We start from the raw sequence: 64,928 nt of genomic DNA, 5'->3' as shown, positions 1-64,928 counted from the left end.
GAGGGGATGGAAAAGGAAATTCCATGCAAATGGAAATCAAAAAAAGCTGGAGTAGCAATTCTCATATCAGACAAAATAGACTTTAAATTTAGACTATTACAAAAGACAAGGACACCAAATAATGATCAAGGCATCAATCCAAGAAGAAGATATAACAATTGTAAATATTTATGCACCCAACATAGGAGCACCTCAATACATAAGGCAAATGCTAACAGTCATAAAAGGAGAAATCGACAGTAACACAATAATAGTAGGGGACTTTAACACCCCACTTTCACCAATGGACAGATCATCCAAAATGAAAATAAATAAGGAAACACAAGCTTTAAATGATATATTAAACAAATGGAATTAATTGATATATATAGGACATTCCATTCAAAAACAACAGAATACACTTTCTTCTCAAGTGCTCATGGAACATTCCCCAGGATAGATCATACCTTTGGTCACAAATCAAGCCTTGGTAAATTTAAGAAAATTGAAATCATATCAAGTATCTTTTCTGACCACAATGCTGTGAGACTAGATATCAATTACAGGAAAAAATCTGTATAAAATACAAACACATGGAGGCTAAACAATACACTACTAAATAACCAAGAGATCACTGAAGAAATCAAAGAGGAAATCAAAATACTTAGAAACAAATGACAATGAAAACATGACGACCCAAATCCTATGGGATACAGCAAAAGCAGTTCTAAGAGAGAAGTTTATAGCTATACAATCCGACCTCAAGAAACAAGAAAGAACTTAAGTAAACAACCTAACCTTACATCTGAAGCAATTAGTGAAAGAAAAACAAAAAACTTCCAAAGTTAGCAGAAGGAAAGAAATCATAAAGATCAGAGCCGAAATAAATGGAAAAGAAATGAAGGAAACAATAGCAAAGATCAATGAAACTAAAAGCTGGTTCTTTGAGAAGATAAACAAAATGGATAAACCATTAGCCAGACTTATCAAGAAAAAAACGGAGAAGACTCAAATCAATAGAATTAGATATGAAAAAGGAGAAGTAACAACTGACACTGCAGAAATACAAAGGATCATGAGAGATTGCTACAAGCAACTATATGCCAATGAAATGGACAACATGGAAGAAATGGACAAATTCTTAGAAAAGCACAATGTTCTGAGACTGAACCAGGAAGAAAAAGATAATATAAACAGACAAATCCCAAGCACTGAAATTGAGACTGTGGTTGAAAATTTTCCAACAAACAAAAGCCCAGGGCCAGATGGCTTCACAGGTGAATTCTATCAAACATTTAGAGAAGAGCTAACATCTATCCTTCTCAAACTCTTCCAAAATATAGCAGAGGGAGGAACACTCCCAAACTCATTCTACAAGACCACCATCACCCTGATACTAAATCCAAACAAAGGTGTCAGAAAGAAAGAACACTACAGGCTAATATCACAGATGAACATAGATGCAAAAATCCTCAACAAACAGAAACACCAGCAAACAGAATCCAACAGCACATTAAAAGGATCATACACCATGATCAAGTGGGGTTTATCCAAGGAATGCAAGGATTCTTCAATATATGCAAATCAATCAACCAACGTGATACACCATATTAACAAATTAAAGGAGAAAAACCATATGATCATCTCAATAGATGCAGAAAAAGCTTTCAAGAAAATTCAGCACCATTTGTGATAAAAACTCTGCTGAAAGTAGGCATAGAGGGAACTTACCTCAACATAATAAAGGCCATGTATGACAAACCCACAACCAACATTTTTCTCAATGGTGAAAAACTGAAATCGTTTCCACTAAGATCAGGAACAAGACAAGGTTGTCCACTCTCACCACTATTATTCAACATAGTTTCAGAAGTTTTTAGCCATAGCAATCAGAGAAGAAAAAGAAATAAAAGGAATCCAAATCAGAAAAGAAGAAGTAAAGCTGTCACTGTTTGCAGATGACATGATGCTATACATAGGGAATCCTAAAGATGCTACTAGAAAATTACTAGAGCTAACCAATGAATTTGGTAACGTAGCAGGATACAAAATTAATGCACAGAAATCTCTGGCATTCCTATACACTAATGATGAAAAATCTGAAAGAGAAATGAAAGAAACACTCCCATTTACCATTGCAACAAAAAGAATAAAATACCCAGGAATAAACCTACCTAAGGAGACAAAAGACCTGTATGTAGAAAACAATAAGACACTGATGGAAGAAATTAAAGATGATACAAACAGATGGAGAGATATACCATTTTCTTGTATTGGAAGAATCAACCATGTAAAACGACTATACTAAACAATGCAATCCACAGATTCAATGCAATCCCTATCAAACTACCAATGGCATTTTTCACAGAACTAGAACAAAATATTTCACAATTTGTATGGAAGAACAAAAGACTCCAAATAGCCAAAGCAATCTTGAGAAAGAAAAACAGAGCTGGAGGAATTAGGCTCCTGGACTTCAGACTATACTACAAAACTACAGTAATCAAGACAGTATGGTACTGGCACAAAAACAGAAATATAGATCAATGGAACAGGATAGAAAGTCTAGAGGTAAACCCATGCACATATGGTCACCTTATTTTTGATAAAAGAGGCAAGAATATACAACGGAGAAAAGACAGCCTCATCAATAAATGGTACTGGGAAAACTGGACAGCTACATGTAAAAGAATGAAATTAGAACACTCCTTAATGCCATACCCAAAAATAAACTCAAAATGGATTAAAGACCATAATGTAAGGCCAGACACTATAAAACTCTTAGAGGAAAACATAGGCAGAACACTCTATGACATAAATCACAGCAAGATCCTTTTTGACCCACCTCTACAGAAATGGAAATAAAAAGAAAAATAAACAAACGGGACCTAATGAAACTTAAAAGCTTTTGCACAGCAAAGGAAAACATAAACAAGATGAGAAGACAGCCCTCAGAATGGGAGAAAATATTTGCAAATGAAGCAACTGTGAAAGGATTAATTTCCAAAATTTACAAGCAGCTCATGCAGCTCAATATCAAAAAAACAAAAAACCCAATCCAAAAATGAGCAGAAGACCTAAATAGACATTTCTCCAAAGAAGATATGCATATTGTCAACAAAGACATGAAATGATGCTCAATATCACTAACCATTAGAGAAATGCAAATCAAAAGTGCAATGAAGTATCACCTCACACTGGTCAGAATGGCCATCATCAAAGAATCTACAAACAATAAATGCTGAAGAGGGTGTGGAGAAAAGGGAACCCTCTTCCACTGTTAGTGGGAATGAAAATTGATATAGCCACTGTGTAGAACAGTATGGAGGTTCCTTAGAAAACTAAAAATAAAACTACCATACGACCCAGCAATCCCACTACTGGTCATATACCCTGAGAAAACCATAGTTCAAAAAGAGTCATGTACCACAATGTTCATTGCAGCTCTATTTACAATAGCCAGGATATGGAAGCAACCTAAGTGTCCATCAACAGATGAATGGATAAAGAAGATGTGGCACATATATACAATGGAATATTACTTAATCATAAAAAGAAACGAAATTGAGTTATTTGTAGTGAGGTGGATGGACCTAGAATCTGTCATAGAGAGTGAAGTAAGTCAGAAAGAGAAAAACAAATATCGTATGCTAACGCATGTATATGGAATCTAAAAAAAAAAAAAAAAAGTGTTTCTGAAGAACCTAGGGGCAGAACAGGAATAAAGATGCAGACATAGAGAATGGACTTGAGGACGTGGGGAGGGGGAAGGGTAAGCTGGGACATAGTGAGAGAGTGACATGGACATATATACACTACCAAATGTAAAGTAGATAGCTAGTGGGAAGCAGCCACATAGCACAGGGAGATCAGCTTGGTGACCACCTAGAGGGGTGGGATAGAGAGGGTAGGAGGGAGATGAAAGAGGGAGGAGATATGGTGGTGTATGTATATGTATAGCTGATTCAGTTTGTTGTACAGCAGAAACTAACACACCATTATAAAGCAATTACGCTCCAATAAAGATGTTAAAAATAAATAAAAAAGAAAAAAAATACTACAGTACTACATGATGGTTGAGTCTGCGAATGGTTGAATCCATGAACCCTACAAGGTCTGTCTGGCCATCGTCAGGGTCTGAGCTGTTATCCTGGGAGAGACAGGAAACTGCTGGTACGTCTGAGCTGAGAGGGTCTGTGCTTGCTATGCTGAGAACATACTTCTACAGAGTCAGGACAGACCAGGAGACCTGAGCAGAAGCAGTCATCCAATCTAGAAATGAAGCCTACTCAGACAAGACTGTAGAGGGTGGAGGTGGGGAGATGGAGTCAGATTTGGGATGTATTTGGATGTAGAGACAACAAAATTTGCTGATAGATTCTACGCAGGATGTGCAAAAAAGTGAAGCATCAAATAAGACCCCCAGGATTTTTGGCCTGATCTGGAAGGATGTGGTTTTCGTTAACTACGATGGGGAAAACTGATGTTGGAGGTGGGGTAAAAAATAGGAGCTCGGTTTTTTACCTGGTAGGTTTGAAATGCCCATCAGATCTCCAAGCAGAGTTGTCAATTGGGTAGATATGTTTAGAATTCATGGGAGTGATTCAGACTGGACATATAATTTTAGGAATCATACCAACCATTTAGACTAGATGTCATCAAGGAAGTACGTGTTGATAGAGAAGGGAACAGGTCAAAGGACTGATCACTAAAGCACTGTCTTTAGGACTGGGGGAAATTCAAAGGAGGCAGCAAAGCCAACTGGGAAGACACAACCAGAGAAATAGAGGAAAAACCAAGAGAATGTGATATCCCAGAGAAGAAAGTGAATTAAGAAGAAACAAGTGGTCAACTGTGCCACGTGCTGCTGCCAGTCCCAAGAAATGACCATTAAGAAGTGTGAGCATCATTAATGACCTGGATAAAAGCAGTTTTAGTAAAGCCATGGGGGGAGGGGCAAAATCCTGATTGAAATAAGTTCAAGGAGGAGAAAAATTAGACCCAGAAATTATTTACAGATCTTTTGAAGAGTCCTAAGGGAAATAAAAAATGAGACAGGGGGACTTCCCTGGTGGCACAGTGGTTAAGAATCCACCAGCCAATGCAGGGGGACACAGGTTCGATCCCTGGTCTGGGAAGATCCCACATACCGTGGAGCAACTAAGCCCAAGTATGCCACAACTACTGAGCCTGCATGCTGCAACTACTGAGCCCGCATGCTGCAACTACTGAAGCCCACGCGCCTACAGCCCGTGCTCCGCAACAAGAGAATCCTCTGCAATGAGAAGCCTACACACTGCAATGAAGAGTAGCCCCTGCTAGACGCAACTAGAGAAAGCCCGCACAGCCACAAAGACCTAACGCAGCCATAGATAAAAAAAAAAAAAAATGGGACAGTGGCTGAAGGGAGAAGTGGGTCCAGAGAGGACTTCTGTTTCTTTGAAAATCAGAGAAATAAGAGTATGTGTGTATGTTTGCAGAAAAGATCCAATTGAGAGAAAAAACTGATGATGCAGGTGAGAGGGGAGACAATTGCTGGAAGAATGTCCTAGAGTAGGAGAGGTAAAGATGGGATCCAGGGCCTGAGTGGAGGCTTGGAGCCTAGACAACAATACACACTGAGTCCTGGGTCCAGCATGCAGGCCGCAAGTTTGCAACATCGGCACATTATATCTGCTTATCCTGAAAATATACTAGACATTGTGGGTCCTTCACAGCAGAAAAAGCTTTCTTTGGAAACATCACCAACATTCAGATTTTCCTCATTGTAAACATTGCCAAGATAAAGCTTCTGCCCATAATTGGTGGGACTTTGAGGGAATCATGTGCTCTGGAAATAGCTGAATTTGGGTTCGAAATGAAGAAATAAAGCTTGAAGTGATTTCAAATTGCATCATCCACACTAGAACTACTTACATTTCTTTTTAATATTTTGGTCTTAGTTCACCAGGAACAGATAGCCACATAATTTCAGCCCCTAGGTTAAAACCACTGACATCTCTCCAAGAATCTGATTTGCCTTTTAAGTACATGTTGATATCATCACAGAAAAATTCTTAGTTTGGGGACCTCCTCTTGGAAGCTTGGACTTGTCACATATTTGAAATGATAAAAACTTTATTTCTGAGATAGTACTTCAGTTAGAAGTAAAAATATTAGTGCTCTGTGCGCAGATTGAGCTCCTGTGATCCTTGGCAGCCCTTCTGTATTGGCTGCTTTAGAGAAGGAAGGCTCTCCTTGGGTCAACATGCCCCATTACTTTATCCATGGTGAATAGCACTTTGTCAAATGATTTTATTAAGAAATGTGACTAGAACCTGAAGATTTTCTTTAGTCACTCACAACTGGCTTAGGAGGACATGTATTGACGCACTTTGTTGCATTTGAGGTAATATTTTGGATAAGAAGAGCTTACTCTCTAAGCCATTTAAAAGGAAACAACCAATCCACAGTTTGCCTTACTTGCTGAATGTTTCTGTCCTAAGGGCAATGAAGATTTTTAAACTCTTGACTCTTTTCTCTATTTTTAATTGATATATCTAGTTTTCTCAAAGTTCCTACCCAGATGCTAAAATAAATATTGGCTGATAAAGATGTTTCTGTTCTTTAAGTGATAATAGCATCACACAAAATAGTTAAGTGGTAAATATACACACACACACACACACACACACACACACACACACACACTGACTTCTGGTTTAAAATGATGAAAAATGAACATTCATGTTTATTATACTCTTTCCCAAAATGCCACTAAAGTGATAGGAAAGGAATTTTTAAAAATAAATTTATTTATTTATGAATGATTTATTTTTGGCTGCATCGGGTCTTCACTGCTGCGAGTGGGCTTTCTCTAGTTGCCGCGAGCAGGGTCTACTCTTCGTTGCAGTGCATGGGCTTCTCATTGTGGTGGCTTCTCTTGTTGCGGAGCACGGGCTTTAGGCACGTGGGCTTCAGTAGTTGCAACACGCAGGCTCAGTAATTGTGGCTCACGGGCTCTAGAGCACAGGCTCAGTAGTTGTGGTACACGGGCTTAGTTGCTCTGCGGCATGTGGGATCTTCCCAGACCTCGGATTGAACCCGTGTCGCCTGCATTGGCAGGTGGAATCTTAACCACTGCACCACCAGGGAAGTCCAGGAAAGGAATTTTTTTTAAGGCAGAAAAACACAAGAGAATGACCATGGGTGAGGATATGCACACGGGTGTCCTAACGGTAACTAATTTAGCAGAGAGTAGGAAGTTAAAACCTAACTGCCTGCAGAGGGAGAAGCTGGTCTGTTTATGCTGAAGAACCTCAGAAAAGCTGAGAAACTGGAGGCACCAAAACCTCTGAAGATGGGGGAAAGAGGGTTTGAACTGAAATTAGGAGAATGGGTTGAAGATATATGTGAAGTATATAGACATCGAAGGATCCTTCTCATATCCAGAGCATCCAGGTGACTACCTTGGCAGGAGGAAGCGGGTATTAAGTGGAAAAATCAAGGCAGAATAATTCTCGACTCTAAGATAACAGAAAGCGAAAGAAGAGGGGTAGGAAAGACAAATATTAAGATCTCAGGATGTTAGTAGCCAGGCTTATACCTCTCTGTTCCATCCCAGGCAAGGCTTTGGAGGATTTCTTTCTAGAGAAACAGATAGACCTAAGAGAAAGTATTTTCAGACAATAACATATGGAGCTACTTCCTACTGTCAATAACTCTACAGTCAAGCCAACGAGGAAACCAACCTGGACCATACACACACAGAGAGATTTGTACCAACTTTTTGGAGCCTTACTCTTCAATATTAAAGGAAAATTACAAATCATAAGAGAGCTGAGAAGAGCCTCCAGCATGAGAAACAGAGGCCAAAACTAAAAAAAACAGAGACAAAAAAAAAAAAAAGGAACTCAGAAGACACATGCAGACAGTGCAAACAGTGGAAGAGTTACCTACCACCAAAACAAAACCAAACCTGCATAATTAATATCATCATCTATAAAAAAAGATATTATATCTATGAAATGAGAAAAGGATGCTGGTAAAAGCAAAGGAATATTCAGAGACTAAGTAAGAGCTAATGGTAACTGAAAAGATCATAGCAGTAATAAAAGTTCAATAGAAGGACTGAATGATAAAATTGAGGACATCTTTAAGGAAATATAACAAAAGGACAAAGAGATAAAAGACAGAAAAAAAAAGATACAAAGTTTAGAGAACTAATAGGAATCTTAGGACTAATGGTCTAACTAATAGGAGTTTAAGGAAGAGAATACAGAAAAAAATTATCAAAAGAATAATATAAGAATACTTCCCAAAACTGGAGGATATGAATTTCTAAATTGACTTGTCCAGCAGAGCGAATGAAAAAGTCTAATACAAGGCGTATTGAGATAAAATTTCAGAGTTCCAAGCTCAAAGAGAAGAAAGTATAGCTTTAGAGAGAATCAAACTGGGCCAAACATAAAGAATTTGGAGTCAGAATGACATCTAAATTCTGGAAGTTAGTAATCCTGAAAATAGATGACAATAGGGAAATGCCTTCAAAATTCTAAGGAAAAGAAATTTCAACTTAGATTTAAAAAACCTAGACAAACTTTCAGTCAAGTTTGTGGGTAAAACCAAGTTTTTTCAAACATTCAAAAAATTTAGAAAGAGAAAATTACCTCCAATGCTCCCCCTCCCCCTTTCAGGAAGCTATCAAAATGAGGAGAAACTCAAGACAAGAAGACAGAGGTGCAGGAAGCAGGAAATCCAATAACAATAATAACAAAAGAGGCAAAGTTAATTCTCAGAATCATGATAAAAGGAAGTCCCAAGATGACAGAGGTACAGATTGGTATAAGATAATGAAAGACTACAAAAGTTTGTACTCCAAGAGGAAGAAAAAAATGGAACTCATAGTTTATTTAATGTCTGACCGTATTTTAGGGAGTTTTATAGTTCTGTGTAAAGTTAGTGAGAGGTATATAGAAAAACTGAGCAAACAGTAGAATGAGGCAATTATCAATGGAAAGAAATATTTTAAAAATTAATGCAAAAAGAAAAGTTAATAATAATGTACTACATACTAATCTGTTAATATTTATAGTACTAATATATAAATACTGAATATTACTTTAAGTAAAGATTGTTATATAACTATATTGAGAGCATGAGGGAGAGAGACGGGAAGTATGTGGGGAGAGTAGGGGTGTAAGAGAGTTAAGTTCTAATCTGAGGGCTGGATTCTGGATGGGAAGAACCATCAAGACTTGCCAAAAAATGTTGGATTTTGTCTTCTCTACCAAGGAGAAATTTTTTTCAAACTAGAAAGGATGGAACTGATATGATCAAAATGGAATTAAATTGCAAGAAGTTCAAATAAAGAAGTTCAGATCACTAGATTCAAACAAGTTATAACCCAACACAATCAAATACTGAGCAATTATGATCTTGAATCAGCAGATAGGATTTCTTTTAAAATGAGAGTAAGGATTTCTAGAATTAATAGTAATGTATGCTCAATAGAGAAAATAAATTAAAATAGGAAGAAGAAAAAAATCAGCAAGCATACTCCACAGATATATCCTTAGTTGACATTTGGGTTTATTTATTTATTTATTTATTTAACATCTTTATTGGAGTATAATTGCTTTACAATGGTGTGTTAGTTTCTGCTTTACAACAAAATGAATCAGTTATATATATACATATGTTCCCATATCTCTTCCCTCTTGCGTCTCCCTCCCTCCCACCCTCCCTATCCCACCGCGCCAGGCGGTCACAAAGCACCAAGCTGATCTCCCTGTGCTATGCAGCTGCTTCCCACTAGCTATCTACCTTACGTTTGGTAGTGTATGTATGTCCATGCCTCTCTCTCCCTTTGTCACAGCTCACCCTTCCCCCTCCCCATATCCTCAAGGCCATTCTCTAGTAGGTCTGTGTCTTTATTCCTGTCTTACCCCAGGCTCTTCATGACATTTTTTTTTCCTTAAATTCCATATATATGTGTTAGCATATGATATTTGTCTCTCTCTTTCTGACTTACTTCACTCTGTATGACAGATTCTAGGTCTATCCACCTCATTACAAATTTTTTTTCAATCTCTTTTATATATAACTTTGTTTTTATGTTGATACATAGATTGATGATCATAATATGTATAGAATTTATAATTTTTATCTTGCTTGATAACATTGTAATAAAACATTTCATATTCTGTTACAAATTTATTTGTCTATATAACTCAATCACTACATAACGTTCAGTATTGTGGGTATACATACCAAAAGGTATGTAACCAAATATCATTGGATATTTAAGTACTTTAAAAAAAATTTTTTTTTTTTATATAAGTATAGTATCTTTTTGCTTAAAGTCGTTTTTTCTGAATTGTGAATTATGTCCTTAGACTAATTTTCCAGATAAACATCTTTAGGAGAAACAAGAGAGTATGAAATGAGCAGCTAGTTTAAACATAACTTCTATTTAGGTGGAGGTGAAAGAGTTAAACTGCAAAACCTTAGTGAGACAACAAAATGACCCTTTGTTTTAACCACACTGCTGCCCCTGAAGGACAACTGATAATGACACATGGGAAATAGCTCATAGAAAACATCCAAGTAGGCACAACTATGGTCTGATAATTGACATCAGAAGCACACTCTAGTTATATCTATATTTATGTGTTTTTATATTGCATTTACCTTTACAGGTATTTTCTAAGATAACTGGGAAAATGGACATAGTACATTCTTAAGTGTGGGTACAGCTATTCTCCTAATTCATCCTACTGCTGTTTAAAAATCCTGAATTCATGGAAACAGTAAAGATTATGGGAAAGAGATATCTGATCCAGTTAGTATCCACTGACACTTAGAGTGAAAATCATGTGCTTGGAGTGGTGCCTGCAGGAGTTGCCGTTTCATTTTGCGGGACATATATTGTGAGGTATGAGTGGTGTGATGGACCAAGTGAAAAATCTGTAGTCAGATGATTTGGGTTCAAGTTTCACCCGGATCATTACCAGATGTATGACTCTGGACTAGTTAGGTAATTCTTGAAACTCCCTTAGGGGAGGATCATAGCACCTATCTCAAGGAGAGGTTGGAGGACTAACTGAGATATCAGTGTAGGGCACCCTAGGGGCAACGAGACCGTCCAAGCATCTGAATTGTTGCTGTCATCACATCTGTCCCCCACATTATGCTGGCACAAGGTTTAGTGGGGATTCATTACATGGGAGAGGTCATTGGAGGAGAGCCAGAAACTCTCCTCACTAGCTCTGAGAAATCAGATTAGTGGCTTGTTCTCACAGCTCCTCAGATGGAACAGTGAGAACAAGCAGGGGTCAAAACTATACAGTTAATGGAATCTTCCTGGTTTCCCTTTGATGGTAAGTCACGCTGGAAGTTCCCACGGATGTTCTGGTAATGGTGAGCCCTCTGATTTGAACCTGGGCCTCTCAGAATATAGTAAACAACCAGGATTATACTACCCAAATCAGAAGATTGATCCAACATGCTTATAATTTTTTGTCATGTTGTCAATTTTCTCATATATGATAGCTCAGTTTTTTGGAAGTCAGCAAAGGCCACTACCGTTGTTCCTTATAGGCTAAGATTATTGCACAACCAAGGCTAACACTACTTAATTAAAACTGATCTACTAAATTAGGGGGCAAAAAGGGAAGAGGTACGTTTGATTGTGCTGTCCTCGACATAATGATTTACTTGGTCCTTGTTGCTAAAGCCCACCAACTCCAGAACTGAAAACTTTGGTCTCATTTTATGGTTCTTAATCAACTTTATGGAGGTGCAGTTTACATAAGCCAAATGGAAACATTTAAAGTATTCAGTTTGATGAGTTTTGACAAATGCATACATGCATAACCACCACCCTGATCGATATACAGAGCATTTTTGTTGCCCTCAGAAGTTCCCTGTTGCCCTTTTACCAGTCCTCCTACCCCTTTGCAGTGCCCACTCTAGACAGCCACTAATTTGATTTCTTTCACAGTAAATTGATTTTGTGTGTTCCAGAACCTCACACAAATGGAATCATATAGTATGTACTCTTAGGTGTCTAGCTTCTCTTGGCTCACCGTGTTTTTCAGATTCATTCATGTTGTTGTTTGTATCACTAATTTGTTCCTTTTCAATATTGAGTAGATATGGAAGTACCAGTGTATGCAGGCACTACAATTTGTTTATCCATTCAGCTGTTGATGGACATTTGAACTGTTTCCAGTTGTGACTAATTAGGAATAAAGCTGCTAAGAACATTTATGTGCAAGTCTTCTGTAGACATGTTTTTATTTTCCCTGGGTCAATACTTAGAATTGGAATTACAGGGTCATAAGGTATCTGTTTTACTTTATAAGAAGTGACCAAAGTGTTTCCCAAAGTGGTTGTACTATTTTACATACTCAGTAACAGTGTATGAGAATGCCAGGTGTTCTTATCGTCACCAATAAAAGGCCTTTTTAAACTTTAGTCATTCTAATGGGTGTTTAGTAGTAGCTTATTACCTTGTTGCTTTTCATTTCCTTGATGAATAATGATGTTGAGCTTTTCTTCCCCCTGTGCTTATTTTGGCCATTCCAATACCTTTTTTTTTTTTTTTTGTAAAATGTCTTCAAGTGATGAAAGCAATAGATGGCGAGGCACCTAAATCTGGGTGGATAAAGATACCATTCTTTGAATGAAGCAGGTTTGAAGTAGAAAGAGAGGTGATTGATCGAATATAAAACTGAGCTCACTTCCATATAGTTCTCAAATAAATTCAAAATCTTCTTTATAGTTCTTTTATCCTGGAAAATTCTTTCCTCTCTTTTCGACCTAGTGAAGTTCTAATCTGATACAGAGGTCAGGGAAGATTTACCTAAACTATGAATTACGAGGGAGGAACGGCCAAAGGTTGGAATAATGTTTTCAGTCCTCATCTTACTTAATATATCTGCAGTACTTATTAAACAAGTCAATAAATTCCAGGGTCATAAAGAAGATAGACTGGTAAATACAACTTAACGACAATTTATTCAGTGCCTACTCTGTGCATGGAATTGCACTAGGGAATAAAAGATAAAATGATAAATTAGATCTTATACTTGCCACCAGTAAGTTCAAACCTCCTTGCAGTTTAGACTTGTCCTACAATTAGCCCATATGTGGCAGAACAGACTAAGAAAGTACCAGCAGGGAGAGGCCAAGTGCTTCGAACCACAAGGATTAATGTGTAGGAGAGGGGAAGAAAGGATACCATGGAAGTCTTAGAGGAGGTGGTAATAGATGGAGACCTTGAGGAAAGAGCATTTTCAACAGTGATTGCAGTTAATGCTTGTTTGAGGTAAATTGCCTTCTTTATAGCAAACTATTTGGCTTTATATGAGAAAATACAATTTGTCCCAAGGAAATGCTCACCTTTAGGTAATTGGGTTTTATTTGACAACTAAAAGAGAAGTGGTAGGAAAATATTTACCCACTAATGAATACTTCTGAGAAATATCAAGGAACAGTTAGCTTTAATTATATACCAACAAATATAAAGTAATGTGTAGTGGAAGTACCATAATTTTTTTTTTTTTTTTTTGCCGTACGCGGGCCTCTCACTGTTGTGGCCTCTCCCGTTGCGGGGCACAGGCTCCGCACGCGCAGGCTCAGCGGCCATGGCTCACAGGCCCAGCTGCTCCGCGGCACGTATGTGGGATCTTCCGGGACCGGGGCACAAACCCACATCCCCTGCATCGGCAGGCGGACTCTCAACCACTGCGCCACCAGGGATGCCCGGAAGTACTGTAATTTTAAAGCTACTTAGACCTGGATTCAAATCTTGGCTTTGCCATCTGTATCCTTTGGTCTGATCATTTTCTCCTCTGAGCCTCAGTTTTATCATGTGAAAATGGACATAATAGTAGTTTACTCACGGCACTGCTGTGATGGTTAAGCAGTTAGGTTAAGCCTCAAACGAAGAGTAGCGCATGTTATGTGATCCTTAAATACAAATTTCTTTCTTCTCTTCTCACCCTTGTGCAATTCCAATGAGCTCAGATTGTAGTTCTGCTTTTTAATTTGCAAGAGCATAATAAATTAAGGCAAACAAAACACAGATGGGACTACAGGGGAGGAAGGGAAGGAGGACAATGTTTAAACAAATCTGGATCTTTGTAAATGATGTCATCTTTGCCAAAGAAGAAATTCTACTGGGTGGGGAAAGAATAAGGAGAATAACTGAATGATCTCAACACTATTAGCATCTCCTTTATATTTCTTTTATAGATTTTTCAAATTCTCTGTCATGACATGCTCTTTTTATAAATTACATGGAAAGTGGGCACATCCTGGTACATGAAGTGTTCAGTCATGCCTGTCATTGCCGTCAATTGTTGCCAATATTTATTGAGTATTTATTGTGGGTCAAACAATATATACCAAATGCTTTACATACATCATCTCACTTGTCCATCACAAAAACCCTATGAGGTAGGCAACATTATCACACCTGAGTTATAAATGAGCAATTTGTGTCACAGAGTGTTTGGATACCAGCCCACACAGAAAGTAAGGGAGCAATAGAGTCAGTATTTGAGACTAAGTCAGTATGACTTCCAAGCCTGCCCACTCAGTCTTTGTGCTATGTTGTCCCCCATCACACACTCATACACACACGCTAATACACATACACATATACTCACACACACATGAACATACTTACATACCTACACATGGATGTACACACACACACCACACATCCACATCCACATCCTCTCAGATGCACAGCCACTCACACATTAATACACATAAATACATGCACATAGACATATACTCAAACACACACACACCACACACAAGTTTCTGGCTCCTGCCACCACCTCCACTTTGGCAAAAATTCATGCTGTCTCACAAAATTAGGGCTCAGCAAAGAAACATTTGCTTATGTGAGTCAAGCTTCATGCTTCCGTTTGGCTGCTGAGCCCTTCCTCACACACAAGGAAGCCAGAGGCAGGGCAGGATGCCATTGTGCCAGGTGAAAATGTCTCACGGTATTTGGTCACTTTTACTGGGTATTGCTAAACCTGCACCCAGTGGAAAAAAAGAAAGCTATATCTGATGTAGTAGACTGATGCCTTGATTAGTGAATTCCTGGAGAATAAACTCCCTTTATAAGAAATGGGAGTCTGCTCATTTGTTTTCACTTACTTTTCAAGAATACACTTTACTTATTCTGTACAGCACAGCTGCTCTGGTTTGCAGCTGCATGACAAAATACCTCAATAAAAAGGTTTTTCGGCCATTTTAAGACTGATTGGGGATAATTCTAGGCTGAGGTATGAAGGCAAATATGAAACAGACTGATTTTCTAGAATTGAGGCACTGAAAGACATTGAAAGACCGGGGTACTTTGGTACTAGGTCTGACGTCATGGTCAGGGAGGTTTCCCAGAGGAGGTGATGCTGAGCAGTGTAACGGGAGTTAAGGTCCTAAGCCCCAGCTCCGCCCCTCATAAGCCAAGTGATTTGAGGCTAGTTACTACCCTAAACACCGACTGTCTCACTTATAACTAGGGTGATAATATTTGGCTCATGGTTTTGTGTCTCTAGGCTTTCAGGAAATTACGTTCTCCTCTTCCCTTTCCACTATGGTCTCCTTCCACTTTATTATTTGTACTCTAATGTGGGGGGTGGCAGGGAGGGAGGGTAGCAAGGCTCACTCCTCTGGCCTTTGAGTTTCTGTTTACACTCCTTCCCTTGGTTACCTCGCCTTCAAGCCAGGTCTCATCCACGCTTCAGCCTAATCTCTCCTACATTTTCATCTCATGCTGTACATCTTCAAACGGACACCCTGCCCAGGCATTTTGTATTCAACAAGTGCTCAGCCAAATTCTTATTTCTTCCCTAAATTACCTCTTGACTTTGGAATAGAAAATTCTTTCAAATAGGGCCTCTAGTCTCACAGACACCAAACCACTGAGCCGGCTTTAATGCTTTTTTTCCTTGTTCCTTATCAGTCACCAAATTCTGAGTTCTTCCATTGAAATGTATTTGGTCGGAACAAACATAGAAACTCAAATGGCTATAATAATTGTGTCAGGGGATTTTAAGAGGAACAAGATTGTTTCCTTAATATAGATTTATTAATTTAAAATTAAAGACGTTTCTGTCCTCCAATCTGAAGTCACTGGACCATTGCATAGTTAACTAAGTTGAGTCTTTACTCACAGTCATTCCCACTGCAACATCTTATACACAACTGCCAAATTAACCTCATACTTCCTGCTTAAAATCTTCAACTGGCCTCCAATGCTTCTGAATAGCATAAAATGTGGAAGCCTTCTGTTTAAGGCTCTCTCAAGTCTGTTGCCAGCCTATCTTTCAGCCTTTTTTTCCATTAGTCCAATTCAGTTCCCCAAGCTCTCCCTAAAGGAAACTCCTTACTATTTGTGGAATCAAATGAGATTTTCCTGACCCCAAACCTTTGCTCATACCATTCTTATCTTTTCTCACATTTTCCCTATTGCATTGATATTCATTTTTCATATTTAGCTGAATCACTAGGCCGTTAGCCTCTTGCACCCCAATTGCCATGTTCCTTTTTCTCTTTTCTGAACCCCCATACTACATTGATTGTGGCATGCTCACAGTATTTATCATGTAAAACCTCTCTCCTAGGTTACAGATTCTGGAACACAAGTATTGGTACCTTTTTAGTGTGCTTCTGAGTACTAAGTGGCCCTCAATTTATTAAAAACCTTTGATGTAGTCATTGGATGGTTCCTGGGACAGCGGTGGGAGCCGTGTTTTCTAACCTCTGACAAAATCATAGATCTATTTTCTATTTTGTTGAATGTTTTTCAATTTAGTTATATAAACACTGTTTGGGAATTGGAGAGCTCTATAGAGACTATTTTAGTCCCAAACTCTTTCTTAATCAATGGGTACATGAGTCCCTGAGAATACATAGCTGGTTTTTGGTAGATCAAGTATGAAGGCTCAGCACCACTGCTGACACCAGATGCAGCTGGGTCTCAGATCACCTTCCCCAATTGCCTAATTCAGTGTCCTCCACACAGAAGAAACCTTTGCTGACTGATTCCAACAAAAACGATGTAGTGTGGTAGGGTAAGATAGGTAAGTGTACTTTTGGGAATCAGACAAACTGGATTTAGATTCTGACCTGGTCACTTAGTAGCTACACAGATGTGGGTAAATTGCTTGCCTACACAGCTTGTTTCCTCATCTATAAAATGTGGACAATTGTCTCCACTTCATGAAGTTGTATTGGAAAAATTGTATATAATGTATATGAAGTGACTGGAACACAACAAATTGAGGCCAAAACAATCTTCAGTAAATTATGAGTTTGCATATTTAATTTTTCTTAATCATGTATAGATTTTTGTCATAGAACCTTTTTCTAAATTGAATAAATGGATACTGGATTTCTTTTTTTTTCTTTTTGCAACATTCTGAGGAAATGTTGAAATTTCCTGGGAGTGGTATTACCAAAAGTGTTACTAAAGAGTCCACCCAGTTATTTCTCATAAAAGTTCCTTTAAATAATGTATTATCAACTAAGTAGTTTGGAAGGTAAATGCTTAGAGCATTTAGTGTGGCTAAGCTGGGTGAGAGACTTTTTTTTTTTTTTTTTTTTGCAGACCTCATTGTTTTCTTCGGATAAAAAGCTATTACATTCACTTAATAAAAACTTAGAGAGCTCTAAGTTAAGTCTTAAGCCTCAAAGTGAAGTCTTCTAACAGTTCCATAACTGGACTTGACCTTCAACTATTTTTTATGATGCCACCTTGCCTTTCACACCAATTCTATGAGCTCAAGCAGGAATGTACATTACTTGCCTATGATGACGTGGCAGAAGGGAGTGGTAGTTAAGGTCATGGGAGGCTCTTTGGAAGAATAAATGAAGACCTGGTATTACTTCTAAAACACTGCTGGGCCCTGATATACTTTGTGTTTTTATGTCAAATATGGGAGTAAAAATAAGGTGTTTTAATATCAAATATGAGGATCATATTAGATGGTTTTAAAAGCACCTCCCCTACCCCCCTTCTAAACTCTAGAATGTTTTAATACTGATAGGTCATGAAAGCCTATAGGAGTTCCTTTCCTGGAATCTGTACAGGACTGGAACGCAATGGGTGACACAAGGTTCCATTCAGTACAGTAAGCATGAGTTAGAGAAAATGCTGTTGTCAAAACTGTTGTTTTCCTCCTTATAAACCTCATACAAACCAATAAAGAGTGATCAGAAAGCATTTTGGAAAGGATAGGGGGCATGGATTCCACAGCTGGTCTGTGGAACAAGGCATAACTCCAAGTCAGGGATTCCATTTAATTAGGTAAAGTGTTTGAGGGCATAAGAAACCTAGGCTAGGACTCTGCTAACCAGATCAGGTAAATTACTTAAGGGAAACATGTACTTTGAGTTACTCTCCTTGAAGATGAGTAAGTGGCCTTCTCATCAGTGTCCTTTAGTGTTTTTGACAGAGACAGTCCTGCGCTGGGTGGATCTTCACTCTGACCAGCACCATATAGCTCTGTGGTTCTCAACCTGGCTGCAAAGTAGAATTACCTGGAGCGCTTTAAATAATCCTGATGCCCGGTCCTATCTCCAGAGATTGTAATTTAACTTGTCAGGTGTAGCTTGAACATCTGGATTTTAAAAACACCCCCCGCCCCCGACAAACCCCATGCGATTCTAAGGTGTGGCCAGCCTGGCAAACCCCTGGCATATACTTAAGGTCTTCTAACAAACCTTCCTCTTAAAATCCACCATACTACCATTTAGCTTTCTGGCGCTCAGTTTTTGTTTTGTCATCTTTCTCCCGGCCCGACACACACGCATACTCCACAGGATGGTGATTTTCTATCTGCAGTCACACTACAACAGTCCCTAAGTTGAATTCAAGAGGTGTCCTTGGTATATAAGGAAAACCCTGGAGACGAAAGCGATTCTCATGCAAACACGGTAAAAACAATGTTCACTCCCTGTTGTGTTTCTTGACCTGTTTTCTGGGGTGGTTTCCCACTTGCTGTTTTCATATTACAGAGTTTCCTAGGAGACAACACACTGTGGTTTTTATTCTCCCATCCTCTTGTTGGCATTTGACAGACCTCCTAGTTGAAGACACCACGTCCCTGGGTGGGCCCTATTTCTCAGCTCCGGGAGCAAACTCAAAATCCAACGCACATACAGCTCAGCTTTGTAGCACTCAAGTGCGCTTAATTTCCACTTAAACTAATTCAGATTCCCGGGGAGCAAAGCCTGCGCCACTTAACCATTCCGCTCTCTCTTCAGTTCCCCCATTATTTTGTTTACTTAAGATCGGAGAGCTCCTCTCCTTGCCCAGGATCCCTCTTTCCTCTGCTTGGGTCCCCAGAGGCCAGTGACGATGGAGCCCCCGCCCTTACCCAGCCCAGCACCTGGTGTGAGCAAAGCCCTTCTCCACCCATCTCTTTTGGAGATTCAGAGCCCTGGCCCCGCCCAAGGCACTAATTTAACTCGAATTGCAGAACTACCGGGCGCTGCTCCTACTTCCAGCTCCTGGCTCGAGCCTGCTTGGTCTTAACCTCAGAGACCGCGGAGTCCCAAAGCCGGATCCCCGTCCCGGCTCGCCATGAGTTCCGCGCGGCGGAGCGCTACAGTTGTGCTGCGCCTACTGGGCGGGCTGGCCCCGCCCCTGCTGCTGCTGCTCCTGCGTCCTCCGGCTGCGTCGGGTGAGTGGGGGGTCGGGGACCCCCCAGGGACCCCCCACCCCACCCCTCAGGCTAAACCTTTAGGCAGTGTGGGAGGGGCAGGGCCCGTCTCTACAACAACCGGAAAGTCGGCGGACCAGGGTCGCTGAGGAATGTCGGCATCCCTAATTGTTCCCGTAATCCTCTACCTCTATCAGCGCTCCTACTGGCACGATCCCTGGGGACGGTAAGAGGCTCTCCGCTGCTAGCCGGCAGTTAGGAAGCTTGCTGTACTGGACCCCAGCTGGCAGGGTTTTAGGAGTGAGGCGTGGAGGGTACAGGGAGCAAACACCCGGAAGCCAAAAGGTAGGGCTCGAATAGAGTGAATCCTCAGCATCTCCTTAAGGGTGGAAGGCCAAATAGTTGACCACTCTCACCTCTCAACAGGGTCCAGTCGTGTACAGACGTGGCGCTACAAGTTTGCGCGTCATCTCCTCCAGGTGTAACGTTCCAAGGGGGCGTCTGCCTTTATTGTGTGCCTAGCAACAGTATGTATGTGAAAGTCTAAAGCACTATATATATATTATATATGTACACATGTGTATATATATATGTGTGTGTGTGTATATATATATATATATATATATGTATGTATATATTAGATAACGAAGGGCAGGAATTTATTTTCGACTATTTTAATTTTGAATTAACTGACACAGGAAGCCTAGCACGTTCTCGGTATGTCAGCTGAGCATTGGATGGGAATGTTATGTGGGCATAGAAAGCCATTGCTGCTTCCCTTATTCGTCTTGGGAAAGGAATGCTGCAATGAATTGAAAAGTTGTATTTCCTTCAGTTCTGTTTTTTCCTCCCTAGGTGACTGCAGCCTTCCCCCAGATGTACCTAATGCCCAACCAGCTTTGGGAGCTCTTACAAGTTTTCCCATACAAAGCACAGTAACATACAAATGCAACGAAGGCTTTGTAAAAGTTCCTGGCAAGGCAGACTCAGTGGTCTGTCTGAATAATAAATGGTCAGAGGTTGCAGAATTTTGTAATCGTAAGTTTTTCATTTCATCTTAGAAAAGTTATGGGAATGGAATGTTTCTTAAGTTTAATTTTATCCCTGTTTGGAGTGACTGGTAATAGATAGTTTTCTAGCATTATTAATCGCCAGGGTATACCTGTTGGCACTTCACAATCTAGCTAATTGACGGCATTGCTTTCTGGAATAGGTCCTGCCCTTCGTTAACGGTTTTTTTCCCCCCCCTTAACACTGTAACTCTTGAACTGAGTAATAGCAAAAATAAACAATAGGTACTGTCTAGGGAGTAAATTATATATAACTACATTTGGCAATTACCTTGAGACACATAACAGAAATCCTCTGTTTTCTTAAATTTCATTTTGTAAAGTAGGACTTACCCAATACAACTCTGTAGTGATATTTTTAAAAATTCTCAATTTTTATCTCAAAATCTATCATTATAGGCATAGCCCTAGATTAGCTTTGACATATACAAGTAAAGATAAAGGTAAGACTTGATTCCTGCCTTTGAACAACTTGGAGCAATGGAAGCTACAGTAAAGATAGAAACTGCCACAAGTATTTTCTGAAATCAGGTGTGAGATCAGCTTTAACTTTTTATCTATCCATGATACAAGGCAGGAGGTTGAAGTACATAAGTCTTTGCACATGTATCATGTTTTAGAGTTTATAACTCTTCTGCATATAGTACTTCATCTAATCCTTCCAACAACTCCCTGAGGTTAGTTAGGGACTTATCCACATTTTACAGTTGAGAAAGCAGCCCCCAGTTAAACAATTTCCTTGAGATCAGGAGCTCCCTTATGCAGGAGAGCCAGGGTGGAAACTTGAGTCTTTTGACTATAAATCCAGTGCCCCTTCCACTATACCAGGCCACTATAAATTCACATTTGCCTGGATGTTTACAGTTTGTAAATACTTTTAGGTCCACCATTGGCTCATCTGATCCTTGTCCCCATAGGTTGTTCTGAGGATTAAATGAGTTTATATGTGTAAAACATTTAGAAGCACTCAATAAATATTAACTATTATTAACTATTATCGTTGTCCAGGACACTAGCCCAGGGATCTGGAAATACCAGTTATCATCTACCCCTGTGCTACATGGGGCAGGATAAGGGAGCTGGCATTGAGTCAGTTCCAGAACTATGCCAGGCAACTTAAATGAGTTATATTTTCTAAATTGTGGGCATAGTGACTTCTATGTGCCAAATCTACTTCACAGGCCTCTAGTAACTGGGAAATGAAAATTTATATGTGAATATGCTTGATACACTGTCAGTGCCATAGTGACATTAATATAAATACCAAATATGTACAAAGAAGTATAGAAAAAGGAGTGATATAGGACCAGATAATTAAACATAGGTTATAAAATAAAGTGATATTAATTTTTTTGTTGTTGCTTTTGTTAATACTTTTAGGTAGCTGTGATGTTCCAACCAGGCTACTTTTTGCATCTCTCAAAAAGTCTTATACCAAACAGAATTATTTCCCAGAAGGTTCCACTGTAGAATATGATTGCCGTTTGGGCTACATAAGGGACCATTCTCTCTCAGGAAAACTAACTTGCCTTCAGAATTTTACGTGGTCCATACCTGATGAATTTTGTAAAAGTGAGTATAATTTTTAAAGAGTATTCTTAACCATATGGTGTTTGGGGAAAATAGTGTTTCTTCCTTCACTCATAGTGGAAGTCTATGTGTACATGTTATTATTTAGAATGATTCTTAAATGAACCATTGGAACCATTTTATTTTAAATTAGGGAAACTAAATACCTGTGAGCTAGAAATATTACTTTACTCACTGATTTCTCATTTAATTAGTTTAAGGTTACCTAAAATCAAATAGTGTATAGTCTAAATATGTTGTTTTCTTGAAACTGATAAAATGAAGGTAAGATTTAAATAGTCTAAGGATAAGTAATATCAATGGTTCAGATGATGAATTTGCATAGATGTACCTGATAATTTAATTTAAAAAATCAATTTGTATTCTCTTCTAGAAAAATCATGTGCTAACCCTAGAGAAATAAAAAATGGTTATGTCAGTATAACACATGACCTATTATTTGGATCGCCCATCCATTTTTCATGTAATACAGGGTAAGTTTGGGTATATGAAACACTATATTTAACAAATGGAAAAACAAATTAGGATTTAAGATGGAAGCTTTTAGATTTGTAGCCAGTGTTTACAAGCTAGTAGCAATAAAACCACCCCTCTATTCAAAGACCCTTTATCATGAACTCATCACAGTTAAATTTAGTAAAATGGGGCAAGAAAGGAAGATTTCTTATAATACCACCAAAATTCTCTCAATGGTTAGATTTCAGTACATATGTGATTCATTATAAAATTTTAAGTGTGATATGTATAGGAAAATACTTGTGATAAGTTGATGATCCTTGGAGAAATTAAATCCTTTCAGTGTTAAATATGAAACCATTCTTTACCTAAATAATGAATTTGCATTTGTTTTTTCTATATACGAACAATCTGTTATAAAATATCATGGGTTAAAAACAATTATTCCTAGTGTGAAAATATCATTCTGACCTAAGATCTTTTATAAGTTCTCTATGCAGGGAAAAGGAACTTACTCACTGAGTATTGTCAGTGTCTCAGGTGCTGCTAAAACCTTTATACTCATTCTCTCAGTTAATATCTGCAAATTGAATTATGATATTTTATTGTGTGTGTATATCCCTGTTCTTTATAAAACTATCATTATCACTAGTCTCCTGTACTAAACATAGATGTTTGGATCACTAATATCATTAATATTAAATCTGGGGGTACTTTGAACCCTTTAAATAGAAGTACATTCTATTATTCTATGGTGTCTGTAGTGATCTTTTAGAACTCAGAAATATAAAATATTTAAGCATCTGTATCTTTTAAAAATGTTTTAAAATACTTTACTATTTTCTAACATGTGCCCTACCCAAATCAAAAATATTTTGCCCGTCCTATACTTTTTTTTTCTTTTTTTCGGTGAATATTTTTATTAAACTCTACTATGTAAGAGAAGCCTGGGGAGAGCTGCTGGGAGGCAGGCCTGGCAGCTGAGGCTTCTAGAGCAGAGACTCCTGGAAGCACATGGGTTTTCAGTTTCCTTCTGCTTGAGACGCTGCCTGGCAGCCCCAGGTTCCCAGGTTTTGTCCAGAATGAGTTTGTTCCTGCCACCTCCTCAGACAGAAATCTGGGTCTCTGGACCAGTCCTGAAAGGAGGTCCCTGAGTGGCTTTGGAACAGGTCCGCAACCTCCACTGAACTGATGGCCCATTTGCTTTGAAGTCACAGCTGGGTCTTTTCCTGCCACATTTTATTAGGAAGATAAAACTATGTACAGGACACATCAGTGTTGGGGGTGAGGGGCTCACTGGAGTTTCTACAAGGAGGCCCACGGCTGGAAGAAGTTCTCTTGTCCACCTGGTGCCTGGAAAAGGGCCGGGTGCGGCCCAGTACTCAATTCCTTCTTGCTTGTCATTGATGGCCACCCAGAATCGCTCTTCCGGCAGGGAGAGCTCACTATCAGCAGGGAGAGCTCGCTGATGAGGTCTGTGATGGCATTGGTGAAGGCCTCCTGGGGGCTGTAGTCCCTCTGCATGCAGATGATGATCTTGTGTTCCAAGGTGGGGGGAGGGGTGCGCTTTGTAGCCAGCAAACAGCCCCTGTGGGTCCATCAGCAGCTGCGATTTAATGATGTTTCCTAGAGTGGTCTTCCTTGTTGATGGTGAACAAACAGGCATTGGGGACCTTGGTGTCCTTGTTAATGGTGATATTCTTTTTGCCCTCAAAGAGCGAGAAGGACTCGAAGGTGGGAGGGGCGTTCATCCTAGCGTCGCAGCCGCCTCCAAAGCCGCCCTTTTTTATTCTTTAAGGTCACCCTTTTAGATATAATTTTTTTCTTTTCCTTTAAACTGCCACATGGACTTTTATCAACTATTGTTTTGTCTCTATCTACTGGTGTCATAAATATTTTAAGATGATATTCTGGAGAATTTAAGGGAAGTCAAGTATGTGTGAATGGAACTTAACTTCTTTTCTTCCCTCATTGCTTTAGGTACAAATTAGTTGGTGCAACTTCTAGTTACTGTTCTCTTGCGGGAAATACTGTTGAGTGGAGTGATCCGTTTCCAGAATGCCAAGGTAAGACTGAAAAATTCTAAGCACTCAGGTGTGGGACTGAATAATTAATAATAAATTGCTTTCTGCTCTTTAAGAATAACCCACAGTATGTATCTGTAGTACCCTCACCTTCCAATGTGTGTGTGTTTTATGTAATTTAAAGATCTCTAGTAGTAATGCTTCTTAATTTATTAACTGTGCGGATAAAGGATTAAAAACAAACTAAGGTTTATATTGTTCTTGGTCATCTTACCATTCCTTCTAAGAGTCAAGTAAAATAGATATGGGTTTTTTTCCCCCATAATTTTTAATTTTATGGATTAAAAAGCTTTTGATCAGAGGGTCTGTATGACTTGATCCTGTATGCCAAAATAAGTGGCAAAAGAAAGCATTTAACCCAGATTTCTTGATTTCAAACCCATAAGTCTTCTAACGCCTAGTGTTACCTATGTGTTCCTTTAAGGATTATTAACTGAGGTAGTTATGTAGAAGTGTTTTAAAGTGTGGTATATTGTTTTATCATTAGAGAAATAACCTTACATAATAAAGAAGAAGTATGGTTTCTACACTTGAAAATCTTGTCTTCTCAAGGGGGGAATAGGACACAGAGATAATTTCCTAAATGGATATATCAAGTTAAATGTATGTGAATTAGAGACATATGTCTCCTGAAAATTGAGAGGAATAAATATATGTAATATTCTAAAAAGTAGGCTTTATTTCTCTCATTGTCATTAAAATTATTGCTAAGTGCAAGTTTTGGGGGTTTTTAGGAGCAGGAGACTAGAGTAGATGCAGTGTAATTTATCAAGCATTTATTGACTGACACTCTATGGTAGGGAATGTGTGGGGTCAACTGATATGAAGACAAATAAAATGAAGCCTTGCCAACCAGGAGTTTACTCCAGCCACACCCATCTGGCGCCCTGCCCTCCCATAGCTACTATTTCTCCCTTTTTCTCATTATTATTTTCACATATCTATCATTACTACCCACCATCACCTTTCCTATTTCCACCATCCAGTAAGGGATGCTGTAAATGATACTGAACCAAATATGGAAAGCAAACAGGGGCTGGACCATATCTTTTTCTAACACAGGCAACAGCTTGTCACAAAGCCTGAACAAGTGGTTTCCCAGTGAGGCCAATATCTTTACAAGCAATTGCTGTCGCGAGTGTCACAAATGTGGACACCAAGCACGTATTCCAGCATAGTAGAGCTTTTGCACTGCAAACCCACTCTCTTTTCATGCTTGCCCGTGGCTAGGACAGGTCCTGCTCTCTGTCTGGTGTCTTCAACTCTGTGGTGAACATCCTGAAGTTCATATTTTCCTCTTTGATTCTTTTATCTGTCTCTGCAACTCAGCAGGCACTGACATCTGAACCCTGCAGGAAAGAGCCCTTTTTCCTCAGCAACCCCAGTGTCTTCAATTATCCCTATTAAAGCCCTACTTCTCCTAGGGTTGATTTTCCACATAACTTTCCTGTTTTGACAGTACCAAAAACATCAAGTGGAAAGTACAAATTCTTTAGCAATGAGCTGTTTTACCTCAAGTATGCAGCCCTGGCCTCTATCAACACATGAGACAGCATTGATGTCCATGTGTGGATGTGGATATGCAGGTGTGGATATACAGAACGAATGAACAATGGGCATATTCAAAAATTATCCTTGGTTATAAATCAATCAAGAGTGATAGTTGTTCACCTCTGAACAAAGCCTCAGTATCAGAAAGATCTGTTTTCCTCTCTCTCTGCCAATATTTTCTTTTTCAAAAATAATTTTAGTAGACTGCTAGTACATGCTAGCCTGGAATCAATCCCTGCTATATAATATCTGTCGTCCCAGGCCCCTCTCTTTATCTTCTCACTTCTAATCACTAAATCATTTTCCTTTACTCCTTAATCTATTTCTCAAACCTGTCTTTTTCTTTTTTTTTTTTGCGGTACGCGGACCTCTCACTGTTGTGGCCTCTCCCATTGTGGAGCACAGGCCTCTGGACGCGCAGGCTCAGCGGCCATGGCTCACGGGCCCAGCCGCTCCACAGCATGTGGGATCTTCCCGGACCGGGGCATAAACCCATGTCCCCTGCATCGGCAGGCAGACTCTCAACCACTGCGCCACCAGGGAAGTCCTCAAACTTGTCTTTTATCTTCCACCTATAACACTTTTAATATTGTTTATTATCCCTTGTCTGGACTATTGCAGTAAGGGCCACGCCTAACATTTTCAGGATCCAGGACAAGGGTATAAATGGAAGTCGCTTGGCCTAAGACACAGACTTTCTCAAGTCAGCGCCCCCTTCTTGCACTGTGAGGGGTCTCTGATGCGTGTAAATGGATAGCTCGGCCTACACACCCAAGTCACGTCCCCTGTAACCCTTATCCCTACTCCATTGAACTTTGGCCTAAAGGTGAACACATCCACAGTATAGACCATCCTCAAGAATATGGACCAGGCGAAGACTTGAAAGGGGTGTTGGCACAGGGAGTTCTGGCTGCCAGTTCCTGGAGCATGATTTAGAATGGGGTGGGGGAGGAGCTCTCATTGAACATACCCCCTCAGCCCTGCAGATTCCCCATCTAGTAGAGAGAGGCACAGCCAGAGGAGGCCAGAGCTTGGCCTTTTAAGCTGTGGGAGTTAAGGCAGGAGTCCCATTTGCTCGAGTTCAAAAGTGATACTGATTGCAGTGGCCTCCAGCCTCCATTCTTACACTCCATTAATGTTTCATCTATACTCTACCTAGTGATCCATCTAAAACACGAATGTGACTTGTCTCTTTCCTTCTTAAAGCTTATTAGTGTCTCCTCATTGTGTAAAAGTCTAAACTCCTCCATACAGTGTTCAAGGCTAGACATGGTCTACCTGCTTCTCCATGCTTATGTCTTGCCCTCATCCTTTGCAAACTTCTGTAGTTGTCCAGATACCTCAGACTTCTTCATGCCCTCCCATCATTCCTTGTGACACTGCCTCTGCCTGGAATGTCCTTCAGCCCCTTTTTTGCTTAGTTTTTTTTTTTTTTTTCTCTTAAGGGTCTGCTCTTGTAGTTCTCCTAGAAGCTTTCCCTGACCTCCCAAGCTGGTTAACTGTCCCTCTTCTCTCTTTGCACACCACTGTGCATGCTTTTGTGATAATCCTCACCATTTTGTATTGAAATGATCTCTTTGAATGTCTTTTTCCACTGTATTTTAAGACAGAGGAACTGTATCTTATTTGGTTTTTCGCTTCTATTTATAGAACAATGCCTGGTATGTATTAGGTGCTCAGAAAATGTTGGAACTGAACTGATGGTAATATGTGTTGTCATCGCCCACCCAGCCCAGTGTAAATCAGATTAACTTGTTCTTGTTCCTTGCTTTGATCAATGGCCTAAAAGTAATTCATAAATTACTAGTATTCTCTGGGTACTTAAGAGTATTTGTGTAATATAATTTGATGTTCACATGTGATCACATTGCTTTCCTGCTTAAAAAAAAAAAAGAGAGAGAGAGAAAGAAAGAAAGAAAAACAACTTCATGGCTCCAGAGAATGTGGAACCATTGAATTTTTTATCAGGGCAACTGGGAGGGAGAGGCTTCTTTTTATAATATAACAAGCAATACTCTGCTTGTATTTGTCTTACAAATTCAGCTGCTCAGTAAGATTTACTTTAAATAAAAGGCCAAGAGTTAACACATGCTTAAAAAATTTTTACCCTGAAAGTCAAAGTCTAATCCTGACATTTAAAATATTTTGCTCTATCCAAAATTCCTGTTTCCCAAACTTGCCACTTAACATTCCCAACTCCTTTCATTTGGCATGTTTTCTCCTTGGAATGAAAAGCAGAGCCCTCTTCTCTGCTCTAAGAAGAAGGGTACATCTTAGGTTTAAACTCAAGTCCATTTACTCCCTAAATGGAAATCTCTGCCCTGCTTCATCTCACTTCTGAGATGAAATGCTTAATTTAGAAGAATAAGTTTTTTTCTGTAAATAAAATCTTTAACAAATTTTAGTCTTACTTATTTATAAAAATACTTTGCCAGTTTAATTAATTTAAAATATGTTGGAATTTTTTTAAAGAAATTTTATGTCCAGAACCACCAGAAATTGACCATGGAATGATTGAAAAGAAACAAAACAGTTACGCATATAGACAATCTGTAACATATAAATGTATGAAAGGCTTCGCCCTGCATGGAGAGAGCTCTATCAATTGTACTGTAAGAGATGACCAAGGAGAGTGGAGTGGCCCCCCACCTGAATGCAAAGGTAATCAGTTTGCAGAGTTATATTTCTGATTTATTCTTGCCTTTAGGTCTATATATGGGCATCTGAGAATCTATGAAATCCCTGAGAAATGAATGTAAAATGTTATACATATGCGTATTTGCATCTTTCTGGGTGATACAGTTTTTCATCAGAATCTACAAGGGGTTTATGACTTCCAAAAAGGACGAACCACTGATGTGGAGAACATATGGTAACATATAAATAAATAAATACACACATGACCTTTATGAATACACACACACACACACACACGTACACATACACATGATATGTCTCATGTTTTTAGTGAATTAGCTTAAATTTGCTGTTTCTTACCATGTTACTTTCAGTAAGTCAATATAGATATCTCTTTGTTTATACAAAGAGTGTATAAAGTGGTGTATTTTATTTAATTGGGAGAGAATCTTAGATTGAACTAAGGGATCTAGATAATGATTATATATGTTGTGACAACGAAGAGAAACTCTTGCCTACCTGTTGACTTCATTGAATTATATTATATTTGTTTTCTGCCTCCAGAATTTCTCTCTTATTGAGAATGCTCTCTTCTTCATCTTTCTAGACCTCTTCTTCCCTCAGTGCTTTTTGATACTTAGGCTGTACTCTCAGAATCTTTAGAACTGCTTTTTAAGTATATTTTTGAAGAGATACTTAGAAGATCAATGAAGCTGGATTATAACATCGCACAGGACCAGGAGGTGGCATTTATTTAAGCAGTGTCATATTTGAATGCCAATATCATTCAAGCAAATACTACTTTTATAATTATACTTGAATTCTATTAGCATGAATTTTTAAATACTATTGCTTGTTAATAATAGTTTTTTCATACAAGTAGTATACATAAATATAGTGAGGTAATATTAAAACCATGTCAATGATTGTATAAAATGAGAAGTAAAAGTCTCCTCCAATCTTACTCTCAGAAGTAGCCACTGTTTACAAATTTTTGTGTTTTATTCTAGAAAATAAATATACATACACATATTTCTTTTTTTAAATCATATTCATTGTATGGATATATTATTTATTTAACCAGTCTCCTATTGAAGGGAATTTAGTTTTTGTTCTAGTTTTTTAAGAAATTATTTTACAAAAGGTGCTACAGTCAGTGTTATTGTATATCTGTTCATTGTACATGCGTGCAAATACATTTTTTACAATAAATTCCTTGCAGTATAATTACTGTGTCAAAGGTATATGCATCTAAACTTTTGAAACATTAACAATATTGTTTCCAAAGAAACTGTACCAATTTACTGTCCCACCAATATTGTATTTTTGTTCTCTGCACCATTAATGAAAATGGTTATTAAGATATGGAGATGTGATAGTATAAGTGGTGAAAATTTTACTTAATTGTTGAATTCATTTAATTGTGAGTAAATTTTGATATTTTAAAATTTAGCCATTTGATCCACTTCATATTTACTTTCCCCTGTTTTATTAAATCATCAGTTATTTAGAGCTTACAACTCTATGGCAATGCCCAAGGAAGTCATGGCAGGCCAGTGCTCCCATGACAATGACTGCAAAACCTGGGTAGATTTTTTTTTTTTAAATCATATTTTAAAGGCATAGGTTGTTCCCTCAGGGGAACAACTAGAGCTGAATGAACTAAAATTCCTGGGGGTAGGGAGTGAAGACAAACCATTCTGAGGCCCATCTGGGCTGAGGATCCATCCTGACACACATAAAAGACCATTGCCAGGAAAGAGAGATTCTAGCAAAGCTTTCAATAGTTGCGGTGAGCTAGGATAATGAACTGGAAACTGGAAGTCCTCAAATGCTGACCCAGTTTTTCCCAAGAGCCATTTGCTGATTTCTGGGAGTGCAGGTGAGATTGGGGAGCTAGACCTCAAGCTTCCAAAGTACAAAATGAGATCTCCCTGAACCTTATGGTATTTGGACAACAAACCCATCACAGGAAGAGGCTTGTATCAAGCATAGAGCCAGTGTCCTCCTTACGACATTTAAGCTCATTTTGAAGCTGTGTGGGGAAGGAGGCTATGTTGCTGGACTGGGACACTGCTGAAGGACAGACCTGGCTCTCCTGCAGTCTCTCAGGGCTGAGGAAACAAAGATCCACCAGTCTGTCAAATCAAAAACCCAGAAGGTCCACTTCCAAGGAGCAGAGACAAGAGCAGAAGTAGACTGAGTCTTACAGAATCAGTCCCTCATAGGCTGAGTCCCTCATAAGCTGAGGATGTGATCACTTCAAACCAATCTGCCTATCAGAAAAGGAGACCCTCCCTTTGGTGGATCATATCATCTGAATTGTATGGCATATAATAAAAAAAATTAGATATGGAAAGAAGCAAGAAATTATAACCAAATTAGGAGAAATGAAAATCAAATTAAAAAGATCTGGATAATTGAGTCAGCAGACAAGGACTTTAAAATAAGTGTTTAATATATTTAAGATACTAACAGAAAAGATAAATAGAGAACTTCAACAGAGAATTGGAATCTATAAAAATGGTGTAAAATAAACATTCTGCAATGGGAAAATATAATATCTAAAGTTAAGAGCACAATAGATAGGTTTAACAGTGATTTGGATGTAGCAGGAGACAGTATTGGGAACTGGAAGAAAGGTTAATTAAAACTGAAGAACAAAGAGAAAAATGAATGTAAAATATAGATCAAATTTAAGAGACATTTGAGACATGTTAAACTCTTCTAACATATGATAAAAAAGAGGGGAGAGAGAGAGAGAGAGAGAGCGAGGGAAGCAGAAGAAATACTCTAAGAGATAATGACTGAGAATTTTCCCAAACTGATGAAATACATCAACCAACAGATTCCAAAAGCTCTCAAGACTCTAAGCAGAATAAAACCAAAACCACTTCCAGGCACCTCATAGCAAAACTTTGGCAACTTAAAGCAATGATAAAAGCACTAAGAGACATTGTTTTCAATTCTCATTTTACAAATGAGAAAACAAGCTTAGAGAAGTTGACAACAGTCTCTAGTATGTGGTCAAACAGGCTTAGGCACTGCTCAGTACTGCCTTATGATGGAGACTGCATAAGCAACCCAAAATCAAACAGGCACTGAAGGCCTAAAATTTTAATGTTAGATTTGTGACTCTCAGAATAGGACCTTCACATAATTTGCACTTGAGATATTTATTATCTCACCTAAAATCCAAAGAGGAACTAAACTAACCTATGTAAAGTTGGTAACCAACACAAGAGGAGAAAAAGGGAGCTATTTTATTCTAATTGAATTTATTGCTTTAAAAAAGAAGTGAAACAAAACAAGTTCCCAAGGTCACTAACATGTCCTGAGAGCTTTGAAAAAAGTAACTATGTTGTGATTATCTTTGTTGGTTCAAGGTTGCATCCTGCTGTTCTTTGGTCTTGGCATGAGGTAAAGAAGACAATTTATGAGAAAAACTATCTTTATTTAGGGTGTGTCACTGAATGAGATCACTGCCAACTCTGACTTTGGTTTCCTTTTTCACATAGAAAACAGTTTTAAGAACCTCAACACTACTTGGGTGTAAATTCACTTTAGTTGCCTAAAGGTATAATTTATTTCAAAGCAAAGACAATATAACATTTTAGTTCTTTGGGAAATACATGAGAATACTTGGTTTCCTAAAAATCATATTTAGTTGTTTGTGAGGAAAGAGAAGAGTCATAGAGCAAACAATTGGTTCCTAAATTTTAACTTGGACAGCATTATTTAGCTAATTTTTTAAATAACATTTTTCCTCCACAGAAACCTTTCAAATTTACAAAGTCACACCAGCAGTTCAGAAACCCACCAGAGTACATGTTCCAGCTACCAAAGCCCCATCATTTCCTCAGAAATCCACCACAGTGAATGCTCCAGATACAAAGGTCCCACCAACTCTTCAGAAATCCACCACTGTAAATGTTTCAGGTACAGAAGCCCCACCAACTCCTCAGAAACCCACAACTGTAAAGGTTTCAGCTACAGAAGCCCCACCAACTCCTCAGAAACCCACGACTGTAAAAGTATCAGCTACAGAAACCCCACCAACTCCTCAGAAACCCACCACTGTAAAAGTTTCAGCTACAGAAGCCCCATCACCTCCTCAGAAACTCATCAAAATAAATTCTTCAGCTACAAAATCCCCACTAGTTTCTCAGAGACCCACCACTGTAAATGTTCCAGCTACAGAAGTCTCATCAGCTTCTCAGAAACCTTCCACAGCAAATGATTTAGCCACAACAGCCCAAAATTCCCCCATATCAAACACTGTCTCTACAGCAGCTCAGAATCCCATCATGGCAAATGCTTCTGCATCACAGGCCACACCAACAACCCAAAGATTCACCACGGCAAAATCTTCACTTACACAGACTCTTAGAGCAACACAAAAGTCCACTGCTGTACATACCCCAGTGATCAAGAGTCTCCATGCAACACAAAGATTGACCTCTGCTCATGTTACAGCAACAAGGAGTCCAGCTGTTCACGGGGCAGCCACACATATTCATGCAACAAGCACACCTAAAGGAGGAGGAAGCTCTACTTCAGGTCAGTTGACTACTCTGTTCAGGTTTCCAAGTATGGATTTTATGTGCTATGGTGGAAATTTCAAATTGATTGGGATTATAAAATTAAATAGTCTCTGGTTTATTGTAGCAGAGTTTCTTCATACTGATGTTCTGACTTTCTTCAGAGGCAGACTTGGATTGTGCTAGGGCACACCTTTAAGAAAGAAACATTTTGCAGTAATATAGAAAAATGTTGTGGCTCCATAAAAGCAATGCTAAATTAAGGTCAGTGAAGAAATTCTGTTTTTGATGTTAGCTTTAGGGAGTCACTGAATTCCTCAATACCCCTCAAAGATTCAAATACGTATAATCCTTAAGGTTTATTTTTGGGTCTGATTCATTGACAGAGACCCATCCTTCAAGCATGCTAACGGAACTCTCCAGATTCCCTAGAGTTGCTAATTTGGTAAAGCACCTTAATAGTATCTTCTAAGTAATTAAAAACAGAGTTCTTTGAAATAGTTCATATTAACTCTTTAAATGACAGTTTTCATGAAAGCAGAGTAAAATATGCTGTAGATTTCAGAAAAACCTGTTGAGTGAATGAAACCCCTCTTACTAATTAATGCTGTTTCAGAGCACCCAGATGTCTTCTTGTTTTACAACTTGCTTAATGTATAGCTATATTAATAGACATTCTTGTTCTCTAATAGAGATATGTGTTTTTTGTTTGTTTGTGTGTTTGTTTGTTTGTTTTTGGAAAATCTCAATAGGACTGAGCCAAGAGATAATTTTAAAAATTATTTTCATTTTTCATTGACGTCAACACACAGAAAACTGTGTGAAATATACATATAAGGCTTAATAACTTTTCTAAAGCAAATATTGGTATAACCACCACATATTTCAAGAAATAGAGCATCAGCAGCCCCTCACTTTCCAGATGCCCTGTTGATTCTGAACTCTATTCTCTGACTTCTCCAACCAGTGAGACTGTGGTTTTCTGCTCCCTGCACCAAGTGGCCTAGGGATTTCCCCCTGCAGCATCCATGCAAATCTCACTCCCTGCAGCTTAATGCCTGCCTGAGCTCTTCAGCTTTGATTAGTTTCTGTCTGAGTTAGTTTGCTCTTCCATGCCTTCAAATCATTGTTATTGTTGTTTTTAAAATATTTTGTCCAGATTTCGTAATTGCCATGATCAAGTTCATTTGGCCATTACCCAGAATCTTTAAGAACTTAAAACATTACAGGTATTATTGTTGAGATTTCCTTTGTATGTTTCTTTATTCCTTTAGGTAAAAGGCCAAATACCCACCACAAATACACAAACTCTCACTCCATTTAGTTCCCCTTTTTAAAAGGGGAACTTCAATTCCTGCCTTCTTAAAAAAAATTTTATTGAAGTATAGTTGATTTACAATGTTGTGTTAATTTCTTCTGTACAGCAAAGTGACTCAGTTTTATATATATATATATATATATATGTATATATACATATACATATGTATGTTTTCTCATATTCTTTTCCATTATGGTTTGTCACAGAACCTGCCCGCTTTTGATCACTCTTCAGTGGCATCAGATAGTTGTGTTTTTTAGAATCGTGTTTTATACATTATGACCATACTTTCATAATGATTTCATACATTTAATAATGGTTATCTTGAGGCCTATTTTGCCATTACCTGAATATTTTTAGGAACTTAAACATTACAGATCTTACTGTTAAAGTTTCCTTGCACATTTCCCTGCTCCCATTTCTCTTGCTCTAAGGCAATCACTGCAAGCTTCCTCTCTGTGTTTTTATTCTTATGCTACATGTATGTCACCATAAGTAGTATATATTATTGGTTTTTAAAAAATTTTATTTTATATTGGAGTATAGTTGATTTACAGTGTTGTGTTAGTTTCAGGTGTACAGCAAAGTGATTCAGTTATATATATACATAAATCTATTCTTTTTCAGACTCTTTTCCCATATAGGTTATTATAGAGTACTGAGTAGAGTTCCCTGTGCTATACAGTAGGTCCTTGTTGATTATCTATTTTACATACAGTAGTGTGTATATGTTAATCCCAATTTCCTAATTTATCCCTCCCCCCAAACTTTCCCCTTCGGTAACCATAAATTTTATGTTCTAAGTCTGTGAGTTTGTTTCTGTTTTGTAAATAAGTTCATTTGTATCATTTTTTTAGATTCCACATACAAGTGATATCATGCAATAGTTCTCTTTCTCTGTCTGATTTACTTCACTCAGTATGACAATCTCTAGGTCCATCCGTATTGCTGCAAATGGCATTATTTCATTCTTTTTTATGGCTGAGTAATATTCCATTATATATACGCACCACATCTTCTTTATCCATCCATCTTTTGATGGACATTTAGGTTGCTTGCATGTCTTGGCTGCAAATAGTGCTGCAGTGAACACTGGGGTGCATTAGAGTTTTCATCTTTTCTGGATCTATACCCAGAGTTGCTGGATCATATGGTAACTCTGTTTTAGTTTTTTAAGGAACCTCCATACTGTTCTCCATAGTGGCTGTACCAATTTACATTCCCACCAACAGTGTAGAAGGGTTCCCTTTTCTCCACACCCTCTCCAGCATTTATCGTTTGTAGAATTTTTGATGATGGCCATTCTGACTGGTGTGAGGTAATACCTCATTGTGCAAGCTTCCTCTCTGTTTTTGTTCTTATGCTACATGTACATCACCATAAGTAGTACATATTATTGTTTTGTATATTTTTTATAATTTAAACAGTATGCCATATATTTCATTACCTAACTTGACTTTTTGTGCTCAACCTTGCTTTTGTGGCTTATATTGATATATTTAGATTCAGTTCATTAATTTTAACACATATGTGGTTACTGACTTCTTAAAATTTTATGGCATCTCTGGGCCTAAAAGTTTTAGGTTGAGTACATCCAATTTTTAATAGGGCAAGGCAAAGAGAAACAAGTTCCACCTTATATAAATTTGTTATAGAGCTAAATTTGTTGAAATATTTTTTTCTGCAAGAATACAAGATAATTTAACAAATTTAACCTAAACCTAAGTCAATTATTATGATAAAAATGCAAACAAATATTTGGGATCAAATTTCTCTCGTATACAATTAATTTACCCTTTAAATATTATTTACTATTTTTGCTCTTATTGAAAAAATAATAGTAGCTACTACTTACTGAGTGTGTTCCATAGTGTCATGTACCACGCACCTTCCATTTGTTAGTATTAATCCTTACAATAACCTTGACTTGCCATCAAGTCATACAACCAAATTTACATGGTGTTTGTTTCAGTATTCAATAACTCATTATCACATTTTATGTTTATAGTGTTGACTCTGTTTAATAGAGATAGCACTGCTATATATGTTACTTGATTAAGTTAATACTGTATAATTGTTTTCATCAATTTATTTACAATTATTTCTTTTAGTTATGAAAATCTGAGTTACTTTTGAACTTTCACATACTGTTGTTTATAAATTTATATATTTGTTAAATTGCTAGCAAATCAATGACTTTAAAATATTTTTAGTTTTGTAATTCTTTTCTTTTTTTTTTTCTTTAGTTGCTAGCATTATTGCATCGGGTAAGTGTGGCTCTCTGGCAGTTAACAGAATTTGTCCTCGCTTTCGGATGTGTAATCTATGTTCCTGGAAAATTATATTGTCTTTTAAGTGTCTTAGGAATACTATTAAAATACAGTGTTTATGGATGCCAAAGAGAAAACAGGTAAATGCATTTTATCGATGTGTTTTGTACTACCATCAGGTGCTTGGTAGGTTCCTAAGTATTCCCCACCATGTTCTTGTTCCAAGGTAATTTTAGGACAACTTCAAATCATTTGGCCAATTGATCAAGTATTATTGTGTGCCTGTTGTCTCAATACATCTCATTCTAGTGGCTAAAGAACCACAAGAGGAGAGAGTTATCAATACAGTTTCTATCCTCAAGTATTTTATAATTAATCATAAACTACTCCTTGACCATTTCTGGATGTCTGTCTTATCCCAAGTAAAACGAAGAGTCTTACCTTTGGTTATATCCTCTTCATTTTCCCTTCCCTGTCAATGGTTTAAAGTTATCTTTAAAAAGTATTCTGTTTCTACAGGCATGAGGCCAAAAACATACCTGTGTTGCAGTTTCTTCTAGCATTTGGTCTAGTCCTTTTCTTGTTCGTAAATAAATTATTTGATGTTATGCATTAACAAGAAGATTAATAAACTCCTAAAGAAGATGGTAAAATAAATGTTTGTTAAGAAGCAATACAACTAAATAGGCATATATTGATAAGTAATGTCTAATGGAAAACATTAAAAAATGAATTTTTTGATTTATGTGTTAATAAGCTGAAGTCTCCTATCTTATGCATGCATGAATTAGCCAAGGGACTATAAAACTGAAAGCAGGTACTTGTTTTATTATTTTCATTGTTATTTATTATAGTTTTTATATTTTAAATGAACCTCTTTTAAGCTAAAAGATTTATGTTGAAAGATTCCAACAGTTAGAATTCACTTTGTTCATTCTATATTTTAAATAAAAATAAATGTATTCTAAATGAAAATCTCATGATTTAATGATTTGATGACATTTTTAATAGATGAGCTTAAAAATTTAATAGGTGAGCTTTTTCTTACAGCTCAGTGGCATTCAATGAAGGTTTGAGGTGCTTATTATTTTCTCTGAAATTCTTTAAGTGTATACTGTGTATTTTCCCAGAAACCTTCCCTTAGGGTTAGTTTTAATTCCAACATGTGCTCAAAAATAAAGAGGAGCTCCTTCCCTCTTCTATCAGACATATGACAATAGTTTTCTTTAGAATCCTATACTTGTAAAACATAAACCTGAAAATTATTGATATTTTTACTTCTTAAATGTATTCTGTGAATGAGGTCACTTTTCTCATTTTAAAGATAAACTCTATAGCAAGGAAATTGCTTTTATTGATTACACTGCAGTGCACATGAATGATACAAATGATATTAGAACTTTGCAAGTATTTAATATTTTTCCTATTTAATTCTGCTAAGAAGTAGAGACTGACGACTCTTCCCAGAACTTTCTAATCTGCTATGTAAGTGAAGCCTGCATTTTGAGTTTTAAAGCTATTCTCTGCTGGCTCTGTATCAGTGTTTTTCAAAAAAAATTTTTTTCATTATTACCCTTTCCCCCTCAAGGAGCTTTTAAGACATTTTTTCTTTATCATCCCTATGAAATAGTAATACTACAGATGTAATATAAATCTATTTATGTACTGTATGCACATGTGTACTTTATACATAAAAAAGTGAGATTTTTTTTTCCCCTCTAGGGATGATACCAACCCCATTGAGAATACATGCTCTATATATTTGTGGGGTTTTTGTTTTTGTTTTTGTCAACAGTGTCATATAGAAGGAAGACTTGTGCTTTGGAGTCAGTCAGACCTTGGTTTCAATCCTCTTTTGGATTTTTTTTTTTCCATTTAGTAATAATTCAACCCAAGTGATTTACTTAATCTCTCTGACTCCCAATTTTCTCATTTATGAGATGGTGATAATGATTCCTATTTAAAGTCTTGGAAGCTTAATGAGATAACGGATGTGAAAACTACTAGCATAGTGCTAAAAATTGAATAAATCCTAGCTTTAAGAATTCATTTTTATTTTATCACTATTTTCCTAAGATGGATTTCTGATAATTTTATCATTCTCTCTGGCCACACCAAAGAATAAGAACAGTCCTTTATTAGAGCAATATTTGTGTTTGGTGTGTGACGAGGACTGTACTGAAATATGCCTATGTATTATTTCATTTACTTCTCACGACAATCCTATAATGTAGCTATGTTCCACTTTTTAGCCGAGAGAACTGTGGCTTTGCAAGATTCTTAACTTGCTCAAGGTCACACAGCTATTAGGCTCTTAAATAGACGCAGATGACTAGCTTCTTCAGCACTAATACTTGAAAGGATAGAAAAATTCTTCTCCTAGAGCTGCAGAACTCAAATTTGACAATTAAGATAGTCCTGATTCTTTACAAGTATTGCTTTTTTTCCCTCCATTGCTGAAATTCTATATTGTGACATTCATAAATCCCTTGTGGGAATTAATAGGTCAATTGGAGGAATATTAAAGAAAGAATTAGAGAATGCTCAGTGAAATATCTAAAATACTTTTTCTTTTAAATATCACATACTTATTGACTTACATATTTATGTTAAATAGGATTATAAGGAAGAACAAAGCCTATTCATAGCTTTCTTAGTTTTTCATAGTATATAGACTGCATTTCCACTTTATGAGATGTATAAGTGAGACCTTTCGAAATGACTGGATGAATCCACATTTCTTCAGAAAAGGAGACAAGCCTCATTTGATAATACCAGATCTTGTAGTTAGGTTCTGACTTGGGTTGTTTGGGAATGGAGGTGATACTCTATATATTAATGTAATACCCATCTAATACAAATTTTGTTTGAGTAATCTCAGGTATTTTTATTGAGAATATTGTGAACAGTTAAAATCATGCCCTGAACCAGGGGTTAGAAATAGGTTTTCTCTGGTGATAAACTGTGTGTCTTATTCATTTTCAGTCTCAGTGTTCTCATCTGTGAAAAGAATATCATGCAATGCAATTTAATAAATATTTACTGAACACTCTTTACTATTTACAAGTACCATGCCAATTATTGGAGATAACGAGATAATAGGTGACAAATTGCCTTGCAGTGTTTTAAGTACTAGGTAAATATAATTCTACATAATGGGGAACATTACTAAACTACTCCTTTTACATTTTCTAAAATTATGTAGTTTTCCTACCTATGATCTCTTCAATGAATAATTAAGAACATTGGAATTGTAATCATAGTTTCATTTATAATTTTATAGTTTCATGTAGCTCAAGTTGTGTCAATCTTAAATTAACACTGATTCCCCTTTGGATGAATATTAAGATCATTGCCTTTATACTTTAAAGTTTCCTTTGTTTCTAATTTGCAAAATAATACTCTCATTAATTATTAATTATTGAGGAATCATTTATTTAGAATTATATTTCTCAATTTCTGTATTTTGCACTGGTTTTCTGTTAAAACATCAACCTCCACACACTTTCTTCCTTTATCACTTATATGTGCTGATCAGTGTTCTAAGAATATTCCTAAGTTATGTCATCCAGACATTCTAGATTGCTTTAAAATTTTCTATTTTCATTTATCATTCAAACTGAAAATGGGATCTTTCTGCATCATTTGAAAATGGTAGGATTAATGGGAAGTGGTGAAAGGAAAAGAAATCCCACATTTTTGAGGAGCCATGATTTATTTTATGAGTACAGTCTTTTCAAACTAATGCTATGGTGCTAAGGGATCAATTAAAGAAATTGATTGGGTAAAATAGTATAAAACCTGGGGTGGAAACAGCTATTTTTAAAATTATGTATCGACATGGCTGTTCAGTTGTGCGACATCTGTAGTATTTTGCTGATTTGGAACCAGATACACTTGTTAGTCATATTACCTTCAGCTACTTTTCTAGTGTCATCTATAATTTTCTTTGTAGTACAGATCAAAAGAGTAGAGTTCAAGGATTTGGAGGGTGGAGTGGGGAGGTAAAGGGAGACCCAAGGTGGTGAGGGGAAAGGGCAATGGGTGGTTTTAAGAAGAAAGTTTATGTGTAAAAGTCAAGGTATAAAAGTTTTTTGCTGTTATTCAACTTATTTAACCAATTATTTTCTGTTGCTCAACTCAAAATAGTGCATTGAATCTTGAAAGTAAATATTAGTTTTCCTAAAAGAAATTTTATCTGCAACAGACTAAACACTGAAAAGCGTTTCTATAGGCAAGGTATGTTTTACTCTCGGTGCTGAGATGACGATACCTTTCCTATGATGGGAAAATACCTACATCTCTGTTACCTTTATGAACTAAGTAAATGGCCTTCCCATTATCCACATATGGATGCGTCACCTTTCTGAGACTCAATTTAATTATCTACAAAATGAGCGTGAACTCTAAGATGCCTTCTAGTGCTGAAATTATATAATACAGTCATCATATTTAAATCAGTGATCAAATCATTTAAAATTAAGCATGGTGGGGTTGAAACACTTTAGAATCCTCTCAAACCTGTCAAATTTTATTTGAGCATTGTGATAATTCATTCTAAATATTTCATCTTTCCTTGAAAGAAAACAGGATAAATAACATGCAGCATTTACTGTCAGAGTTGTGACATAAGCAAGCAAGCAAAATATAATTCATGTCTCCTATTTTTTAACTTGCCTCATAATTAATGTTTGTTACTGTGAACTACTGTATATATCATTGTTCATGTTTCTATATTAACTGTCTTATCAAATTCTTTCCCCCTCAAGGATGTGTTGCTGGTACTCTAATAATTGGTACCATAATTCTAGTTAAAATTTTCTGGGGCAGTGGAAAATCAGGGTGAACAGAAATTCTGATGATTTTTAAAAATTTTTCTTAGCTTCTTTCCAGTAAAACTTGACACTATGCCAGTAGATAACTTTCTTAGCTTAATTGCATTTTTTGATATGCTGTCTCTTTATTCCTTTTGTCTATGATTACTATCCTGGATGAACAGACTCTGTGTCTTAAAACATTTTTAGATTTCTCAGTATATACGAGGACATTAAGTGATTTGAAAGCCGAAGTCTCATTGCAATCTATTAATCAACTCACCTTTTTCTCTACTCAGTACAATTTATGAGAGTATCTGTGTGTGTACAGAAGCAAAAAAATTTAGAAAGAGAAACTCTAACGTATTGTTAAATTGCCTGTGACTAGGCCTATTAATAAATTGCATTTATTAACAGATGCCAGTCTAGCCAAAATCAGCCCAGTGGTTAAGAGGGCAGGCTCTGGAACTTGACTGCTTGGTTCCAATTCCGGGTCTACTATTTAAATGCCATGTGGCTGTGAGCAGCTTAACCTCTCTATGCCTCAATTTTCTCATTTGTAAAAATGGGGGAAATGTAGTACCTACTTCATGGGATTGTAGTATCTATTTCATGGGATCAAATGAATTGCCATCTGTAAAGAGGTTAGAACCTTACTTGTCACATGGTAAGCACTCAGGTGATAAAACAACAACACACAGAAAAAAAGATCAGTATTTGAAACATCTGACCTGCATTGAATTTACATGTGTTAAGTATAAAGTCATGGTTGGCTCTGATGTATCCTGTAGACAGAGTATTATTTAAATTGACTGTCTTCTGTTTTGTAGATTTTGTTGTTCAGAAAACTAATTGTGGAGTTCATATAAACTTGAATTCTTTCTGAAGTGCCCTAATACCTATTCTTTCATTACTTAATTAAGAACAACTATATTTTAATGTTGTTACTAAATTGCCTATTTCAATTCTTTGGATGATGTGAGGCATTAAGTTGGTACAGAAGTCTCAGCAAAACTGCTCTGGAAGAAAGAATAAACCACCAATCTTCTCTACTTCCTTACATTTGGTCCAGTTCTCCTTTTGAATTGGAGCATTATTAATTTACTTCTAAAACCATTGCTCTGGGGCTTGGTAGATGAGGGGGGTGGAATGTGATGAGTTGTCTCCCTCTTGGCTGTCTCTTGGCTATCATTACTTTTTTAGATACTTTGGTAAAATAATAGACCATCATATTTTTAATAGAATGAAAAGTGCTGAAATGTAGAAGGAAGGAATATTTGTTTTATATTTTATTGGGATTTTGCAGTAAACCTAATTCTTCTATTTCTGAATCAGAGGAAATTCATGCAAACCTCTAAGAGAGAATTTGCCTTTTTTAATGTGCACTTAAAAACACTCCACTTGCCTTATTTTGGAAGTATAAGATGTTGAGGGTAAGAGCTAACTTTATACATTCCTGGTTATTCTCTCAATTTCATACTGATTTAATTAAAATTTGATCTTAATGAGACAGGAGAAAGAGTTAATGCATGTGATGGTGTAATGTACCTTCACCTGGTGGTGTGTTTGCTTATCAAAGGATTTATTTACATCTTTTAGAAGTGTTGGATATATATGATAAATTTTAGTTTTTGAAAAGAATGTGATTGTAAGCAAATGCTGATACTGCTTTTTGAGTGAACTTAAACTTTTATAATTCAATCAGTATTTTCCTTCTCTACTATTCAGCTCTTACTACACACATGAGAACAACAAAGCACTTAAGTTTCATAATTTGTGACTGGTGATGCTACGAAAGTAAGACCTTCTATTAATTTACAATAGGTATATGGTTCAATAAAATCAACTTCTGTATCTTGGAAAATGTCCATTAACACAATTAACTTGATATCTATCTGTGACTATCAAAGGACAATAGAGGCTTAAATCTCTGTTATTGACAGAATTGTTCTTCTTTGTTGAACGAGTGACTAACACATTGAATCTTTCATTAATATGACGTGTCTTCAGTCTTCCACTCTTCAGCAGTATACTCATTATCTCATTCTGTGCTTTATACTCAGCTTATTGAAATGATTAGATGCTCACAATGCTACAAATATCTGGAAAAAACAAAAGGTTGGTACATTAGGGCTTACAAATAGGAATGCCTTCATTGTGACTACTTGCATCATGAGATGATTGGCCCATATTGTATTTGCTCCTCCGTCTTGCTTGGTGACTTTTAAAGTTTCCAGTGTTTAAGAAATATTGAATCTATTTTAACGTGTCTTTTCTAAGTCAAGTTTACAGATCTTATCTGTTTTATGTTGTTAGGCAACATTATCACGCAAAACTAACTTAATATGTATGTACCTGTGAAACCTTCTAGGTGTCTTCTTTTGATTAAACTTTCTTCTGGTCCAGGGAGTTTTCACTGACTTTTAATCTGAAAGAATCTTAGTTGAATCCAGCTTGGCCACTTAATCTCAAGAAACTAAAAACTCAAGTGTCATGTTTTAGTTGGTATTGCTATAGCTACCGAACTCTAAACTATGCTGGTTGAGGTTGTCCATACTATAACTTACGAATTTTGCATTTGTTTTGCACCCCAAATTAACCAACTAATTCTTTTTCATGGTTTATCACATAGTAACTAAAAAAATAATGTTTATCACCAGTAAATAAAATTATTTTGATTTAAACTTTTTTTTAACTTTCAGGACATATATGTACGACATTGACAGTTTTGCTTATGATGCTAGTAACTATTGGCTAACTGAGCCAAAGAAGAGTTGAGAAGAAAGTGCACATGAGTACACAGAATATTTCTAATTTTGTAGAACTTTCTGGTGGAGTGAACACAGTATATGTGGTAGTGTTCTTCGTTTTGCGTGTTATCTTGTCTTTAAGATGCATAAGAATGTCCACGAAGCAAGGAAAAATGAATCTGTCCTGGAATCACATTCTCAGCACTCTTAAGACTCTTGAAAATAGAAGAACTCACAAGATTGAGAGTGATTACTTTCATAAAAGTGTGGGAAAGTGGAGAGATTTGTTGATACTTAGAATGTGAGCAAGAAGAAAAGGAAAAAAAGTGAAATTTTTTCAACAAATATGTAATGTTATTTTTACTTACAAAGGACACAACAAATTAAAAACATTAATTGGATATTGAAACCAAATAAACCACTCTCTTCTAAGAAAAATTGCCAAAGACTGATGAAACATTGTAAAATAATCCTTCCTGGCTAAAAGGCATTTTCATCTTTTCTTATTCCATTAAAATGAGTCTGAATCAGTTGGCAAAATTTTTTAAAGGAAAAACATGCCAATGACCCAAGAGTGTTGAGTTTCTTGGGTTATTTGGTGACAAAGGAGGAATACAGAATGAAGGAATAATTCTTCCTTTGTCATACAAGTACAGATAGTGAATTAGCTCCTTATTTGTCAGATAGATCAGCTATAATTTTGTTCTTAAGATAATGTAAAAAAAAAAAAAACCAGCCCTGGGAAAGGGTGCAAGGTGTCTTTATTGACTTAATGTCTTTAAAGGTCTCCAGAGATATTATAATATTAATATAAGAAAAGATTCTGTATTTCTAAAGTGAGATGTTCGTATTCAAATTGTAAATCTTATTCTTTTGTAATATTAAGCTTAATTTATATTTATTTATATTTTACATGTATACCAAAAAAGTTCAAGAAGATACGTAAAGAAAAATTTGTTTTCCCTAAATAGAAATAATTGATCACACTTTTGTCTCAGGTGGTATTTGACATTTATTTTCTTAAATGTAAATAATTTACTTATAAATAAGAGAGTCCCTTCCTGCCTTTCATAAGTAGTTTAGAATGCCGCCCTTTGGTTATCCTAGGGTGAATCATTTTCAGTTACTTTTATGTATCACTTGTTATTGATTTACCTAACTGGCAATCACATCAATTTCCAGATTCTTAATATGTTCTTGTCATCTTGTCAATTACATGTTAAGTGTTGGAATAGACTAGAATATATACATAACAAAATTTAACAATATTTATTTTGTCATATTGCTTCATCTTCTTTGTTGTTAAAGTATTTTAAAATAAATTCCATTAGCATCATGGCATTTCACTATAAATACTTAAATATGCATTTCTAACAATAAAGACTTTTTTTTCCTACCTAACCACTATCATCACAACTAACAAGATTAATGGTAATTTCCTAATGGTTTCTAATTTTAGGAAATTCTTTTAACTTCCTTAAGAGTTCTGCAAATAGGCTCACATCTATCTATTAATTCATTCGTTTGTTAAATGGGAGGACCTACTCTGCTTACTCTGTGACAATCTGCTGCTTCCTGGGGTAGTAGCAAGGATAACACTGATTCAGTTACTCATAAAAATACATGATGGGCTTCCCTGGTGGTGCAGTGGTTGAGAGTCCGCCTGCCGATGCAGGGGACACGGGTTCGTGCCCCGGTCCCGCAAGATCCCACATGCCACGGAGGGCCTGGGCCCGTGAGCCATGGCCACTGAGCCTGTGCGTCCGGAGCCTGTGCTCCACAACGCGAGAGGCCACAACAGTGAGAGGCCCGCGTACCGCAAAAAAAAACACATGAGAGCCCACTACGTGCAGGTTATAGTGCTAGGTGGTGAAGCTACCAAATGACTACCACACAGTATCTATCCACACGTTGCTTATAAGACTAAAACGATAACACCTATTGAGAGAAAGAATGTAGAGTTATAAGTGTTACACTTGTACAGAATATACGGAGTGCCTAAGTTGTCTTTGCTAAGTGGATGAGTGGTGGGCTGAGAGCCATTCAGGACAGGATGAAAATTGAGGAAAGACAAGTAGATGAGATTCACATGGCAGGATTGGGGACTGAAAATAGTGCAGCAAGCTCAAAGTAGGAAAGGCTTGGAGAGAGGACTATGGTATGTCATGTGTTTAGTGTAAAAGTAAAATTATAAATTCCAAATAGTTTATTCTGCTGTGATTACATTAAAAGTTGGAATCAATGTTCACAAGTTTATGGTAGCAAGAATTTTAGATATTGGAAAACATTGAACTTTGACAATAAAATACATTGAGTTAGCCTTGTATCTTATTACTTAGATAAGGGTAAAAGCTGAAAAAATATCTAACAACCAGTTACCTTGAAGAAAATAATAATAGGAACAGGTATGTTAGGGGTAGTGGGATTTTCTTGTAGGACTTATTATTTGTATCCTGTTATCATGAAGTTGAATAGTTTTATATTTTCCCAAGGTAAGCTCTCCTATAATATTATACTTTATTTTAAAAAATATATTTATTTGGCTGTTCTGGGTCTTAGTTGTAGCACGCAGGATCTTCATTGCCGTGCGTGGGATCTTTAGTTGTGGCATGCAGGATCTTAGTTGCAGCATTCGGGATCTGGTCCCCTGACCAGGGATTGAAACTAGGCCCCCCACACTGGGAGCATGGAGTCTTAATCACCAGGGAAGTCCCCTAAATATTATACTTTAATTGCCAAGATTGTATTGCCTTTACTCTCGAGACTGATAATTATTTGTTGTAAGAAATTATACTTGCTCACCACAGAAATTTGTATTTTATAATAGTTAACCCACATTTACTATCAAATTTCTTGGAACACTTGAACATTAGTAGTTTTTGTCTTATCACACCCTGAGACTGTTTTTTGGTTAATGCCCAAAGTGGAAATGCCTCATTTTCCACTCGCCCACCTTGAGTGTTCCCTCCACCCCCTTGCCTAAATTAAAAACAGCATCTTCCCTAAAGTCGATTCTTCCTTTGCAGCCCATTCCAGTGGTGGCTGGTTCATTTTCAGGCTTCAGATGCTTCACTGTTGAGAGGTGGTGGTGGTGTTTTCCTTGCTTCCCCTTGTCACTACTTCCATCTCAAGACTCCTATACATTCTTTAAAAAGAGCAATTGTTCTTTTACTCTGGTAGGGTAATTAATTTACTAAAATGTTAAAATATTTTCCCTGTAGTTTTTCCTCTCCCAATTCCAAGGAGCTAGCCAAATTTTGGTCTTCCTTGCCATGGGAACCTCATGACAAAATGGAAGCAGAAAACTTAAAGAAGCTTAAAGACAGCTCTCTTCCTTGTTTTTTGTTTTCTCTCTGAAATCCTAGCTTTCATCATAGACTAATCTGTGGGGAGGGAGGTAGAAGCAGAACCAGGAAGAGAGAAGATTCCAGTAAACAACAAAGAAGACAGATGTTGCTCACAATCTCAAAGTCTCCAAGCCAAGCATCCTGAGGGTTTCTGGGGTGGAGAGGTAAGGACCCAGAGATGAGTGATGGGAATGCATCTTTTGAAGTTGCATATTTTGAAGTTAAGTTTAGCAGGATTTGCTAAAGCATTAGGTGTGCAGTTAAAAAGAAAGGAGTCAAGGATGACACCAAGATTTTTAGCCTGAGCAACAAGAAGGAAGAGGTTACCACTTACAGAGCAGGGGAAGACTTTGTAAACGAAAGATCAGGAGTTTGTTTTTTGTTTTTAGACATGGTAAGTTTGAGATACCTTTCAGACATCAAAGTGGACATGTACAAATAGTCAAAAATACAAATCTGGAGCTCAGAGAAGGTGTCCAGGCTTGATATACTTGGGAGTCGTCAATAGGAGAACATGTGTCAGGGAACCCAAGAAAGAAAGATGAAGATGAATATTCAACTTTCAGGTTTATAATATGGAGGCTATTGGTGGCCTTGTCCAAAATTCTTTCAGTACAGTGGTTGTGGGTAAATGCCTAGATTGAACCTTACTGACACTACGTTAATCAACTGATCAAAAGTAACATTACCAATAATGGGACAAATAACATGAAGTTGATCCTGATAGAACACCTTGAGAAGAGCTCAGAGTCATTTGGGTGTGGTATTCCTGCTAAAAATATATACTCTAGATCAAGTTATAAGGAAGCATCAGAAAAAAACAGTTTGAGGGACATTCTACAAAATAGCTAGCCTGTATACTTCCAAAGTGTTAAGGTCATGAAAATCAAGTCCAAAAAAAAAAAGGAGATGATAAATATAAGTGCAAAAATCTTTGAGATAGAAAGCAGAAAAATAATAGAAAAAAACAATGAAATCAAAAGTTAGGTCTTTAAAAAAATCAATATAACTGATAAAATTCCATTTTGACTGATAAAGAGTAAAAGGAGACAAAAATTACCAGTATCATAATGTAATAGAATACATCACTCACTACAGAGCCTGGTCATTAAAAGAAAAATAATACCAATAAATTCAACTTTATACCAATAACTTCAACAAAAAATTGGATGAACTGTACAAATTACTTGAAAGATGCAAATTATAAAGTCTGACCCAATAAGAATACAAAACTTGAATAGCCCTATATTAATTCAGGAAACTGGGTTTTCATTTAAAATCTTTCCAAAAAGAAAATCTTATGCCCAGATGGCTTCACTGGTAAATTCTAACATTTAAGGAAGAAATTATACCAATTCTACACAAATTCCATCAGAAAATAGAGGAAAAGGGAATACTCCCAAACTCATTTTATGAGGCCAAAGACATCAGAAAAGAGAACTATGCACCAATATCCCTCATGAAAATAGACACAAATATCCTTAACAAAATTTTAGCAAAACAAACCCAACAATATATAAAAGAATATGGTGCATCATGATCAAATTAAGTTTATCCCAGGAGTAAGAGGTTGATTTAGCATCCAAAAATCAACCAGTGTAATTCACCATAGTAATAAAATAAAGAAAAAAACATATGATCATTTCAATAGATGCAGAAGAGAGGTTTGATAAAGTGCAACACCAATTCATGATAAAATCTCTCAGCAAGCTAAGAAGAAAAGGGAAATTTCTTAATCTAATTAAGGGCATCTTTAACAAACTTACAACTTTCATTGTACTAAACAGTGAAAGACTCAATGTTTTCTACCTAAGAAAAGGAACAAAAAGTGGATATCTATGCTACTACTTCTATTCAGTATTTTACTGGAGGTTTTAACCAGTGCCATAAGGCAAGAAAAAGAAATGAAAGTCAATGAATTGGAAAGGTAGAAGTAAAGTTGTCTTTATTGGCAAATGACATGATTATGTATATAGAAAATACTAGAAGTAATAAATGAATTTAGTAAGGTCACAGGATACAATGTTAATATACAAACAATTATAATTTTATGTACAAGTAATGAACAATTAGAAAAAAAATTTAAAAATAACCCATTTCCATTAGCATCCAAAACATGAAATATTTAGAAATATATTTTACAAAACATATGAAAGAACTCTACAGAGAACACTATAACACTTTGCTGAGAGAAATTATAGGTCTGAACAAATGATATATCATTTTCATGAATTGGAAGACACAATTATAAGATGTCAGTTTTTCACACATCAATCTATAATTCCAGCAGGGATTTTAAGAAACCGATCCTAAATCTATATTGGAAACATACATTTCCTCTCTTAACCCTCTTTCAAAGTGTTATTTTTAAAAACAGGTCAGAAAACTAAGAACTGTATTTCTCAGATTCCACTGAAGCTGGGAGTCTGGAGGCAAATGACATCTACCATGTAAAAGCAGTATTTGGAGGTCAGAATGAAGGCATAGGCCAAATTCCTGCTGCTTCTACTTCTAGAAAGCTAAGAGCGGACAGAGGTAAATGTTTGTGGTGGCCATTTTCCACTTTCCTTTGTCTAGTCACAAACTTCATGGGAATAAAAATCTGTTGTGAAAGATAGTGGTATAGCAGTAGCTTCCTGAGCTCCAGATCATGACTTCAATGATGTGGCTTTGAAGTCAATAGTCCAAAAATGGTTCTCTGACTTCTAGCCTTCCCAGCTTTCTTTTTTTTTTTTAAAGAAACAAGGGAATTTCTGTTTTCTGCACTGAAATGTGGCTAATCCAATGTTCCACAAGTCTTAACTATTTTATATTAATCTGTTTCTTCTTCTTTGTTATGAAGTATGGTCTTCCAACCCACTGATTCTCTCTTAAACTGTGTCAACTATAGAGGTAATACAATTAATTGAGATTGCAATTTGAAATGATTCCATTATTCATTTCCAAGTTTTCTAGTTGTTTTATATCTAACAGTCTGTGCTTCATACCTGCCCTATTTTAGTTTAGTTATTAATGCATGTTTATACTTCATTAATTTCCCCAAATACTTATTTTGGTGTTTTTATCATAGTTTTTTATTTCACCCATAGTGAATTCCTGTCTAAATGTTGACTTCCATTGGCTGTTCCCTATAACATTACATTTTTTAGCATATGTTACACTTGTGATCTGAAATTTTTTAAAAAAGATAGCCTCCCTTGATCTAACAGCAAGAAGGAGTTTCTCTCTCTAAATTTCTGAACACTCTTTTTATGGAAAGTTAAAATGCATTTACTTTTACTATTTTTTTACTTTTTAGTTGAAGTTCACAGCATGTATAACACCTTAAAATACAATTTATAAAAGTTGTTAGATAAACTGAAACAATAACAAATTCTGCATACTGCATTACAGCATACCCAATGTCCTTTTAGATAAATACTAAATTTGATATGTTACTTTATTTTTTTAAATTAAAGTTTTTATTTTGAGATCATTGTAGATTGACAAGTTTTTTGAAGAAATAACCCAGAGAGATCCCCTGTTCCCTTTACCCATTTTCCTCCAATGGTCACATATTGCAGAACTGTTGTACAGTATCACAACCAGGATATTAACATAAAATCTAATACATCTTATTCAGATTCTTCAGTTTTACTTGTACTGATTTGTTTGCATATTTATTTAGTTCTGTGCAACTTTATCATATGTGTAGGTTCACATCTTTAACACCGCAGTCTAGATACAGTACAAGTTTCATCACTACAATGATCCCTCCTGTTGCCCTTTTACAACCATACCCATCTCCCTCCTGCTACCCCTCCCTGCCCCCTCATCCCTGACCCATGACAACCACTAATTTACTTTCCATTCTACAACTTTCTCATTTCAAGAATGTTATATAATGGAGTCACACAGCATGTAACATTTTGAGATTGGCTTTTTAATCTGAGTACTTTCTAGAACTGCAGTCTATGTTTGAAGACTGCTTCTAGTACTTTGTCAAGTTACTTAAACATTCCATGCCTGAGTTTTCTCACCTGTACAATGGGCACAACAATTTCTACCTCATAAAGTTGTCTGTAGCATGGAGTATTATCTGTCCCAAGGCAAGTTGGTCCCACCATTGTTGTTGTTCACTTGACTCATTTGCTACGTTGGATTGTGGGCATTACATTTGCTTGTAATTCTAGATTTTTCCTGGTGGGCAAGAACCTGATTTCCTGTGGTCATGATAGTTTATTGATTCCAGGTGTTCTGTATTGTGAATAAAAGAGTCAATGCTTTGATGTCATTTCTCTAATTTCATTTTTTGTTTACAAGATCCACATATCTCATGAGAGGGAAAAAAGGGATATAAGAATTTATTTTTGCAAGTTAACACTCCTTTTAATAAAATATTAATTTCAGTATACAATTTTATTTTAGTTTTTTAATTTCAATTGTATGATCCAAATCCTTATTCATAATGGAGGCAGGTGTCTCTCTGAGCTCATTATGTACAAGATGCCCTTTGTTCATTCCTTCATTCAATAAACCTATCATTGATTAGTTACTATGTAACCAAATACTGTGAAGAATAGAAAGAGACAGGATAGGAGAGACATAAAACCAGGATGATAGAAGAAAGACTTCAGCTTTTGTATCATAAAATGCAACTAGTAGTTTTAATGGTAGTGCAATTTGTTCATGCTAAACACTTTTATAGCTAAGAATAAAATTTTATTACAATCTCAGTATTAGTTCAGCTGCATGTAACATAGAACAAAAATAACAAGGGCTTAAGTGTGATGGGAATTCATGTATTTCTTAGATAAACTGACTTCCAGCAAACTGACTTCCAGGTTGAACTCAAACCTGGTACCAAAATCTTTAGAGACCCCAGTTTATTTTGTCTTGTTTCTCTGTCATTCTCAAACATAATTTCCACTTATGATCCAAGATGGCTGGTGAAAATCCAAAGATTATGTCTGCATTGCAAAGACAAGAAATTGAGAAAGGACAGAAAAGATACACATCTCTTCCTTTTAAGGTCACGTTCTGGAATTAACACATACTAGTTCTCCTTATGGGCAATTGACTTCTACTTAGTCACAAGTTTGGTAGATACATTGTCTATTGCAGGTGGCTCTGTACTGATGCAAAAATAGAGAATTCTACTCAAAAGAAAGAAGAGGTAAATGGTTATCGCATCTGTCCTGTATCCAGTTGCTTTCACGAGTGTTTTGAACTTTAGAGTCACATATTTTCTTGAAAGCTCTATTAGTGTTATGCTATTATTTTACTGTGTTTAGAGTTGAAAAGGTGTAATTTGTTTTGAAATTTGATTATTGGAGGATAACCCAATTAATTTACCTGGATGTTTATAGTATCTTTTTTTTATTCTGCAAATTTGAAAATAATGTCACCGTATGTGGTTTATCTTCATTAAGCTTTCCTAAAACACAATGTCCATTACTAATTTTCATAATAAGGAAGTGGAATTAGATATAAAGTTCACAGTGGTGATAAATTGGTCACAGAATGTGGAGGAATAATCTCTGTGTCATGGAGCTCTTTACTGTGTTTGGGTGAATATTTCCAAGATCTTTGATTTTCTTCTAATCTTGGCCAGGCAGATCATCTTCCTTTTCTATACACTGTTCTTCTCCAAAGAGCATAAAGTTAGTTGATTCTGTTTCCATTCCAAAAATTATATTTAAGTTCAAGATTTGTGAGATTACAAATGTACACCTATGTGACATAGATAAGAGTTTTGTGGATTGCAAAATACTTTAATGATACATTTACAGACATTTTAAAGATTTATACCCATCCATTATGTATGGGTATATTTCTACCTTAAATCTGAGTCAAGCTTTATTTTCTCATTTTGAAGGGGGAGTCATCATATACTTGTCATTATGTATGACAATCTATAGCTATGCTTCATTCTCACCCATCTGATAATACAGAATTTTTAGGGTCTTGTCCTTTTTTTTTTCACTGTTTTAATGGGGATTTGGTAGAGGATTGTGAGGCTTCTGAAGTCTTGATACCACTTTACCTGGTGATCAAATAATTTTTTCTCTTTTAAATAAATTTAAATTTTATTAATAAACTTAACAGGTACATATGGTTGTAAAAAGTAATGTTTTTTAATTAATTTTTATTTATTAATTTATTTGGTTGCACCGGATCTTAGTTGCAGCCCACTGGCTCCCTTAGTTGCAGCATGTGGGCTCCTTAATTGCAGCAGGCGGGCTCCTTAGTTGTGGCATGTGAGCTCTTAGTTGTGGCATGCATGTGGGATCTAGTTCCCTGAGCAGGGATTGAACTCTGGCCCCTTGCACTGGGAGTGCAGAAGTCCCAAAAGTAGTGTTAATACTAGAAATTATTTATTATTTAGGAGATAATGCATCATCGACATATGCATTCCTCAGATCCTTGTAATAATGTCACCACTGTGACCCTTTCACTGACGTCTACTGCTTGTAGATTAAGAACATAAACCAATCATCAAGGTTTATAAAAATTAATAATTTACTAAAGATACATTATCCTTTCCTGTTATCCAAGTGTAAGTTTGTAAAAATGTAATATTTTACCTTGTGTAACACAATTAGAGAAAACTTGATATTTGTCATTAATGAAACTATACAATATATTTTACATAATTAAATATTTGTGGAAAGAACTGTCATATAACTGTACGTGATGGAAAAAATATCACCCTTTCACAATCACACAATGGTATGATTGCTTTCTTTCTGCCCCAGACTCACTAAAATATAAGCTTTATGGGAGCATTGCACTGTTTTTCATTATATGTCCATTGCATAGATGGAGCCTGACACATATTATCACTCAACACACATCAGCTTAAAAAATGAACTCTTTGGAAATGCAAATTTGAAATTTTAGGAAACCATTTCAGTAAAGTATAAATGACTAAAATTGACCCCAAAGGACAGAATGCCTCAAAAATGACAAAAAATTGATCAGAAACATTGTTAAAGATCTGTAATTTCAAATGGCCCCAGTTTCAAGACTGGATCGTTTTTTAAGTGAGTTTTTTTAAGATATTCATTCTATTATTCAAAATATTTCAAATCATATAAATTTGGAAAGCTTATCATTTTATTTTATAGAGTTAACAAAAGATAACCAACACATCATTAAGATTGCATGAAAAAAATCCCTGCAATTGTACTTTTACTTATGAATAAAAATGCAAAACATTATTAAAATAGAATAAACATTATTAATATAAGTACAAAATGGTATAAGTACAGATGAAATTATTATTTAAGTACAAAATATTATTATTAATATAAGTACAAAATGGTATAAATACAGATGAAATTAGCATATTTAATTCTACACTGTATTAAAAGAAAGCTCAATCATGATCAAACACGGATTATTCTGGGGCATCAAGGATGGTTCCATAATATGAAGTCTCTCAAAACAAACCACTGTAAAATCTAGGGATTTGGAGACCTTCACTGGGCTTTCTCCTTCTTCCTTCCCAACTCCAACCTAGTTGCCTCATCTGAGCCAATGGCTACTGTAAGCTCCAAACAGTTAATTGTTATCTGAACTTGTGATTGCTTGAGGTTTTCGCTAGATATATTATAAACCTTTATTCCCTGTCTTGAGCAAGGTATTGAAGAAGATATTTGGTGCCTTGAGACAAAGGAACAAAAGCCATAAAACCAAAGGAAAAGTGTGATGTTCAGTGATCTAATGCAGGGGTCCCCAACCCCTGGGCCACTGACCATTATGGGTCCACACAGCAGGAGGTGAGCGGCAGATGGGCTAGTGAAGCTTCATCTGTATTTACAACCACTCCCCACTGCTCACATTACTGCCCGAGCTCTGCCTCCTGTCAGCATTATGGTGAGTTGTATAATTATTTCATTATATATTACAGTGTAATAGTAACAGAAATAAAATGCACAATAAATATAATGTGCTTAAATCATCCTGAAACCATCCCCCCTCCATCTGTGGAAAAATTGTCTTCCAAGAAAGCAGTCCCTGGTGCCAAAAAGGTTGGGGACCGCTGATCTAATGAACTTGCTTAGGAAGACTGACATTTGCTCCATGTGATTTTTCTAGACTCTTTAGATCCCCCAAAGGTCAAGAAGGCACTAAGGAGGTAGGCTGAATCTTCCCTGACTCTCAATAAATATAGACCGTTTTGGAATGTAAGTTTTAAATAATGACTTTGTGAGACTTTAAGGATTGAGGAAATCTGCAAAAGAACAAAGTAACATTATTCCCGAAAGCCTCATCAGTAGAGAAGGACAGAGAATAAAGGAAGGAAGAAGAAAGAAAAGAAAAGTGTTCCAGAGATCTCATCTAGTTTATGTAAGAAGAAATTTGGGCTAATGCAGCTGTATGGAGAAAGATACACATTCACATATTTCTGACCTTGAGAGCATAATGTGAGCAATGAAAGGGATGAAAACACACAACTAACCTTTGAAAGAACAAGTGAGATGAATTTATACAAAAAAAAAGAAAGAAAAGAAAAGAAAAAGTTAAAAAAGGAAATAATGAAATAAAATAGGTAACAACAAAAATAAGTTACAGGCATTATATAAAATGTGAATGGACTATCTTATCCTTCCATTAAAGCACAAAGACTGATGCTCTAGGCTAGAAAACAAAACTTATCTATAGGGACATGATTAAATCAGTAAAGAAAGAATATAAAAAGATGGGCAAATATAAAATATTGATATAATAGGAAAATTTTACAAAAAAAACACTCATAAATATGTAGATATCAAACTACATAGCAGCTATCTAAATATATAAACAAAATTATTAGTAATTCACTAAATTTGTTAAAATACAATTATAATGAGATTTCAATATACCTCTGCCAGAATCAGATATAGTAGACAGAAAGAGATGAAGGGCATAGAAAAAGAACCTTATATCACTCAAGGAGAGAATGTGATGGTTTTCCTTTACTCTAAGACACTTTGACGCTGGTGTTTTCTTGACTTCTTGATCTTAGCAGAATGTGTGAACTGAATGTTTTACACAATTGCATCACTATTTCTATGGGTTGACAGCCATAATTGCACCTCAATTCCAGAGAGGTAAAAATGTGGGAGAAAATGTGTTTCAGAATAAAAAATATTTTTTGTTTTTCATATGTCCATAAAACTTTTGTGCATAGACATCATATAGTTTGTCACGAAGTGTGTTAACTTTTAAAAAAGGCTACAATAGTAAATATGAAATGATAAGAAGAAAGAAGGTGATCAGCAAAATCTTTTCTTGGAAATTAAGAAACACACTCTTAGATCACCCTTATATTAAAGATAAAATTGAAAAATGAACAATTTAAAAAACAGTGAAAAGAAGAACAATTTTCACCAAACCATGAGGAACACAGAGAAAACTGTTTTTGCAGGCCTTTGTTATTAAGAAAAAGGATAGATTAAAACTAAAGTTGGTGAACGTTTGGTAATGTGGGGAGAGTGGCACACCTGGAGAGGGCATGGAAGCTCCTTACCCTTTCACCATCCCTTGTCCCATGCTTCTCTCCCATTGAGCTGTTCCTGAGTTATATCCTCTTATAATAAACCAGTAATCTACTAAGTAACACTGCTAGAGGTGAAGCAGGGTGAAAGTGGAAAGCAAAGTAACAATTACTATATCCCAATACAGGAAACTGTGAAAAAACAAAAAGACTTTAGTAGGAGCCACAATGATCTCCATCATGCTAAAAACTGAGGGAAGAGCATCTCAGGCAGGGGACATAACAAACATTGTGGTAGGCTGTGTGAGACAACAGCCTGCTCCTCCCACCTTATATTTTGACAAATAACTGGCCTCATTTAAAGATGGACAGGATCTCCCTAACAGTCCAGTGGTTAAGACTTCATGCTTCCACTGCAGGGGGCATAGGTTCGATCCCTGGTCAGGGAATTAAGATCCTCCACACTGCGTGGTATGGCCAAAACTAGGAAAAAAAAAAAAAAAAAGATTAGTAAAGATGGAAAGGAAAAGCAAGCAACCTAAGCCCTCCAACTCCATCAAAGAAAGATCAAGAAAATAGTGGAAAAGTTCAGATAAATATAATTCTTTTGAATCTTAAAGAAATTATAACATGATCTCTGAAAGAGAACTCAAAAAAGAGATTTTTAAGCCAACAGACAACATTTACAGAGAATGATATAAGTAAAATGACAGAGCTTTGGATAAAAAAGGAGATAAAATAGAAATGAAAGCCTCTTTAGTCATAATAAAAAGTGGACTAAACACAATGAAAAATACAGTCATAATTGTAATAGTAGCTAGAATGGAAAAGGCATGTAAAACAACATAAAAAGGTCATAAAAAAAGGTACTGTGATTGAAAAACAGTACCTGAGAGATGATAGACATGAAAGACAAAAAGAGATCTAACATATGCATAATTGTTTTTTCAGAAGAAGAAACAGAACAGGAGTAAACTTTTTTCCAAAGGTTTAACAGGAAAAAAAGAAACCCTAAAATAAAAACTAGTCTAGGACTTCCCTGGTGGTGCAGTGTTTGAGAGTCTGCCTGCTGATGCAGGGGACACGGGTTTGTGCCCCGGTCCGGGAAGATACCACATGCCGCAGAGCGGCTAGGCCCGTGAGCTATGGCCGCTGAGCCTGAGCGTCCGGAGCCTGTGCTCCACGGCGGGAGAGGCCACAACAGTGAGAGGCCTGTGTACTGCAAAAAAAAAAAAAAAAAAAATATGGCCTTGGCACCTGGAAAGGGAGTCTTATCATTAGGGGAGTACTTGCCTTGGTGTCCCAGGAAAAAATGCATTTAACCTTTAACATGGACATTATTTCTGGTCAATGTGCCCTTTTCCTAATAATTAAAGCAGATTGCAATACATGTTTGATAGACCACAACCTGGCTGTTTTAGTTGGCATAAAATTCAAGTTAACTCATGTATAATCCAGAATGTCTTGCCCATACCTCAATATGTGAAAATATCTTTTATCAGCTTCAAGCATAAATCCTCCTCTGGCCACTCCCCATCTCCATTCATGTTGGCTTTCACAAACGGTAGGGAGGAAATGACCCTTAAACAGTGACTACACTTTTTTTCCACAGAAAAGAAAGAACTGTATATACTCAGAACAAGTTTAGGTAAGCAGATAAAAGGTCATCTTTCTGCTTGCCTGCTTGACACAGGTTCAAGAGTGAAGCACACATTCAGAAGAAAAAATACACACAGCTTTCCTTTTACGCAGCTCCCCTGAGCTTCCACTTCTGCTAACCAGATCTTCACCTGCGTTGCATTCTCACTCTCCAGATGGTGGCAGTTTCTTGTGGTGAGGAACAGCCTCCTACTAAAGATAGGAGTTCACCAGAGCTTCAGCTCTGTACTCCTAGTCTACCTGTAGTGCTAGAAAACTTTGTCTCCTGAAGCTATAGGTCTCACAAAGGAACAAACTTCTTGCCCCGAAGTAGATAATTCTAACCTAATCAGCTCTCAAACACAGAAATATCTATTCCTAAAAGACAGACATTAAACACTCGTTCTCTTATCCTGATGCTAGCAGATCTCTTTCACTTTGTTGGGGAGAAAGAAATTTTTCTCCATCCTTCTACTTTTTTTCTTCTACTTTTTTTCCTAAGAATTAAATTGACATGAGACAGATTAACAAGAGAAAATCACACAAAAGTTTAGTAGCATATATACCTGGGAGAGACCCAGGAAAACTGAATAACTCACTAAAATGCCTGACCCTCATCTTAAATACCATCTTCAGCTCAAGATCAAAGAGGATGTTGGGGTAGGGGTTTGGGGCTTCAAGGGGGGAGTGGGGAGGGAAGGCAATTTAGTGGGGATGGAAAAGCAAATGTTTGGTAAACAAATGTTTGCTGGGCCAGGCAAAGATAATGGGACACAGAGAGGAATTTTAACAAACAGACATTGCTAGGTTCCTCCCTGTCTATCATGCCTAGTACATACCATAGTTATCTATGATGATAGCTCCCTTCCTGGAACAGGTCCTCTATCTACATTCTTTTAAGCAGTTAGGGGGAAGGTCAAAATTCTTCCTGAGACTTTTGGGCCTTAAAAACAATCAGCCTAGATTAATCCTTATGCCAAAGAGACAATTTGGCATGGTGAACTTTGCTCCCCTAAGACTTCATTAAGTAAAGCAATAAATTAATTAACAATTGCATGCTGAATCCATCTATACTGTGGTTCCCTACAAGTAAATGGGTAGAAGCTACAAAAATACAATCTCTCAGTGCTTCTGCTTTCCCACAGCATGGTATCCATAGATTTTCTCAGCAGATACCTCATTTAAGGTGGTTCAGAATAGTTTACAGTGAAAAGTTAGAGGAAGGCAGGTTCTTTTAAAAGCATTCCCGCTGGGTTTTGTCCTCTGCTTCACAGTACCAATTGTTATTTTTTAATGGAAACAAGACAAAGACTTTAAAAAATCTGTGTTTGAATAAATCTAAAGCTATAGCCTCCCAGGCCTTCCCTAAGTCACAAAAGCCTGGCTCAAGAATTAACGATTCAAGGGATGTGAATATGTAGTGACAAAAATAACAGTTGGGCCAGGAGAATTAATGCTAAAACCCCCACCAAATGGAAGATGTTAACTACTTGATTACCATGAGCAAGTAGTCCCCAGACCAACTAGAGCCTGAAGATTGATAATGTTAATGCCTGTGACACTATTCTGTCACTTCAAACACAGAATTGTGCAGAAGCTAATCACACACCCTCTGACTCCCTTCCCTCAGCTTGCCTTTAAACATGCTTTCTTAAAACACATCAGGAGTTTGAGGTTTTGAGCTGCCCAGACTCCTTGCCTGGCACTTGGCAGTAAATGCTTCACTTCCCTTCACCACAACCTGGTGTCAGTATATTGGCTTTACTGCATACAGGCAAGAGGACACCAAGATTGGTTCTATAACATAAGGGCTTTCCAATGGCTCCACAAAAAAGAAGTAGAAATGGGATACTCTATAGCAGTGCTACTTATCAGCATGCTCTGCTGCCTCTAAAAGTAACTCCCAGTTTCTACCCTCTTTTTTCTCTACAGAAGTTCAAAGTTGTGGTCACTATCAAGATTTTAAATTCATTTTAAAAGAGAAAGAAAACAATAATTATTATCTAAATATTGGCATGGGTAGTCAATATTTTATTTGTTCTAGTCCAATAATATCATCTTATAAATTATGACTAAAATAAATTAGCAAAAACTACAATCCACTTAAGTATCTATTTTTTTAAACATCTTTATTGGGGTATAATTGCTTTACAATGGTGTGTTAGTTTCTGCTTTATAACAAAGTGAATCAGTTATACATATACATATGTTCCCATGTCTCCTCCCTCTTGCGTTGACTTACTTCACTCTGCATGACAGACTCTAGGTCCATCCACCTCATTAAAAATAGCTCAATTTCATTTCTTTGTATGGCTGAGTAATATTCCATTGTATATATGTGCCACATCTTCTTTATCCATCTTAAGTGTCTTTTTAGTTGGTAATAGATCTTGGTAATTTCGCATATTTGTGAATTAGGTACCATCTTAAAAATGAAGCTTACAGTCTTTTAAATTATCGCACACAAATATTTTAAACATTTTCCTGACCAAGTTTTAAACATGTATGTATCTTCCAACAGAAGTTTTAAAATTATATATTTTTGTCCACTATACCGTCCACTTGTCCCTGGAAAAATAAATACATAGATCTTAAGAAGCAAACAAGATTAGTGCATTCTGTTTAAGAATATATCATATTTCTTTCACCAATAGCTTTTAATTTTCATAATTTTATATATTTTGTTGTATATGTGTATTTCTATTAAATTAATCTTTCATTTTAATAAGGTATTTTTCTCATAAGGGGAAAGAAATTCTTAACATTGCTTTTATGCATTTAAGCTAAGTCTCATAAGAATTCATTTCAGATGTTTAACTATTCTCATTACAAATTTGTATCAAAGTGAATAGAAAAAGTATGAATGACTTCTGAACTGCTTTTGCACCTCTAACATTATTATAGCCTGCCCACCAACGTATGACTCTTTGAGGTTTCATTATTTATATATTCCATCACTATATTTTCTTATTTTTTTTAAATGTCTATTTGATGTGTAGAAGTGAATACAAGTTTATTGAGAAATGATTTGAAGAGATTCGCTTGATTTAAATCTTGTATTAGATCATTCCAAGATAATTAAATTTATTGTCTTTTAGCGGCAAATTCAAACATCTGGAAATTTTCTCAAATTTTGGCTAATAAGTTACAGACATTTTTCCTAGCATTACACTGGTATTATCTGTCCAGATTTTATTGAATTTTCAAATAAATGTTTCTAATGGAAACCATTTTTATCAAGAAATAAATATAAAATTTTATGTTAATTTAGATGTTATGTTAATTCTAATTCTACCAAAATTATTAAATTATAAGGAATCTTACATTTGAAGTAATTAAATAAAATTAAATAAAATGTCAAATAAAATTTAGGAATAGACTCGGTTCTATGAGGGATCTTAATATATGATTAAGGTATCATATATTATGGTGTGGAAAATGTGGTTTATTAAATTAATAATGCTACAACAATGGTCGACTGATTGAAACAATAATGTTGCTTTGTAATTTTTCCTAAGATTTATATTCTCATTTTAGTAGAATATGTGTTGTGATAAGTGTTCCATAAACCTGGGTAGCAATGATAAGATCATATCAATATTTTTTTGAAACTGTATTAAATATTTTACCTGAAAATGCTTCATTATTTTTTCTATTTAATCATAGTGTTAAAATTATGATGGTTTATTTTAACTTGTTTCACTTATTTTATCCACATACTGAAATAAAATATTTTTTCAGAAATTTTGTTATTTCAAATATTTTAAGGTAGAATTTATTTAATATGTGTTTTTAATTTTTCTTTTTGATGATCACAACTTTTCTTTGAGCATGAGTTTTAACAGAACATTTTAGTCCCGTTTTGATGAAATATATGAGTATTTCATTTTTAAAGACAAAACTTTTGAGTGACATTTTCTCTCAGTTATTTTCCTCCAAAGAACCTTCACACAAGATGCTAGTTTTATTCTGTAGATTTCAGTCTTAATGACTGTCCTGTATTGGTTTTATATAATTTCAAATCCACTTATTTATAACTTAAGTGGAGTTGTTTTAATCCACTTGTTTATGACAAATACAAAAAAAGTCGTTTTTAGAAGTAAAGTTGTTTTGTTATAAGCATGAGGTCAGGATGTCATCATCCCTTCTGTTGTCGTTGATAAGCACTTGCAGGTCAGATGTTGAGGGGCCCCTCTGGGGCGGCAGCTATGTGGGGAAGCAACTATGACGAGGGTACATTTAGACTGAAGATACAGAGATTTTGTGAGGAGTATCCTAAACTTTGGGTCAGGACAAAGCTACCCTTTGCTGATCTTGCTCTCTGAAGATCTTGAGACATTTGCTTCTGCTGTGACCAGGCTACTTTTGGTGGGCAGTGGTAGTAAACCATGCAACCGTTTCAGGGAGAGAAAGGACATCTGTTTCTGCCCGGCGAGGCACTTAGGCAGTGGCTCAAGCCCGGTGACAGGTCCCAGTGAAAACCCTGGGAGCAGCTTAGGGGGCCGGCCAACACTGGTGCGTCGGTTCCCTAGCAACAGTGCTCTAGTAAGAGTTTTATTTTTTGCGCTGGCCGCTGGACGTCGGTTCTCGGTTAGAAACCAAAACTCTCGAACTAAATTTGGACTTTATTCCTCTTATCTCCCCTTGCCTGGAACAATAGTGTGATGAATTTATCATTGGTTTGGAGTATGTTATTTCTTGATTGACTTATTATTGTATGCTACTGGCTTGTGAAATTCCCGCAGTGAACCTGTGTTAGACTATTGGAAAAAAAACGATCTCAGTCTCTGAGCATAATTTGCCTCTCACCCAGACAAAACAGAGACATTTTATGATCTGCCTGCCTGCCCCTCTGTTCTAACCACACCTTTCACCTCTCTCTGTCTCTTAATTTATGCTGCACCAGAAGCACACTTTCACATCCCCCACGTACTGTTCCATACAACTTATCATTCTTTGTTATTGTAATTGTATGTTTTGCTTAATTTTATGTCTTATCACTCAACTGTAAACTCCTTGAAAGCAGGAACCATATTTATCCTACTGAGCATTGCATTTCCACCCCTTTCAATGTACTGATCCATTAAAGGTGCTTAATATATATTTATTTAAGAAAAATAAGTAAATAATGACAAAATGAACATATATATATATATATATATATTTGTGATGTGATATTTATCCTGCTTTATTGTTGACTGAAAATGATAGTTTTTGGTTGAAATTATTAGTCTATTTAAATTCTTACAGTGGTAAGAATATTTTATAAGCTAGTTTTGTGAGTTATAAACTATTTTAAAAGCTAGTTTTGTGAGTTATAAACAGTTATAGATTCTGAATTCTACTGCTGGTTTCCTGATAAATATTTCCTGCTTTATTTTTAAGGCTATCATGCTTCTTTTACAATTTTTTCCTCAGATTTCCTCTCTTCCTCTGCTAGTATTAAGTGTTAATCTAGAGGGCAGGAACAATCAAACAATTGATGAGGATTCAAATGAGGTGCTCACAGAGCTATTAAAGAAGAAATTTTTGTTTCTTCCTAGCTTTTAGAAATATTCTACTTTAGAAGATGAGATAGTTCTCATTAAAAATATCACTGAGATGCATTTAACCTTTATAAATTACCTTTAAAGGAACACAACATAATACAAATGTTCAAAGCCCATTTGCAACTTCTGTGGTTTTATCTCAAACTCTCTCTCCTTTTATCACATAGTGGCAAGTAATCCTCCAGCTTTACAGCAGAT

At 36.4% G+C, this 64,928-nt stretch overlaps 1 protein-coding gene and 1 pseudogene across 6 annotated transcripts; one reads left to right on the top strand and one right to left on the bottom strand.

The window, feature by feature from the left end:
• Window positions 1-19,456: 19,456 nt before the first annotated feature.
• On the top strand, window positions 19,457-45,465 carry CD55 (CD55 molecule (Cromer blood group)). 6 transcript variants are annotated; one of them, XM_024750946.1, is made up of 10 exons: window positions 19,457-19,673; window positions 20,508-20,690; window positions 22,103-22,294; window positions 22,686-22,785; window positions 24,749-24,834; window positions 28,876-29,064; window positions 32,815-32,979; window positions 33,517-33,600; window positions 37,146-37,166; window positions 44,686-45,465. In XM_024750946.1, exons 1-10 carry the CDS (start codon window positions 19,574-19,576, stop codon window positions 44,739-44,741), a joined length of 1,176 nt encoding a protein of 391 aa, XP_024606714.1. In that variant the 5' UTR covers window positions 19,457-19,573; the 3' UTR covers window positions 44,742-45,465. The 6 variants fall into 6 exon arrangements, with proteins under 6 accessions (XP_024606714.1, XP_024606715.1, XP_024606713.1 ...); XM_024750947.1 differs by having other exon boundaries at window positions 44,047-45,465; XM_024750944.1 differs by adding an exon at window positions 44,047-44,101 and having other exon boundaries at window positions 19,458-19,673; window positions 32,815-33,600.
• LOC112403427 (DNA-directed RNA polymerase II subunit RPB11-a pseudogene) lies at window positions 23,874-24,519 on the bottom strand (annotated as a pseudogene).
• Window positions 45,466-64,928: the final 19,463 nt, after the last annotated feature.

The sequence above is a fragment of the Neophocaena asiaeorientalis genome, unplaced genomic scaffold (genome assembly GCF_003031525.2).
Source record: "Neophocaena asiaeorientalis asiaeorientalis breed wild unplaced genomic scaffold, Neophocaena_asiaeorientalis_V1.1 scaffold67, whole genome shotgun sequence".
NCBI lineage: Eukaryota > Metazoa > Chordata > Mammalia > Artiodactyla > Phocoenidae > Neophocaena > Neophocaena asiaeorientalis.
This window is presented reverse-complemented; position numbering and strand designations above follow the sequence as displayed.

What these genes read in the sequence shown, in the direction of transcription:
- CD55 (XM_024750942.1), top strand. Translation starts at nt 19,574, where the DNA reads ATGAGTTCCGCGCGGCGGAGCGCTACAGTTGTGCTGCGCCTACTGGGC. An exon ending in CATTTTTCATGTAATACAGG is followed by an intron (nt 22,786 to 24,748) that starts GTAAGTTTGGGT and finishes TCATTGCTTTAG; the next exon opens with GTACAAATTAGTTGGTGCAA. An exon ending in CCCCCCACCTGAATGCAAAG is followed by an intron (nt 29,065 to 32,814) that starts GTAATCAGTTTG and finishes TTTCCTCCACAG; the next exon opens with AAACCTTTCAAATTTACAAA.